The 67,685-nt window shown below is 44.1% G+C and overlaps 1 protein-coding gene and 1 non-coding gene across 11 annotated transcripts; both read right to left on the bottom strand.

Annotated features, from left to right (window-relative positions):
* Positions 1 to 24,751: 24,751 nt before the first annotated feature.
* Positions 24,752 to 67,465, bottom strand: CASP7 (caspase 7). Of its 10 annotated transcripts, XM_060404498.1 has the most exons (11): positions 66,693 to 66,782; positions 65,682 to 65,779; positions 65,039 to 65,079; positions 63,722 to 63,833; positions 59,479 to 59,588; positions 47,880 to 47,963; positions 33,559 to 33,695; positions 32,828 to 32,956; positions 29,864 to 30,039; positions 29,182 to 29,311; positions 24,752 to 26,568 (listed from the first exon to the last, which is right to left on the bottom strand). In XM_060404498.1, the coding sequence occupies exons 5-11, from the start codon at positions 59,586 to 59,588 to the stop codon at positions 26,345 to 26,347; spliced, it is 990 nt and encodes a 329-aa protein (XP_060260481.1). In that variant the 5' UTR covers positions 63,722 to 63,833; positions 65,039 to 65,079; positions 65,682 to 65,779; positions 66,693 to 66,782; the 3' UTR covers positions 24,752 to 26,344. The 10 variants fall into 10 exon arrangements, with proteins under 10 accessions (XP_060260481.1, XP_042094976.1, XP_060260480.1 ...); XM_042239042.1 differs by lacking the exons at positions 63,722 to 63,833; positions 65,039 to 65,079; XM_060404497.1 differs by lacking the exons at positions 65,039 to 65,079; positions 65,682 to 65,779.
* TRNAG-CCC (transfer RNA glycine (anticodon CCC)) lies at positions 29,760 to 29,832 on the bottom strand. The gene has a single exon. It is a non-coding gene; the product is annotated as a tRNA-Gly (tRNA).
* Positions 67,466 to 67,685: the final 220 nt, after the last annotated feature.

Below are 67,685 nucleotides of genomic sequence, written 5' to 3'. Positions count from 1 at the left end.
ATTTGTTACAAGGAGGACCCTTGGATCCATAGATGATAGAAGTCAGAAGCTTCTTAGTTTCACAAGAACATTTGGGTCCAGTTTCTAGGGGTTGGGGAATGTGTATAGGTGATAGAAGATTACCTTAAGGTTGTAGGCTGGGGAGAGCCAAAAAGACTACCTCTGGGGCCAATGGGAAGATGAGGAGAGCTGCTTCTGTTTCCTTCCGTTACTTTCCCTTGTTGCACTGAATCCTTATATGGTCCACTTGGTTGGCACTGGGGCAGTGGGATCAGAGTTGGTAGGGAAGGAGTGGCAGTGCATTTACACCAGTGAAGAGGGAAGGACAAGCAGAGTAGAAAGGAGACCCCCCCAAAGTGGGGACCCCATGCATAGCCAGTTTCTCAAAGCCCATGACGTGTATAGAATGTAGCACCCTAGGTGAGATCCCTCTGGTGGTCCTCTGCTGGCCTCCTTGCCCCTCTGGATTTCATCATCTGCCCAGTTTATTTGTACTTCAATTCTATTGCAATAGAAGTAACCATCTTTCATTTATGGACTTGGAGGAGAAAGAGCATGTTCCACATGAATTTTGTATGAACTGTGAATTTGAAGAATCAGGCAAAGCTCATAAAATCAGCAACTAGCATTCTTTCATCCTTCTGTCTTTTGTCTTGGGAGTTGTATAAACATTTAAAATGCATTCATCTCTTTCACTTCCTATTTAAGTTGAAGGCAGTTAATAGGAACGAATATTTTGTTTTGACATTTATTGGTACCAATTGTATAACAATAAAAGCTCATATGGGAGATGAGCAACATACAAAAGCAAGCAGTGTGTCCATCAGGGTCCCAGCAGGGAACAGGACACTCAAAGGATTTATGGGAGAGAGTTACCAAAGGGAGTATTTACAGAGGTGTAGCTGGCTTAAGGGCCTTCCCAGGTTGGCGCCAGTGGTGAAGAACCCACCTGCCAATCCAGGAGACGCGAGATGGAGGTTTGATCCCTGGGTCAGGAAGAGTCCCTGGAGGAGGGCATGGCAATTCACTCCAACATTCTTGCCTGGAGAATCCCATGGACAGAGGAGCCTGGTAGACTATAGTCCATGGGGTCAACAAAGAGTCAGACAGGACTGAAGTGGCTTAGCATGCATGCAGCTGGATTAAGAGAGCCCAAGAGCTGGTGAAGCACACAGGGTCTAGCAGTAACTTTTACCACCTCTAGCCCTGCTGGGATATGAGGAGGGAGCAGTGTTAGCAGATTTTCCTCCAGGCTGTAGCTACAGGAGAGACACCATGGTACAGGAGCAGCGGCTGTAGGACGGGGACGGAGCATAGCCACAGTCAAAACCAAGGTTCTGCATGCAGAGACCAGGGATGGATAGGGGTGGATGGAGAGAAGCTGGTGAAGGAGATCAAAAGGGAGCAGTCAGAGGACCAAATGAAAGGCCGGGAACGTGTGTTGTCTGGAAGTGGCAGTAAGTGTTTCTGGGGGGAGGAGGCATCAGCCACACCAACACCGCCAGGAGGAGGAGGAGGAGGATGAAGACTGAGAATTGACCGCCAGATTGGGCAACACGGAGGTCATCATGGCCTTGCCAAGAGCTATCCTGGGAGAGTGGTGTCGAGTGGAAAGTATGATGGCATCTTAGTTTTCGGTTGTGTTTTGTTTTTTTAATTCCTAATAGGAACCCATAGGCAACTGGTACTAATAAAGGCTGAAATAAAATATTCCTTCTTATTAACTGCCTTCAACTTCAATAGGAAGGGAAAGGGATAAAAGCATTTTAAATATTTATGCATCCTCCAGGACAAAAGACAGAAGAATGAAATGCCGTTCAATGCTGATTTTATGGGCTTCACCTGATTCCTCAAATTCACTATTCATACGAAATCCATGTGGAACATGCTGTTTCTTCTCCAGCTCCATAAATAAAAGATGGTTACCTCTATTACAATAGAAGATCCAGTGCAAATAAATTGGGCAGCTGTGACATCCAGAGTGGCAGGGAAGCCCCACTGCAGACCAATGGAGAAACCTAAGTGAAGTCGCTCAGTCGTGTCTCACTCTTTGCGACCTCATGGACTGTAGCCTATCAGGCTCCTCCATCCATGGGATTTTCCAGGCAAGAGTGCTGGAGTGGATTGCCATTTCCTTCTCCAAACTTAAGGCATCAGTAATTACACCCCATCCTATATATTTGGAGAAGAGCATGGCAACCCACTCCAGTATCCTTGCCTGGAGAATCCCATGGACAGAGGAGCCTGGTGGGCTACAGTACGTGGGGTCATGAAGAGTTGGACACAACTGAAGTGACTTAGCACACACACACTATGCATGTGACAGGCTTTGGGAAAGTGACTCCTGCAGGAGGTCCCCAGTTTGGGAGTCTCCTTTCTACTCTGCTTGTCCCTCCCTCTTCGCTATTGTGAGACAGGGAGAAAGGGTTCATTTGGTTGGGCCCAGAGCAGGGCTGAAAAGAACAGAATAGTGGAGAGGGGCCCTGGAGGGGCAAGTGAAGATGGGCCAGGAGGAGTCCAGTGAGGATTATGCAGAGTGATGGCTGCAGATCAAGAGTCATAGGAATTCACAGGAAGCAGCTGTTCCTCCAGAGAGGGAAGAAGAGGAAACCAAGGGAGGCTTCACGGAGGAGGTGATACTTCAGCTGGGTCTTAAAAGCTGCCCCCTCTCCCACTTCCCAGTGGTCTCTGGGACCCATGTGACTCTTGGATAATGGACTCACTGGGCTCCAGCATGGCCTCAGCTGCTGGTTCAGAGGCCGAGGGAATCTCAAGGCTTGTGAGTGGGATTCTGGGCCAAAGGCTCCTTCTCTTTCTCTGGGCAGCACAGTGTGTCGACAGGATAGCATTTTGCTTCCTCGAGGGGAAGCCAGCCTGATAATGCAGATGACGCAGGGAATGGTCAGAGCTGAAAGGTTCACAGAGATAGAGCCGCTGTCTTGATGGCTTGGTAAACTTTGGATTAAACTGTGTTTGAATTTCATCCTTCCTCTGGACTTTCCTGTTAGAAGAAACGGAAATTCCCTTGACTGTTGAAATCAGGTTGCATTAAATTGTTTGTTTTGTGCAAATGGAAGTAATTTTGATTGAGGGGTGTTATGATTTGAACGTGTGGAACTGCCCTAGGGATAGAGATAAGGAGAGAGTTTATAGGAGAAAAAGGATCAGAAAGGCAAGGTGAAAAAGAAGATGACTGAGCACAGCATAGTATTTTCTTTCTTTCTGTTTTTAAGTTAATATTTATTTTTTAAAACGATTTGATTTTTGGCTGCACTGAGTCCTCAATGAGGTGCTTGGGCTTCTCATCATGGTGGCTTCTCTTGTTGCAGAGCACAGGTTCTAGGTGTGTGGTCTCAGCAGCTTCGGCTTCTGGGTTTAGTTGCCTCGAGGCATATGAGATCTTCTCGGACCAGAGATCAAACCTGTGTCTCCAGCACTGGCGGGCAGCCTCCCAACCACTGGACCACCAGGAAAGTCCTAGCATAGTATTTTCAAGCATAGAGTCAGAGTTCCAGAGTTCCTGGAGTTCATTATTAACTCTCTGTACTCTTGGAGAAGTCACTTAGCTTTTCTATGCCTTAGTTTCCTTGTCTTTAAATGAGAATGATAATAGTACCAACTTGATAGAGTTGTTACAAGAATGAAATGAGCAGATGTTTATTTGCAAAGTGCCTGGCCCACAGTAAGCACTTTGTGTGTTTGTCAAATAAGTCAGGGGCATCGTGCATGGAATTTAACTTATAAATGAGTTTGCATAGGAGTCACACCTCTAATGGGAGGGGCTGGAAATAGCAATCACCTCAGATATGCAGATGACACCACACTTCTGACAGAAAGCAAAGAACTAAAGAGTCTCTTGATGACAGTGAAAGAAGAGAGTGAAAAAGTTGGCTTAAAACTCAACATTCAGAAAACTAAGATCATGGCATTTGGTCCCATCACTTCATGGCAAATAGATGGGGAAACAGTGGAAACAGTGACAGAGTTTATGTTTTGGGGCTCCAAAATCACTGCAGATGGTGACTGTAGCCATGAAATTAGGAGACACTTGCTCCTTGGAAGAAAAGCTATGACCAACCTAGAAAGCATATTAAAAAGCAGAGACATTAATTTGCTGACAAAGGTCCGTCTAGTCAAGGCTATGGTTTTTCCAGTAGTCATGTATGGATGTGAGAGTTGGACTATAAAGAAATCTGAGCACAGAAGAATTGATGCTTTTGAACTGTGGTGTTGGAGAAGACTCTTGAGAGTCCCTTGGACCGCAAGGAGATCCAACCAGTCCATCCTAAAGGTAATCAGTCCTGAATATTCATTGGAAGGATAGATGCTGAAGCTGAATCCTTTGGCCACCTGATGCAAAGAACTGACTCATTTGAAAACACCCTGATACTGGGAAAGATTGAAGGCAGGCAGAGAAGGGGATAACAGAGGATAAGATGGTTGGATGGCATCACTGACTCAATGGACATGAGTTTGAGTAAACTCCAGGAGCTGGTGATGGACAGGGAGGCCTGGTATGCTGCAGTCCATGTGGTTGCAAAGAGTTGGACATGCAAAGAGTTGGACACGACTGAACAACTGAACTGAGCTGAACTGAAGCCTCCTCTCTGGGTTTAAAGACTTTCCAAAGCACTTTACAGTGGCACTGGGGGTGTGATGTCATTCTTTCCATGTTTCACATCAGTAAATAGAGGCCATAGGAGGCTCAGTAATCATCTAAGAGTCATCTGGTAATAAACATCATGACAGAGTTGAAACCTGCCAGACCTAGAATCAGGATACCAAGTTTATGCTTCTGGTCTGCTTCAATTTACTGGAAGACCTTGGGTTTGTCCCCCTTTTCCCTCTGGAGGAGTGGGGTATGTACCAGTTAAGCTGATTCTTCAGTTTACCAATTACAAAACACTTATGCAGAGTCTCCTTCTGCTTACATAAAAATCTTGCGAGGGAAGCAGGGCAGGTATTATTCCCAAGAATGGAAGGCAGCTGATAAAAAATGTTTGATATCAGATAAGTTACACTGGTTCCAAATCGGGAAAGGAGTACGTCAAGGCTGAATATTGTCACCCCTCTTATTTAACTTATATGCAGAGTATACATCATGTGAAATGCTGGGCTGGATGAAGCACAAACTGGAATCAAGATTGCTGGGAGAAAGATCAATAACCTCAGATATGCAGATGACACCACCCTTATGGCAGAAAGTGAAGAACTTAAGAGCTTCTTGATGAAAGTGAAAGAGGAGAGTGAAAAGGAGCAGGTGAAAATCCAAGAGGGTGTGGTGTCTGGAGGTGGCAGTAAGTGTTTCTGGGGAGGCGGGGGTGGGCACCCAGGGCCAAGGAATATAAAGCCTCTAGAAGCTGGAAACAGCAATGGAATAGATTCCCCCTGAAACCTCCAGGTGGAACACAGCCCTGCTGATGCCTCAGTTTTATATTTCTGAATTTCATAACTCCAAGAGAATAAATTAGTATTGTTTTAAGCCATGACATTCACAGTAATTTGTTACAGCAGTAATTAGAAACTAATGCAGAGAGAATGGACACTGGATGGGTTAACCCCAGGGTCTAGCATGGAAGTTCAGTAGGTTGCTCAAATAACTTGTGCGAAACGGAAACCTTGATTTTCATTCTCCCCTCCTCCCACCTCCTCTTTCCAGACCCAGGAAACAGCACCATTTCATTTACCTGCTTAGCCTACAAACCTGAATCAACCCGGTTTCGTCTTTTTGCACATCCCTGCTCCAAACCCGCCAGCCAATCCTTCTGCCTCTGCCTTCAAGATAAAGCCCACGTCTGACATGACATCCCTGGCCATGCCAGTGTGCCATCATCTCTCACCTCGGCCGCTTCTGAAAACCTGGGCTCCCTGCTTCTACTCTTCAGTCTAATCTCTAGAGTATCTTTGACAATAAATAGTTCATCAGATCCCATCACTTCCCCGCTCAAATCCTTTGAACAGCTTCCCATTTGTTATATTAGAATGAAATCCATGTGCTCACCATGGTTGGGGGCCCTACACAGTCAGGCCCTGCCCATTTTTCACCCTTATTTCCCAGCATCCCGCTCTGCAGCACTGGCTTTCTTGTTTCTCAAACAGGCCCAGGTGGTAGCTGCCTCAGGGCCTTTGCACTTGCTGCTTGCTCTGCCTAAAAAAATTCCTTCTTTGCAAGTCCACAAGGCCTACCCCATCACTCTACTCGGATATAGGCCTGGGAGAGGTCTTTCCCAGTCATTCTACCTAAATTGACCTTCTTCTCACCTACCTCACCATTCCTGAGCTGCTTAAAAAAATTGGTTTTAATTTATTAATTTATCTTTGGCTGCACAGGCTCTTTGTTGCTGCCTGTGGGCTTTCTCTAGCTGTGGTGCACAGGCTTCTCATCGCAGCGGCTTCTCTTGTTGTGGAGCACAGGCTTTAGACTGCACAGGCTCAGTAGTTGTGGTGCCTGGGCTTAGTTGCCCCACAGCATGTGGAGCCTGCTCAGAGCAAGGATAGAACCCGCATCCCCTGTATTGGCAAGCCGATTCTTAACCACTGGACCAGCATGGAAGTCCCTCCTGAGCTCCTTATCCTGCTTAATTTCCTCATACTTTTCACTGCATGAAATCATATTAACCATCTGTCTTCTGCACTAAAATATAAATTCTATGAGGCCAAAGACTGCTTTGTTGACTGTTCTTTCCCCAATTTTAAGAACAGTGCTTAGCACAGATCAGTAAATATCAGTTGATTGAGAAAAAAAAACCAAAAAGTATACAAAAGGCTATTTCCTTTTTGGTATCTATCATGATTAGTCAAAGACAAGTGTCGGCTTCCTATGTAGCTGCAGTTTACCCAGAACACAAAGTCGTGCATTTTTACATATCCACCCACACCTTCCAGATCTCTATGCCTGAAAGAGAAATTGGTCTTTAGTTCCCACAAGTCCTAAGTTGGAAGAAAAATTGTGAACTAGCTGTGACTTCACTGAAAATACAAATCCTCCAACTGCCCTCTTCAGTCATAAATGGACCGTCTTGCCCTCTCAACTGAGGGACCGCTGTTCACATCAGCTATGTGGCTTTTAGGCACTGGTTGATTAATTACTGAAAATTCTTGCTTGGTATTCTTACCTAATCCCTGCTTCCGGCACACATCCAAATCTTCGGATTTTAAAATTAGCTATACGCATTTGCTCTTGGTACTTATATTATTTTTTAACAGTTTAGCAGATAGAATATATCCATCTTTACAGGTCCTTCCTGTCTTCTTTTTCGTTTTTTTTCCCTCCTCTCCTTCTTACACTCAGTCTCACTGAAGAGCGTAGTTATGCCTTAGAACCCTCTCTGGGCTCCGAAATTTCTAAACTGTCCAACTTCAACTGTCACCTCTTCCTAGGGTGTATTCTACCACTGGTTTAAGGTTTGGCTGCAAACTGGAATCAGTGTTTAACAGCACTGATTCCTGGTCCCACCCTCAGAGATCCTGTCTGAGCTGGTCTGGGATGCTGCCCAGGCTCTGGGACTGGAAAAGATCTCCAGGCGATTCTAGGGTGTAGCCACCACTGAGGACCATCACATCTAGTCCTTCTCATTAGAGTCTTTAGAACTCCCCCCCAACCCACCTGCTTCTACTTAAACTCCCTGGAATTTTCCATTTATCTCTTTAAATTCCCGAAGACCTGGCTTTTGCTTGATGACTCATGACAACACCCACCAAAGGAAATGTCTCCTTACTTGATTTTATAGTTCTTTGGAGCTTGCAAAACCCTGTCCACACATTTTTACTCTAACTCCTCCCAATATCCATGTGAGCTGGGTATTCAGGACCAAGAGGAGGTGATGGCAGCTATAACAAGGGTCTTCAGAGTTAGGGCTGGGGCAGCCAGACTGAGCAAAACATATAAACAAATACAATAAAAAAATAACCCCATAAAAACAGGATACCCAGTTAAACTGGAAGTCTAGATCAGCCACATATGATTTTTCAGGATAAGTTTATTTCATGGAATATTTGGGACATACTTACACACACACATACACACAAAAATTGTTCTATCTGAAATTCCAATGTAACTGACACCTTGTTTTCTCCTGGGCATCTCTACACTCAGTGCCCATTCCTCTTCTGAAGCTCAGGCTATTGGTTCCACCATTCTTTTGCCTTCCTATATTGTCCCAGGACCTTGACAGCCAGCTCCTGTCTTTGTCTACCTCTCCTCTGCATGGGTAGCCATAATTATCAGAAAGCCTCTTCTGTAGATTAGAGTCCACTTGCACTTCCGTTTCTCCCCATTCCTAATCTCCCTTCTGTGTCCTAAATTATTAACAAGGTCAGGTTGGGTTGTTTGCTTGTTTGTTTTATTTTTTTGGCCACACTGCACAGCATGTGGCATCTTAGTTCCTGCATTGCAAGCTCAGAGTCTTAACCGCCGGAATGCCAGGGAACTCCCACGGTTTAAAAACGTAGTTAAACATTCACTGAGTACTTTCTGTGTGTCAGGCATTGTGTTAAGGGCTTTATACTCATTATTCCATTTATTTCTCACAAGACTCTTCAAGGTAGATATCATTTCCTAGGAAATGCGTGTGCATGCATGCTAAGTCTCTTCAGTTGTGTCCAACTCTTTGAGATCCTATGGACTGTAGCCTGCCAGGCTCCTCTGTCCATGGGGTTCTCCAGGCAAGAATACTGGAGTGGGTTGCCATGCCCTTCTTCCACATAGCCTAGGTACCTACACATGGCTATTTCCATTTTAAGCTGGAGAAACTGGGGTTTAGAGAGCTTGAAAGATTCATCAAGGTTATGCAACTTGGAGGTGCAAAAGCTAGACTGGGAACAGGGCTCTTCCTCCAGAGTCTTTGTTCTCAACTAGCACACTAGGAAATGGAGAAGGTACAGAGAGCTTTGTGGCTTTGCTGTTCCAATTTTCCAGCTTGTTCAATTTAGCTTTCTGAAGCTCCTGGGATTTAGAACAACCACTGGATAAACCTCTTCCACACCACGTGGGTGGCCTAGGAGATGATAAGTGTTGACAATGTAGCAATCCATAAGATGCATACATATTTTTGGAAACTTTATTTTTAACTCTAGAAAAAAAATGTGTCACCCACAAGGCTCTTGAAGAAAGGCTTCAGCATCCATTGCCAGCAAAGTAAACAGTCAACTCGGGACTCCGCTCTTTAAACACATTTGCTGAGGCTAAGGGGCAAATAGTTTGTGCTGATTCTGGGTAACGGGCTGCAAATATACCGTGTCAGACAGACTTTTTTTTTCAAGTGTTCCATATCTTTTTTGGTATAAGCTGCCCCTATGCTGTAAATATTTGTGTAGTTAATGTATGCTGGCAAACATCTCAGGAGAAATGCAGGCTTCATAACACCAAGCGAAATCGTAATTAGCAACACAAAAGCAAAAGAATTTGTCTCTTTCATCTCAGTGCTTAAAAACTGTCAGCACTTATTACAGCTGGAAGCTTCAGAAAAGATAATTTGCAAAAGCTGATTTTTGTAAGTTTTTTAAGAGTTGGTCCTATACTCTGGTATAAAAAAACATTCACTTGAGAATTAATTTTTCCACTTCTTACTTAACATTAACCTGGTTAACATTAATTATGAAAGATGTGGGAGAGATAAGTTCCTTTTAAACTGTTAGTAATGTTGTTAAAGGGAGTATTTTTCACTGCGTACCTACGAGAAGTGAGAGGATAGGGAAAACACAAGAGGCCCATCTTACCTAGAAATGACTGCCTGAGTGATTTGAGAGGAAGAGGAAAGAGGTGCGCCTGCAGATACCAGCTGGAGAAGCCTGGGCATCTGGACCCACTCACTGCAAACTCCCTCACACTCCCCGGGCTTCCTCCAAAAGTTACCCTGGGCTTGAAGTTCCTGTTCAGCCTCAGGAAGTACCTGGTCAAGTATTCTCTAGTTCTGAGCACATTTGGTATTGGGATAGGATGGCTAGCAGGGTATTATGGACTGAATGTTTGTGCCCCTCCCCTAAATTCATATATTGAAATGTTAACCCCCTGAAATGTGATAATGTTAGGAAGGGGGGCTTTTTGTAAAAATTTATTCATTTTTTATTGAAGCATAATGGCTTTACAGAATGTTGTTTTCTGTTAAACCTCAACATGAATCAGCCATAGGTGTACATATATCCCCTCCCTTGTGAACCTCCCTCCCATCTCTCTTCCCCTCCCACCCCTCTAGGTTGATTCAGAGCCCCTGTTTGAGTTTCCTGAGACATACAGCAAATTCCTGCTGGCTATCTATTTTACATATGGTAATGTAAGTTTCCAGGTTCCTCTTTTCATACATCTCACCTTCTCCTCCCTTCTCCCTATGTCCATAAGTCTGTTCTCTATGTCTGTTTCTCCACTGCTGCCCTGTAAATAAATTCTTCAGTACCATTTTTCTAGATTCCATATATATGCGTTAGGATACGATATTTATCTTTCTCTTTCTGACTTACTTCACTCTGTATAATAGGTTCTAGGTTCATTCAGCTCATCAGAACTGACTCAAATGCATTCCTTTTTATGGCTGAGTAATATCCCACCGTGTATATGCACCACAACTTCTTTATCCGATCATCTGTCGATGGACATCTAGGGTGCTTCCATGTCCTAGTTATTGCAAATAGTGCTGCAGTGAACAATGGGATACATGTACCTTTTTCAATTTTGGTTTCCTCAGGGTATACGCCTAGGAGTGGGCTTGCTGAGTCAAATGGTGCTTTTATTCCTAGTTCTTAAAGGAATCTCCATACCGTCTTCCATAGTGGCTGTATCAATTTACATTCCCACCAACAGTGCAAAAGCATTCCCTTTTCTCCACACCCTCTCCAACATTTATTGTTTGTAGACTTCTCGATGATGGCCATTCTGACTGGTGTGAAGTGATATCTCATTGTACTTTTGATTTGCATTTCTCTCATAATGAGCAATGTTGAGCATCTTTTCATGTGTTTGTTAGCCATCTGTATGCCTTCTTTGGAGCAATGCCTGTTTAGGCCTTATTCCCACTTTTTGATTGGGTTGTTTGTTTTTCTGGTATTGAGTTATATAAGCTGCTTGTATATTTTGGAAATTAATCCTTTGTCAGCTGTTTCATTTGCTATTATTTTCTCCCATTCTGAGGGTTGCCTTTTCACCTGGCTTATAGTTTCCTGTGCTGTGCAAAATCTTTTAAGCTTAATCAGGTCCCACTTGCTTACTTTTGTTTTTATTTCCATTAGTCTAAGAGGTGGGTCATAGAGGATCTTGCTTTGATTTATGTCACTGAGTGCTCTGCCTATGTTTTCCTCTAAGAGTTTTATAGTTTCTGGTTTTACATTTAGGTCTTTAATCCATTTTTAATTTATCTCCACATTTAAGGTTAGGAGGGGTGGCTGTGAGGAGATACCCCTCGTCCAAGGTAAGAAGCAGCAGCTGCGCTTTCCTGGAGCAGCTGTGAAGAGATACCCCATGTCCAAGGTAAGAGAAACCCAAGTAAGATGGTAGGTGTTGCGAGAGGGCATCAGAGGGCAGACACACTGAAAACATAATCACAGAAAACTAGTCAATCTGATCACACGGACCACAGCCTTGTCTAACTCAATGAAACAAAGCCATGCCATGTGGGGCCAACCAAGATGGGTGGGTCATGGTGGAGAGGTATGACAGAATATGGTCCACTGGAGAAGGGAATGGCAAACCACTTCAGTATTCTTGCCTTGAGAACCCCATGAACAGTATAAAAAGGCAAAAATAGTAGGATACTGAAAGAGGAACTCCCCAGGTCAGTAGTTGCCCAATATGCTACTGAAGATCAGTAGAGAAATAACTCCAGAAAGAATGAAGAGATGGAACCAAAACAAGAACAGCTCCCAGTTGTGGATGTGACTGGTGATGGAAGCAAAGTCCGATGCTGTAAAGAGCAATATTGCATAGGAACCTGGAATGTTAGGTCCATGAATCAAGGCAAATTGGAAGTGGTCAAACAGGAGATGGCAAGAGTGAATGTCAACATTCTAGAAATCAGTGAACTAAAATGGACTGGAATGGGTGAATTTAACTCAGATTACCATTATATCTACTACTGTGAGCAAGAATCCCTTAGAAGAAATGGAGTAGCCATCATGGTCAACAAAAGAGTCTGAAAGCAGTACTTGGATGCAGTCTCAAAAATGACAGGATGATCTCTGTTTGTTTCCAAGACAAACCATTCAATATCACAGTAATCCAAGTCTATTCCCCAAGTAATGCTGAAGAAGCTGAAATTGAACGGTCCTATGAAGACCTACAAGACCTTTTAGAACTAACACCTAAAAAGATGTCCTTTTCATTATAGGGGACTGGAATGCAAAAGTAGGAAGTCAAGAAACACCTGGAGTAACAGGCAAATTTGGGCATGGAATACAGAATGAAGCAGGGCAAAGACTAATAGAGTTTTGCCAAGAGACTGCACTGGTCATAGCAAACACCCTCTTCCAACAATACAAGAGAAGACTACACATGGACATCACCAGATGGTCAACACTGAAATCATGTTGATTATATTCTTTGCAGACAAACATGGAGAAGCTTTATACAGACAACAAAAACAAGACCAGGAGCTGACTGTGGCTCAGATCACAAACTCCTTATTGCCAAATTCAGACTTAAATTGAAGAAAGTAGGGAAAACCACTATACCATTCAGGTATGACCTAAATCAAATCCCTTATGATTACACAGTGGAAGTGAGAAATAGATTTAAGGGCCTAGATCTGATAGATAGAGTGCCTGATGAACTATGGATGGAGGTTTGTGACATTGTACAGGAGACAGGGATCAGGACCATCCCCATGGAAAAGAAATGCAAAGAAGCAAAATGACTGTCTGGGGAGGCCTTACAAATAGCTGTGAAAAGAAGAGAAGCGAAAAAAAAAAAAAAAAAAAAGAAGAGAAGCGAAAAACAAAGGAGAAAAGGAAAGATATAAGCATCTAAATGCAGAGTTTCAAAGAATAGCAAGGAGAGATAAGAAAGCCTTCCTCAGTGATCAATGCAAAGAAATAGAGGAAAACAATAGAGTGGGAAAGACTAGAGATCTCTTCAAGAAATTAGAGATACCAAAGGAACATTTCATGCAAAGATGGGCTCGATAAAGGCCAGAAATTGTATGGACCTAACAGAAGCAGAAGATATTAAGAAGAGGTGGCAAGAATACATGGAAGAACTGTACAAAAAACATCTTCATGAACCAGATAATCATGATGGTGTGATCACTCACCTAGAGCCAGACATCCTGGAATGTGAAGTCAAGCGGGCCTTGGAAAGCATCACTACAAATAAAGCTAGTAGAGGTGATGGAATTCCAGTTCAGCTATTTCAAATCTGAAAGATGATGCTGTGAAATTGCTGCACTCAATATGCCAGCAAATTTGGAAAACTCAGCAGTGGCCACAGGAGTGGAAAAGGTCAGTTTTCATTCCAATCCCAAAGAAAGGCAATGCCAAAGAATGCTCAAACTACCACACAATTGCACTCATCTCATACACTAGTAAAGTAATGCTCAAAATTCTCCAAGTCAGGCTTCAGCAATACATGAACCGTGAACTTCCAGATGTTTGACCTGGTTTTAGAAAAGGCAGAGGAACCAGAGATCAAATTGCCAACATCCGCTGGATCATCAAAAAAGCAAGAGAGTTCCAGGAAAACCTCTATTTCTGCTTTATTGACTATGCCAAAGCCTTTGACTGTGTGGATCACAAGAAACTGTGGAAAATTCTGAAAGAGATGGGGATACAGACCACCTGACCTGCCTCTTGAGAAACGTATATGCAGGTCAGGATGCAACAGTTAGAACTGGACATGGAACAACAGACTCATTCCAAATAGGAAAAGGAGTGTGTCAAGGCTGTATATTGTCACCCTGCTTTTTTAACTTATATGCAGAGTACATCATGAGAAATGCTGGGCTGGAAGAAGCACAAGCTGGAACAAAGATTGCTGGGAGAAATATCAATAACCTCAGATATGCAGATGACACCACCCTTATAGCAGAAAGTGAAGAGGAATTAAAAAGCCTGTTGATGACAGTGAAAGAGGAGAGTGAAAAAGTTGGCTTAAAGCTCAACATTCAGAAAACGAAGATCATGGCATCCGGTCCCATTACTTCATCAGAAATAGATGGGGAAACAGTGGAAATAATGACAGAGTTTATTATTTTGGGCTCCAAAATCACGGCAGATGGTGATTGCAGCCATGAAATTAAAAGACGTTTACTCCTTGGAAGGAAAGTTATGACCAACCTAGACAGCATATTGAAAAGCCAGAGACATTACTTTGCCAACAAAGGTCCGTTTAGTCAAGGCTATGGTTTTTCCAGTGGTAATGTATAGATGTGAGAGTTGGACTGTGAAGAAGGCTGAGTGCCGAAGAACTGATGCTTTTGAATTGTGGTGTTGGAGAAGACTCTTCAGAGTCCCTTGGACTGCAAAGAGGTCCAACCAGTCCATCCTAAAGGAGATCAGTCCTGGGTGTTCATTGGTAGGACTGATGCCAGAGCTGAAACTCTAATACTTTGGCCACCTGATGCAAAGAGTTGACTCATTTGAAAAGACCCTGATGCTGGGTGGGATTAGGGGCAGGCAGAGAAGGGGATGACAGAGGTTGAGATGGCTGGATGGCCTCACCAACTCGATGGACACGAGTCTGAGTAAACTCTGGGAGTTGGTGATGGACAGGGAGGCCTGGTGTGCTGTGATTTATGGGGTCGCAAAGAGTAGGACGTGACTGAGCGACTGAACTGAACTGATGGTGTTAAAAAGTGTTCTAATTTCATTCTTTTACATGTAGCTGTCTAGTTTTCCCAGCACCATTTATTGAAGAGGCTGTCTTTGCTGCATTGTATATTCTTGCCTCCTTTGTAAAAAAAAAAGGTACCCATGGGTGCATGGGTTTATTTCTGGCTTTTATCTTGTTCCATTGGCCTATATTTCTGTTTTTGTGCCAGGACCATACTGTCTTGATGACTGTAGCTTTGTAGTATAATCTGAATTCAGGAAGGTTGATTACTCCAGCCCCATTCTTCTTTCTCAAGACTGCTTTGGCTATTTGGGGTCTTTTGTGTTTCCATATGAAGTGTGAAATTTTTTTTCTAGTTCTGTGAAAAATGCCATTGGTAATTTGATAGGGATTGCATTGAATCTGTAGATTCCATTTGGTAGTATAGTCATTTTCACAATATTGATTCTTCTTACCTAGGAACATGGAATATCTCTCCATCTGTTTATGTCTTCTTTGATTTCTTTCATTAGTGTCTGATAAATTTCTGTGTAGAGTTATCTCCTTAGGTAAGTTTATTCCTAAATATTTAATTGTTTTTGTTCCAATGGTGAATGGGATTGAGTCCTTAATTTCTCTTTCTAATTTTTCATTGTTAGTGTATAGAAATGCAAGTGATTTCTGTGTATTGATTTTGTATCCTGCAACTTTGCTAAATTCACTGACTGGCTCTAGTAATTTTCTGATACTATCTTTAGAGTTTTCTATGTAAAGTATTATGTCATCTGCAAACAGTGAGAGCTTTACTTCTTCTTTTCTGATCTAGATTCTTTTTATTTCTTTTTCTTCTCTGATTGCTGTAGCTAGGACTTCCAGAACTATGTTGAATAAATATGGCGAAAGTGGACACTCTGTTCTTGTTCCCGATCTTAGGGGGAGTGATTTCAGTTTTTCACCATCAAGAATAATGTTTGCTGTAGGCTTCTCATATATGGCCTTTACTATGTTGAGGTAGGTTCCTTCTGTGCCCATTTTTTGGGAAGAGTTTTAATCATAAATGGGTGCTGAATTTTGTCAAAGGCTTTTTCTGCATCTATTGAGATTATCATATGGTTTTTATCTTTCAATTTGTTAATATGATGTACCACATTGATTACTTTGTGTATATTGAAGAATTCTTGCATCCCTGGAATAAACCCAGCTTGATTATGGTGTATGAGCTTTTTGATGTGTTGCTGAATTCTGTTTGCTAAAATTTTGTTGAGAATTTTTGCATCTGTATTCATCAGTGATGTTGGCCTGTAGTTTTCTTTTTCTTTTTTTTTCTGTTGTCTTTCTCTGGTTTTGGTATCAGGGTGATGGCGACCTTGCAGAATGACTTTGGAAGTATTCCTTCTTCTGCAATTAAAAAAATTTCTTTTTGAAGGATAGGCATTAGCTCTTCTCTAAATGTTTGATAGAATTCTGCTATGAAGGCATCTGGTCCTGGGCTTTTGTTTTTTGGGAGATTTTTTGATCACAGCTTCAATTTCATTGCTTGTAATTGGGCTGTTCAAAATTTCTATTTCTTCCAGGTTCAGTCTTGGAAGATTGAACTTTTCTAGGAATCTGTCCATTTCTTCCAGGATATCCATTTTGTTTCCATATAGCTGTTCATAATAGTCTCTTATAATCCTTCATGGTCCACTAGAAAAGGGAACAGCAACCATTCAGTATTCTTGCCTTGAGAACCCCATGAACAGTATGAAAAGGCAAAACAATAGGACACTGAAAGAGGAACTCCTCAGGTCAGCAGTTGCCCAATATGCTACTGAAGATCAGTAGAGAAATAACTCCAGAAAGAATGAAGAGATGGAGCCAAAACAAGAACAGCACCCAGTTGTGGATGTGACTGGTGATGGAAGCAAAGCCCGATGCTGTAAAGAGCAATATTGCATAGGAACCTGGAATGTTAGGTCCATGAATCAAGGCAAACTGGAAGTGGTCAAACAGGAGATGGCAAGAGTGAACATCAACATTCTAGGAATCAGCGAACTAAAATGGACTGGAATGGGTGAATTTAACTTAGATGACCATTATATCTACTCCTGTGGGCAAGAATCCCTTAGAAGTATTGGAGTAGCCCTCATAGTCAACAAAAGAGTATAAAATGCAGTAGTTGGATACAATCTCAAAAACGGCAGAATGATCTCTGTTCATTTCCAAGGCAAATCATTCAATATCACAGTAATCCAAGTCTATGCCCCAACTAGTAATGCTGAAGACCTACAAGACCTTCTAGAATTAACAGCCAAAAAAGATGTCCTTTTCATTATAGGGGACTGGAATGCAAAAGTAGGAAGTCAAGAAATACCTGGAATAACAGGCAAATCTGGCCTTGGGATACAGAATGAAGCAGGGCAAAGGCTAATAGTTTTGCCAAGAGAATGCACTGGTCATAGCAAACACCTTCTTCCAACAACACAAGAGAAGACTCTACACATGGACATCACCAGATGGTCAGTACCAAAATCAGATTGATTATATTCTTTGCAGGTAAAGATAAGAGAAGCTCTATACACTCAGCAAAAACAAGACGAGGAACTGACTGTGACTCAGATCAGGAACTCCTTATTCAAATTCAGACTTAAATTTAAGAAAGTAGGGAATGCCATTAGACCATTCAGGTATGACCTAAATCAAATCCCTTATGATTATACAGTAGAAGTGACAAATAGAATCAAGGGATTAGATCTGATAGACAGAATGCCTGAAGAGTTATGGACAGAGGTTCATTACATTGTACAGGAGGCAGTGATCAAGACCACCTCCAAAAAAAGAAATGCAAGAAGGCAGAATGGTTGTATGAGGAGGCCTTAAAAATACCTATGAAAAGAAAAGAAGTGAAAGGCAAAGGAGAAAAGGAAAGATATACCCATTTGAATGCAGAGTTCCAAAGAAATAGCAAGGAGAGAAAATAAAGCCTTCCTCAGTGATTAATGCAGAGAAATAGAGGAAAACAATAGAATGGGAAAGACTAGAGATCTCTTGAAGAAAATTAGAGATACCAAGGGAACATTTCATGCAAAGATGAGCACAATAAAGGACAGACGTGGTGGGGACCTAACAGAAGCAGAAGATATTAAGAAGAGGAGGAAAGAATACACAGAAGAACTGTACAAAAAACATCTTCATGAACCAGATAACCACAATGGTGTGATCACTCACCTAGAACCAGACATCCTGGAATGTGAAGTCAAATGGGCCTTAGGAAGCATCACTACAAACAAAGCTAGTGGAGGTGATGGAATTCCAGCTGAGCTATTTCAAATCCTAAAACATGATGCTGTGAAATTGCTGCACTCAATATGCCAGCAAAGTTGGAAAACAGCAGTGACCACAGGACTGGAAAAGGTCAGTTTTCACTCCAATCCCAAACAAAGACAATGTCAAAGAATGTTCAAACTACCGCACAATTGCACTCATCTCACATGCTAGCAAAGTAATGCTTAAAATTCTCCAAGCCAGGCTTCAACAGTATGTGAACTGTGAACTTCCAGATATTCAAGCTATATTTAGAAAAAGCAGAGGAACCAGAGATCAAACTGCCAACATCCTCTGGATCATCGAAAAAGCGAAAGAGTTCCAGAAAAACATCTACTTCTGCTTTATTGACTACACTAAAGTCTTTGACTCTGTGCATCACAAGAAAGTATGGAAAATTCTTAAAGAGATGGGAATGCCAGATCACCTTACCTGCCTCCTGAGAAATCTGTATGCAGGTCAAGAAGCAACAATTAGAACTAGACATGGAACAACAGACTGGTTCCAAATTGGGAAAGGAGTATGTCAAGGCTGTATTTTGTCACCTTACTTATTTAACTTATATGCAGAGTACATCATGAGAAATGCCAGGCTGGATGAAGCACAAGCTGGAATCAAGATTGCTGGGAGAAATATCAATCATCTCAGGTATACAGATGACATCACTCTTATGGCAGAAAGTGAAGGAGAACTAAAGAGCCTCTCAATAAAAGTGAAAGAGGAGAGTGGAAAAGTTGTCTTAAAACTCAACATTCAGAAAAGTAAGATCATGGCATTTGGTCCCATCCCTTCATGGCAAATAGATGGGGAAACAGTGGAAATAGTGACAGACTTTATGTTTTGGGGCTCCAAAATCACTGCAGATAATGACTGCAGCCATGAAATTAAAAGATGCTTGCTCCTTGGAAGAAAAGTTATGACCAACCTAGACAGCATATTACAGGAGAAGGCAATGGCAACCCACTCCAGTACTCTTGCCTGGAAAATCCCATGGACGGAGGAGCTTGGTAGGCTGCAGTCCATGGGGTCGCTATGGGTCGGACATGGCTGAAGCGACTTAGCAGCAGCAGCAGTAGCAGTAGCAGACAGCATATTAAAAAGCAGAGCCATTACTTTGTGAACAAAGGTCCGTCTACTCAAAGCTATGGTTTTTCCAGTAGTCATGGATGGGTGTGAGAGCTGGACTATAAAGAAAGCTGAGAGCCGAAGAATTGATGCTTTTGAACTGTGATGTTGGAGAAGACTCTTGAAAGTCCCTTGAACAGCAAGGAGACCCAACCAGTCCATCTTAAAGGAGATCAGTCCTGAATATTCATTGGAAGGACTGATCCTAAAGCTGAAAATCCAATACTTTGGCCACCTGATGTGAAAAACTGACTCATTTGAAAAGACCTTGATGCTGGGAAAGATTGAAGGCAGGAGAGGAAGGGGACAACAAAGGATGTGACAGCTGGATGGCATCACTGACTCAATGAACATGAGTTTGAGTAAACTCTGGGAGTTGGTGATGGACAGGGAAGCCTGGTGTGCTGTAGTCCATGGGGTCGCAAAGAGTCAGACACGACTGAGCAACTGAACTGAACTGAAGTGAAAGTAAACATTTTCTACCTATTGACCTTCGTTTCCTGTGTCTGCTGCCTCCTCTCAGCCTTGTTGGGAGGCTAAAATGGAAGAGAGTTATATATATCCTCTGGGAACCCCTCTGAATTCCTAGGCAGAGGGATACCTCTTCACCTATACTCCAGAGTAATGAATGCACAGCTCAATTAATAAACAAAAATAAGTCACTATTTTACTGGAGTGATTTCTTTGCCTCCTCTGGGGTAAGTATCATTTCTTGGCCATCTTTTTAGCTGCACCCCTAATAAAACATCTGGGATTTAGCAGTGCTCTTTAAATGTTTGCTGCATAAATCAATGTTTGGTGTAATGCCTGTACTTGGGAGACCTCAGACAAACCTAGAGAGCACATTAAAAATCAGAGACATCACTTTGCCAACAACGGTTCATGAAACCAAAGCTATGGTTTTTCCAGTAGTCATGTATGGATATGAGAGTTGGACCATAAAGAAGGCTGAGCACCGAAGAATTGATGCTTTTGAACCGTGGTGCTGGGGAAGACTCTTGAGAGTTATCTTGGACAGCAAGGAGATCAAACCAGTCAATCCTAAAGGAAATCAACCCTGAATATTCATTGGAAATACTGATGCTGAAGCTGAAGCTCCAATACATTGGCCACCTGATACGAAGAGCAGACTCATTGGAAAAGACCCTGATGCTGGGAAAGATTGAGGGCAGGAGGAGAAGGGGATGACAGAGGATGAGATGGTTGGATGGTGTCACCAATTCAAAGGACATGAGTTTGAGCAGACTCTGGGAGATAGTGAAGCACAGGGAAGCCTGGAGTGCTGCAGTCCATGGGGTCACACAGAGAGTCAGACACGACTGAGTGACTGAGTGAGCTGCTGCACCAATATAAGTAAATCAAAATCTAAGCCTATAAGCATCTCAAGTTCAGGAAAGAGAAAGCTAAGGGCAACCAATCACAGCCAACCTGGGTTTAAGCTACAATCAATAATTTCCTTACTTTGCTTCCACTTTTTCCCTGTGAAAGATTTTCCCCAGCTCCCTTTAGGGAGCACTTCTCACCACTTCCCCTTTGGCTTAAATAAATTCCTAAAATTTTGGTTTGCCTCAGTTTATCTTTTAATGGGACTCAGAGCCAAGTTTCTTTCTTTATTTCAAAGATCCATTTATTATTTATTTAGTTATTTACCTACTTTGTGTGTGTGTGTGTGTGCTGTGGTGGGTCTTTGTTGCTGCACACAAGTTTTCTCTGGAATGCAACTCTAGCTGCGGGTGCATGGACTTCTCACTGTGGTGGCTTCTCTTGTTACAGAGCACGGACTCTAGGCATGTGGGTTTCAGTAGCTGGAGCATGTGGGCTTGGTAGCTGTGGCACATGCTCTGTGGCATGTGGGGTCCTCCTGGACCAGGGATGGATCTGGTGTCCCTTGCATTGCAAGGCAAATTCTCAACCACTGGACTATCAGGGAAGCATCCAGAGCCGTTTCTAAATATTAATGGTTATAGGCACCTCTGCTACTGCTGGCTCATAAGAAAGAATTTGATGTTGTGAGGACTGAGATATGCCTCAAACAACTGAAGCTGGAACTAACAACTTATTTTCATTTTTACTCTTTGGCTGTGCTGCACAGCTTGTGGGATCTCAGTTCCCCTACCAGGGACTGACCTTAAGGCCACAGCAGTGAAAGCATGGAGTTGCAAACCACTAAGCCAGCTGGCAATTCCCTGGAACTAGCAGTTTAGACCAAACCTATCAGACTGTTTCTACCTCCGTTTCTCCCAAATTCTTTCTGAACCTCATGCCATCTACCTGGATCTGGCCATCAAAGCTCAAGAAATGCCTGGCTTGTATTCCTGCTTTTATAAGCCAAGTGCCTTCCAAACATAAATCCTTTGACACAGTTTGGCTTTAAATGCTTAAAACAAACTTATTAGAAAATTGTAGTGTCATTAATATTTATATAAACCAAAGTTCACGCTAAAGTCAATTTATCATATCTGGCTTTTGGCTTTTCAGGTGTTGATCATGTGCTTTTAGACGGTTAGTCAAGCATGAACTTGCAAGCTAATGGTGTTTCCATATCCACACCAATACTGTGGTGCTGGCTGGGACCTTCCAAATGTGTGCTTGGTGTGTCTGTGCTAATGATTTATGAATCAGAATTATTTACCATCTGATCCAAAGCAAAGCACTGAAATCTATCAAGGGTGATCTATGGCCTGAGGGCACACTGGCAGGAAGAGGCAATTATTCTCTCAACTGGGAGGACAGGTGGGAAGAGAAAGGATCTGTGGTTTCAGTGCACAACAGCTTGTGCCTGTGACAAAACCATGCAAAGAATGGCTCCCTTAATCCCATTCAGTCTATGAGACATTTTAAAGCCTGCAATTCACATTCTCAAACACTTTGAGAACATGTAAACAATCTTATTGTATCATTCAGCAGAAGGCTCACTTAAAATGGAGATGGGCATAGAAAGTATACCATGGAGATTAACGGCATCGTATAATTTTACAAAAAGATTTTGCCGAAGATTAAGACATGCTTGAAACATGTCTTCTGTGAAAGCTCCAAAACATGTTATGCTCTTTCATGAATTCTTTTTAGGCATATGGTGCTAGAGAAGACTCTTGGGAGTCCCTTGGAAGGAGACCAAACCAGTCAATCCTAAAAGAAATCATCCCTGAGCCATGACATTAAAATACACTTGCTCCTTGGAAGGAAAGCTATGACAAACCTAGACAGCATATTAAAAAGTAAAGACATCACTTTCCTGACAAATGTCTGTATACTCAAAGCTATGTTTTTTCCAGCAGTCATGTATGGATGTTAAGAGCTGGACTATGAAGAAGGCAGAGCGCTGCAGAATTGATGCTTTCAAATTGTGGTGCTGGAGAAGACTCTTGAGAGTCCCTTGGATAGGAAGGAGATCAAATCAGTCAATGCTAAAGGGAATATGAAAGTGGAAGTGGCTCAGTCATGTCTGACTCTTTGTGACCCCATGGAGTTCTCCAGGCCAGAATACTGGAGAGAGCAGCCATTCCCTGAAATCAACCCTTAATGTTCACTGGAAAGACTGATGCTGAAGCTGAAGTTCCAATACTTTGGCCACCTGATGCAAAGAGCCAACTCGTTGGAAAATTCCCTGATGCTGCGAAAGACTGAAGGCAAAAGGAGAAGCAAGCAGCCGAGGATGAGGTGGTTATATAGCATCACCGACTCAATGGACATGAATATGAGCAAACTCTGGGAGACAGTGGAGGACAGAGTAGCCTGGTGTGCTGCAGTCCATGGGGTCACAAAGAGTTGGACACGACTTAGTGACCAAAAGACAGAAAAATATTATGAAACTCCAGCTTCAGTGCACAGGGGAAGGTGTAAACAAGTGGTCCTTGCCGTCAAAGCTGAGTTTCTCGAACTGTCACATCCATGCGGACCCCTGGGGCTCTGGTTAAAATGCAGGTTCTTGTTGAACATGTCTGGGGCAGGGCCTGGGATTCTGCATTTCTGACAAGCCCCCAGGGGATGTGGATGTTGTGGGGCACAGACATCGTATTTACAAGGCAAAAACATTTATAAGACAAAACAGTGTAAAAGAACGTTCTGACCTTGCACATTTTTGCAAAGAAATCTGAAGTTCTTTGCAGAACTCTGAAGGATAACTTTCCTTCAGAAATGCGTGCTACCTGGGGCTACTGTTCTTTGTGTCCATGCCTAAAGATACAGATGTATTGCTGCTGCTTTAAATTGGTGACCACAGCTTCTCACCTCTCCAGACATCTGATGGAAAAGAACCTGCCAGATGGAAAGCCAGAAAGAAGGGTGTGTTCCTAGGAAGTCAAGAGGCAATCCTTGGTGCCCAGAGTATCCAGACCAAAGATTTCGCGTGAGGCACTACAAGGCTGGACAAGAGAAAGGATTTGTCAGCCAGTGTCCATGTCCTTTCAGTGAACATTATCTTCTTTCTTGGTTTCCTTGAGGTCTTAAACCATGCTGAATACACTGCATCCTAGTAGAGAGACCTATTTTGGGCAATTTACAAATATAATCAGCTTATGATGGTTTATGGAAGTTTGCTCAGAGGAAAAAGCTCAGGGCAGAGCCTAAAGCTGGTACTTAAAATAGGCCAGTGGCATTTTGAGAAAAAGCAAATAGAAACCCAGACCTGAGCCCATGATGCCAAGGGAAGCATCTTCCTCATAGATGTCAGTGCGCTGCATGGTATTTTTACAAGGAGGAAGCTTGGACTCTAAGTAACAATAACCAGGAATGTGTATTTACCAGGATTGAGTTCTCCTTTAGAGTACTTTTTCATCAGAATTTCAGATTATAAAGAGATCAAAAAGTTTAAGAATGGAGATGGATATGAATACATAAACAACTTGGGATAGGATTTCTGATCTTGGTAAATGAGAGCATCTGCCCCATGATGTACTCCAAGACAAAGGCTATTTTCTAACAGTGATTTATATCTTGGGACTAAGGAGCATGAGGTAATATTCATAATTTATAAACTTAATACCTATGACTGCTCAGAGAACTAAAAAAAAATTAATGCTGACATTAATGCTGATCACGTCTGCCTATTTAATGAATATTACAACGCAAATAACTAGAGTGCTATGATTTTTACTTCAAATTACAATGCACTTGGGCATATTCTAAGATAGGGAACTTTAATAGGATGGCCTATTTCCCAAAGAACAGGCAGTGAATTCTGAGAACAGTGGGGTAGATGGTTGTTGATTTTCTTGATTCATGATCACCACTTATGTTTTGAACATTTGGTATATTTTAGATGGCAGGAAACCAGGGACAGGTCTAAGAAACTGGCCTTAAGTTAGTTCTTTCATTGAAAGAAGATACTTTTACACGATCTGATTTTGTTGCCAGATTAATAAATGCCAGTCCATCACACATAGCTTTACAGGTTCATTAGCCATTTATGCGAAAATTTTCAGCTTCCTAAGAGATTATTTACTTGTTGTTTTATTAGCGTCCTAGCTTCAAAAGAAATCATGAATTACATTTTGTGTTGAGGTCAAGTCATAGGGTCAGTTCTTATCCTGTTTTCTCATTTTCCAACTGCCATTAAAAAAAAAAAAAAACTTCAAAAGGAAAGCAAAAAGATTAGGAATTAAACAATCACATTTTAATCAATAAATATAAACACCTGTTAACAAGTTACTAGGCAAAATAAAACAGTAATTTATCAAGAATTCAAAAGAGAATACCACCTTGAAAAACATTTTCACCATAAACTTTTCTCCATTTAGAGAATTAGAGGTAACAAAAATTTATTCAGAATAAGGCTTGGGATAACCTAAAAAGTTCCAGGTAGATTATTAAGCTAAAACAGATGATTTTGCACATAGCAGGTAATACACAGATTGTCTGACAACTCAATGAATAAATGACTGAATGGATGAATCGCTGAACACAGGGAAAAGAATTCCTTCTGTTCACATTGTGAGCCAGGCCTGTAACCATTTCTCGTTCCTTCTCTGCCTCACTATGCCTGGCTAGGCTCTGTATTGCAGGAAATCACACTCCCAAGGACCGTTGCCAGATGGTTTTCAGGTAGAGCTGGAAGGGTAAGGTGTTGAAGGAAGACTACAGGGCAGGAGGAGAGGTGGAAAAAATCAGGAATTTTTCCAGGTCTGACTCATCTGGTGTTGCTTCATCTGGGGCAGTGGCTTTGTCCCTGCCATTGCTTCATTTCCTACAACTCCCGGGTGGTCCAGCTCCCCCCAGGCAGCCCCACCATGGTTCCAGCTCCTGTGCAGGATCCCAGTTTCTGGACTTGAGGAACCACACCTCCTCATAACCCTATGTGACAACGCACGTGCACGTTAAGTCACCTCTGTCGTGTCCGACTCTGTGATGCTATGGACTGTAGTCCACCAGGCTCCTCTGTCCATGGGATTCTCCAGGCGAGAATACTGGAGTGGGTTGCCATGCCCTCCTCTAGGGGAATCTTCTTGACCCAGGGATTGAACCCGAGTCTCTTACCTCTCCTGCATTGGCAGGCGGGTTCTTCATCACTAGCGCCACCCGGGTTACAGCTTCCTTTCATTTATCTTATCTTTCATCATCTACGTATGTCAATTTCCTCCATTAAATTCCCTCTACTGAAATACCTAGAGTGGTTTCCGTTTTCTTGACTGGATCCTGACTGCTACATATTAGAATCATTATATTTTTTCCCCCTCTCTTAACATATCTGGGAATTTTTGCACAAGAATCTTCCCTAAGTCAATGAAAAATTCACTCAAACCGCATTCAATATTCCACTTTCTGCAATACAGGAGAATGAATATCCCTTTGGCTGTTTTTTGTCAAGGACTCTCTTTGCCAGGTACAAATATGACTCTGACAGTCTACCAAAGTCACCACCAGTCATGGTGGACACAGTCAAAAGTCATCTGCAGAGGTCATTTTTGTTGTATGTACTAAGTGCAACAACAAGGAGAAAGACAAACAAAATGAATCTTAAGAGAAAAAGTCATCAAATGGATAACAATGTAAAAAAAAGTCTCTGAAAAGTCAGAGACCATAAGACAGCACCAGAGAGTTTCTTTCCCGTTGAATCAATAATTTTCCTGAAATTAAAATCTTTTAGAATTTCTGGATCTTTTAAGAGCATTACGAAAAAGATTTCTGATTCATCAACAAATGATCCGTAGCTTCTCAGCTGGAATGCACCCCTGGAATGAATTATCTTCAGAAGTAGAGTTCCTTGGTGAGCATGGAGACCACACATGGAATCTGCTTCTTCTCGTGGAAGCGTGGGTCATCAGACTGGGATTCAAAGTGCCTGGCCACCCTGTCATTCACCCGGGTGAGGATCTGCAAGATCTCCAGGCTCTTCCCATGCTCATTCAGGATGGAGCAGAGGGCCTGCACAAACCAGGAGCCACTCCCTGGGTTCCTCCATGAATAATAGCCTTCAATGGGAGAAGAGAAAGGAGATGAAGTCAGCTGACCTGGCTGCTGCTTTGCTCACTACCCAGCAGGAGCTGTCTGTGACTGGGGCCTTCACATGCGCTCTTCTGAGATGACAGCAGTCCCCACTTCCCCATACTGGATATGTGTCCTCCAAACTCTGTACTACAGGGAATCATTCTAAAACACAAATCTCATGTTGTCCCCGAGAAATGGAATATTTCCTGCTCAGTAAACGAGGATGTCACAGTCATCAGTGACTGCAGCTCTCCAATGTGAGCTGGTGAGCACAAAGGGCACTCAGGAAGGAGAAGAATACCTGTGAGCTAGCAGCCATCAGACTGCGGCCACTCCCGATGGTGAGCCCCAAGGGAGCTCGGGTTGTGAAAAACACAGGATACTGGCCCCAGTAGTTGATGCATATGAAAGCAGTGATTTCAGGCAGTTCAGACTTTTGCATCTTCCCATACATAGAGAGGCATTACATTAATTTGGGTTATCTGGTTTTCTTTCATTAACAATAGCCTTTTGATGTTCAAACTACCCACCCTTTCGTTGCAAAACTTCTATATAACCTGGCTCCTTCCCTTGTCTCCTTGGAGTTCTCCCAAGATTACTTGAGATGCTATCTCCCAGGCTTAAGTCCTAAAAATTTCCATGTAATAAAACATAACTCTCAAGTTTTAGGTTGTGAATATTTTTTAAGTTGACATCCCTCTCTCACCTAAAATGGTTCCTTCTATATGAGGGTGAAATTTAGGCTGCTTAGCACATCCCACAGGGCCCACCACAACTGGGTCCCCATTTCCCTGTCTAGGTTTGAACCTTGTTCATGCCCAGTCCTGCAGTCCATGGGGTCGTGAACAGTTGGACACAACTTGGCTAATGAACAACAACATGCCCAGTCATACCCTGGGCTACGGCCTCTCCCCTCCCTGGGCCACGTCAGTGAAGAGGCAGTGGTCTACAAGCTAGGGTAGCAGCTCTCTTCAGAAGCTACAATGCCTGGCACCTTGATCTCAACCTCCAGAACTGTGAAAAATGAACTTCTGCTCCCTAGCCTGTGGACTTACGTTAGAGCTGCCTGTAAAGACTAACACACCCTGTGGTCCAGCTCTTGAGTTTTACCAATGCACTGAGCCACCTGCCCCTGGCACTCTGTCTGATAAGCCATTTCAACCTTCCTCCTGTTATTTGATTTTTAAAGACTTGGTTATAGAAGTTCTTTCTTTGAAGCCTCTCTCTCCCTAGAACTCACCCTTAGAGTTCACCCTTTTTCCTTCAGTTCTGCCAGACCTGGCTTAGGGCCCCTCCAACTCGACTGACAGGTTGGATTACATAACTATAAGCTCCTATGACTCTGCCTTCCTCTCAAAGGCAGGAACCAAATTTCTTTTTTACAGGATTCTTAAAACTGGGAAGTTTTCATTCTCACAAAATCCCATCTGTACATCTTGCCAGAGCTGGTTTTCCAAACACAACAGCCAACTTACTGTAACCAATACTTCTATACCAAGCACTTGACAACCTACTATCATAGCTGGGAGAAGTCAGTGATGGTTTTTACCCCAAACAATGGAGTTCACTGAACTTGCTCAGGCAAACCCAAACAAGAGGGAAGCTTGCTTGCTGCTGGCATTTCTGGTGCTTGTTTACAGGCTTGTTTAAAGGAGTCCTGGTCTGAGCTATATAACTCTATTATGTATGAAAATCTCTGTATGACCTTGGGCAGGTCACTTAAACTTACTCAAGCTCAATTTTTTTTTCTATCTGTAAAATTAGGACAGAAGTAACAACTTTCCTAACTACTACACAATTATTTCAGGGTAGAAGACACGAAAAACACTCAGTAAATAGGTACCATAGACATGCTTGTTCTTATAATTATCAATAATAATCATAATCATAATCATAAATGAGAGAATTCAGCTTTCTTTTGGAGAGAAAAGTGACTATATCGCCATGGTAAGCAGAACAGTGGCCCTCAGAAATGCTCACGCCATAAAGCAGGGGTCCTCAGGCTCTAATGCCTGATGACCTGAGGTGGAGCTGATGTAAGAATAATAGAAATTAAGTGCACAATACATGTAATGCACTTGAGTCATCTGGAAACCACCCACCCCCACCCTGGTCCATGGAAAACCTATTTTCCATGAATCATGTCCCTGGTGCCAAAAGGGTGGGAACTGCTGCCCTAGAGCACTTCACAGATGGGGCTGAGGTCAAGGAAACAAGATGGAGAAATTATCCTGGGATTATCCAGACAGGACTAATCTAACCACAGGAGCCCTTACAAGAGGGTCAGAAAGAACAACGTAAGGATGGAAGGAGGGTCAGGTACGAGGCTGCCAGCTTTGAAGCTGGAGGAAGGGGGCCACAGGCCAAGTAATGCAGGCAGTTCTAAACTGCTGAAAGTAAGGCTGTGGATTTGCGCCCCCTACAGTCTCTAGAAGGAACTGCTGTCCATTCTGGAATTCTGACCTGCGGGACTGTGTGTGTTCAGCCACCATGTTTGCCGCAATTTATCACTGCAGCAATAGGAAACTAACACAGCTCCAAGTCTCCATTTCGAAGGTGGGATGCACAGTGTGGTTAGCAGCCAAGGGACTTGATACCTGGAACTGTGGAATAGGCAAAGAGAAAGTCGGCTTCAACAGGGATCTTATATCGGGGATTAGCATCAGTGTCATTGATAGGTCCTGAGTCAGCCTGGATCCCGTCATCGAGCTCTGTCCCCCGGCAAGCCTAAAATCAACACAGAGATGGCTGCATGAAGCTGAGAATAGGAACACGTGTGTTACTCACAGCTGTATTCCACTGCAGTCCCAGAACTGTGCTTGGCATGTACCAACAACACAACGATGTCCAAGATAATCTGAAGATGTGTTGAATTAGCAAGCAGAGCAAATAAAAAGACTATACTGTCTTAAACTCAGATAATTTGTGATCCAATGCAAATACAGATGCCAAGCATTAGAGGTAGAAAAATACAACCTAAATTTGCATACCCCAATGGAAACAGCATGTAGATTTGTAAAAAATGATACAAGCCAAGTCACTCTGTAATCTTTTTTCATTTCTATTGACTTCGTTTTTTAAAATTATTTTCATACTTAGAGAAAATTAATTTATTTGTCTGTGCTGGGTCTTAGTTGCAGCTTAGTTGCACTTAGTTATAACATGTGGGATCCAGTTCCCTGACCAGGGATTGAACCTGGGCCCCTGGCATTGGGAGTGCAGAGTCTTAGCCACTGGACTACCAGGGAAGTCTCTCTATAGACTCTGAAAAGGGATTACCTGAATGAAGAAGAGTTTGGGCTTCTCTAACAGGGTTTTGCATCGATCCCCCCTAAAATGGGCTGTCAAGTCCTTTATTGCTGTCTTGCCATCTGTTCCATAAATTAAATTTTCTTCTCCATGGCTTAATAAGATGCAGGCGAAGCAGGCTGAATTTCTGTGGTCTTCTTCAGAAGCTGCAAGCCATCGAAACATTGAAAAGTTAAAATATGATTCCTGAGTGTGGGACCTCAGAGGTACTATTCCCTTTCAGTCTGGCAGCTGCCACTGACGAAGAGGGACAGGCAGAGGGTGGAGGAGCTCCCCTGTATGACACTGAGGAGAGGTTAGAGGGAGAATTCTAGAATTCCCACTGAGTCTGAAACCAGAACGCGGCTGCCTCACATGGAAGAGAATCCCACAGGCAAGCGGGCTTCAGGCAGCTCCTGGGACAGCATATTGGGCTGCTAAAGGCCGGGGCCTTGGTTAGGTCTGTGACACTGGGCAAGCTGCTTAACCATTTTGTGTCTTGGTCTTCTTGTCTGTAAAATGGAGCTACCCATTAAATGGGTTGATATTTGCAAAGCAGACCACATGAGTATCAAGCAAGTATTTGTTAAAGAAAATAAAACACGCTAAGTGAAACAAGACACTGACTAAAGCAAAGATGCTCTATGATTTCACATATATGAGCTTCCTAGGGTAATCAGGTTCACCAAGGCAGAAAGCAGGATGGTGGTTACCAGGGGTTGAGGGGATGGGAAATGGGGCCTTAGGGTTTAATGGGGACGGAGTTTCAGTTGTGCAAGATGAAAAGAGTTCCTCTGGAGGTGGGTGGTGGTGGTTGCCAAACAAGGTGAATATATTACTTTTACTGAAAAGAAAAGAAAGAAAGAAAGTGTTAGTTGCTCAGCCGTGTCCCGCTCTTTGAGATCCCATGAACTGTAGCCCACCAGGTTCCTCCGTCCACGGGATTCTTCAGGCAAGAATACTGAGGTGGGTTGCCATGCCCGCCTCCAGGGGATCTTCCCGACCAGGATCAAAAGTGGATCTCTTGCCTCTCTCCTGCATTGGCAGGCGGGTTCTTTACCACTAGCGCCACCTGGGAAGCCCCAGTAAGTTGGCTTAGCTTGATCTCATCTAAGATTCCACGGTTCTAACTAACTAGCTACCTAGAACTATGTACTATAACCTTTCTTCTTCTCTTCTCTTCATCAGTGATGAGAGAAGAGTAAGATTTAAAATTTCTTAATTCCCTGGCAGTCAGGTGGTTAGGACTCCATGCTCCCACTGCTGAGGGCCTGGATTTGATTCCTGGTTGGGGAGCTAAAATTCCACAAGCTGTGATGTGGCCAAAAAAATAATAGTAGTAAAAGAATTTCCTGAACACCTACTACAGCAGTGATCTAGGTACTTTGCCCGAGTTACCTTACTTAATTGCTACAAGAGCCCCTTGAAGTAGGCCTCATTTATTTTTATTTCACTGATAAAAAATGGCATCTCAGAGACGTCCTAGAACTTTGCCCTGTCAAGAAAAATCACCACGTTGCTATTTTGATAGGACGATAAATGAGAATTCTATGATCCTGACATGACCTGGGCTTAGGTGGTATAATCTGATTTTTAAAAAATATTTATTTTTATTTACTTATTTGGCTGTGTGGAATCCTAGTAGCAGCATGTGGAGCTTCAATCTTCCTTGTGGAATGTGGGAACTTTTTAGTTGTGGCATAAGAAGTCTTAGTTGTGGCATGTGGGAAATAATTCCCTGACCAGGGATCAAACTTGGGCCCCCTGCATTGGGAACATGCAGTCTTAGCCACCTGACCTCCAGGGAATTCCCAGTATAACTCACTTTTCATAAGAATAGAAACTACCATTGGGACAAGTCCTTACATCTGTATAGGGCATTACCCTTCTCAAATCATGCTCACAAGCTTTCCCTCAGCTAATGCTAATTGCAACCCCAAGAAGCAGGACTTGCTGTAGGATCATGATCCACATTTCAGGAAAGCAAAAAACCAGGAGGGCACAGACACCCTGCCTTGCTCACCCTTGGACTGCTCAAACTTGGACTAGACCCCAAACGTGTACTCGTGATTTCCGATCTGCTCTACCATGTGACCTACTATGGTACAGAAGGTTGGCTCTTAAGATCCTTGTTTGAAGAAGTAAGGAAAAGATGCCCGGTTTTTAAAAATGTAAGAGACGGGTACTTAAGAGAGAGTGTTATAAGGTGGGGGGAGGGATCTTTTTCTTGTTTAGCTGCACATCTAAGAAAAGCAGCCGTGGTTGAAACTGTCTACCCTCTGCCCATGGGTCACTGTCTAACAGGTTGGGAGGGTGTTACTTTCAATTATTTGCCCTAAATGTGAGAATACCATAGGCAGCTTCCACTAGATGGGTGTGGGGTAATAGAAAACGTAATTGTTCTGGAACTAGTTAATGCTTCGGTTTTGGTTCTGCTCCTCCTAACTGCCTTCAGTATGACCCTTATTCTCTCTAAAGCTCTGTCCCTACATTTATGAAATGGGCGTGATGATGTTGTTGGCCAGCACGGCAGGGGTTCCATTAAAGATCTAAAGAAACAAATCTGTGAACATGTTGTGTAAGAAGTAAGGTAGTTCTGAAGTGTATGGGGATGATTATTCTCTATCTGCCACCAGTGAAAATTTATACTTAAACTCTGTTCTGGACAGAAAGGTAAGATTTGCTACTTTATTAGCCTTTTGAAATTGAGACTGTTCTGTAGCTACAGAACCTATTGCTGTGAGGCAAGCTGCTTTCCTCCTTTGAGGGGGAAATCTAAGTTTACCAAGAGAGACAGGTGTCGTGGAGACAGGTATGCAGTCACCTGGAGGAAGGAAAGGCCTCCCATGCTGAGATCCCTCCCCCCGTCATGTGAAGGCAGCTTCTCAGACCAGGTGGGGCCCGGCTCCACTAGGGCGCAGGAAGATGACTGAAGGAGGAGGGGCAGGAGTGTACCTTTTTTCAGCAGATCTTGCATCTTGGCACAAGAGCAGTCGTTATAGACAGCCACATCGAAACCCAGGCTCCGGAAGCACTTGAAAAGAGCCTCTGCGTCTTTGTCTGTGCCATTGCGGACACCCATTCCTGTGGGAATTGAGCGCCGAGTTCACCGATGGGCGCCACATGCACAGAAGGGGAAGCCCCCCACCCCGCCACCGAAAGGTAAGCCCCTTCACGTGGCTTGTGCCCATGCTCAGTCATGTCTGACTCTTGCTGCTACCCCATGGACTGCAGCTCACCAGGCTCCTCTGTGCATGGGGACTCTCCAGGCAAGAATACTGGGGTGGATTGCCATTTCCTCCTCCAGGGGATCTTCCCCACCCAGGGATCAAACCTGCATCTCCTGTGGCTCCTGCACTGGCAGGCAGATTCTTTATCACTAGCACCACCTGGCAAGCCCCATCACCTGGCTTGGCCAAAGCCAAACAGCCCGTCCCCACCTTCATCCTCTGAGTCCTTTGGTCCAAGTCCCACATCTGCTAATCCACATGATGGGAATCTCAAACTGAAAGTTCCCAGTTTCCCCTCATCCCTCTCTCCTGGACATGTGACACCACCTGCAGAGGGGCTGTCTACCATAGCAGATAGACACAGCGGTCTTCTGATGAATGTCTGATACCAGTCTGAACGAAGCTGAAGGAACTGGAAGGGAACAGAAGAGCTGAGCCCATGCCCCCAGCACCCACCTGTTCTTCTGTCGAAGTTCTTGTTGTTTATGATGATGCATTTGCCCACCTTCTCAAAATTCATGTTATACTGATACGTAGGCACTCGGTCCCGGGGGATGTTGACTGATTTCCCTGAGTCATTTTTCTTCTTCTTACTGGGGAAATATAAAGCCAGTCAGGGGCTGTCGAAGATGTCAAGACAGTAATGACCTCTTGATTTTACTACTAGCATAAAAGGGATGCCTAAGAAAGCTGCAATGTCTGTTGGAAAAAAAAAAGACCTGGGGTGGACAGATTGTTCTGTTTAACTGTCATATTTAAAATGAGTAGGATCTCCTGCTTAATTTCATTAGATGCTACAGAAATGCCAACTGCAATCATAATGCAATACCAGTACGCTCCTTACAAGTGTTCCAGGGTGTTGGTGACTATACGTTAGAGTACTACAGGGCGTTCAGCACCTGGAGTTACTATTCGTTGCTGGGGGAGCCCACTTTGTACATCCCTCTGTGGAAACTGGCAGAATCTACTAAAACTGAACTTAAACATATCCTTTGAGAGACCCGTTCCCCTCCTGGGTATCCAGCCCAAAGGAGAGCAGATGGTTACCTAAGGACAGAGCCACGCACGTACACAGTGTTACTATTTAGTAACAGCCCCAAACAGGGAGTAATCCAAATGTCCATTTACAGTGGAATGGATTAACTGTGGAATATTCATATAGTGCAACACTACAGACATGGAGATGTGGGTTCAGACCACTGCAATCAAGCAAATATTACAATAAAGTGAGTCAGATGATTTTTTTTTTTTGGTTTCCCAGTGTATATAAAAGTTATGTTTACACTATACTGTAGTCTACTGTGTGCAACAGCATTATTTCTTAAAAAAAAAAAAAAAGTAGGTGTACCTTTATTAAAAAGTACTTTAGTGCTGACTTCCCTGGTGGTCTAATGGCTAAGACTCTCCCAAATGCTGGGGGCCTGGGTGTGATCCCTGGTCAGGGAAGTAGATGCCACATGCCACAACAGAAGATTCTGCACGCCACAGTGAAGACTAAAGATCCCACACACTGCAACTAACGTTTGGCACCGCCAAATAAATCAATACATAATTTAAAAATGGCTAAAAAATTCTAACCATCATCTGACAACATAGGGTTTGTCACTAGCCTTCAATTTGTAAAAAGAAAAAATACATGATCTGTGATGTGATGAATAGAGTGCATTAAAAGACATGCCTACAATAACGAGATGAATAAACTATGACAACACAGAGCCATGTGGATGCATCTCGAACAGATAATACTGAGTGAAAGAACCTAGACACAAAAGGGTACATAAGTGTGTGCACTTCTCGATATGGATGTTATCATTCAATTAACATTTCCATTAAAGGGGGGAAAAGGAATAGTAACTTAAAATGGAAAGTAGGCCCCTTCCAATCTCCAGACACTGACCATCCAGTTTTCTAAGAGTCAGCCACAAAGGCACTGAAGCTGGAACCTGGGACATTGTTGAGAGAGTAGAGGAAAAAAACATCAGATTGAGTGGGAAGCTGCCTTGCTAGTCACCCACCTGAATGTAAATTCCATGAGAGAAAATATATATTTCATCATATATATATACATACACACATATTTATCATATATATATATATATATTCTGAAAATAAAATCTCTTCTAAAAAATTGCAGAATCCCCAATACCTAGAACAATGCCTGGCTTGTAAGTTGCTCAATAAATATTTTGCTGTAAGCTACAGATCAATATCCTTCATGAATATAGATGGAAAAATCCTTGATGAAATCTTAGAAGCCAATTCTGCAATCTATAAATAAGATTATACACCATGACCAAGTATGATTGATCCCATGAACACAAGGTCAATTTAACATCCAAAAATCAATGTATATAATCCATCATATTAACAGAATAAAGGACAAAACCTATGTGATAAACTCAGCTGGTGCAAAAAAGCATTTGACAAAACCCAATACCCTGCTGAGTTAAATTCACTCACTCCAGTCCATTTTAGTTCGCTGATTCTTAAAATGTCAGTGTTCACTCTTGCCATCTCCTGTTTGACCACTTCCAATTGACCTTGATTCGTATCCTGAACATTCTAGGTTCCTATGCAATATTGCTCTTTACAGCATCGGACATTCTAGGTTCCTATGCAATATTGCTCTTTACTTCCTTCACCAGTCACATCCACAACTGGGTGTTGTTTTCGCTTTGGCTCTGTCTCTTCATTCTGGAGTTATTTCTCCACTGATCTCAAGTAGCATATCGGGCACCTGCCATCCTGGGGAGTTCATCTTTCAGTGTCTTATCTTTTTGCCTTTTCATACTGTTCATGGGGTTCTCAAGGCAAGAATACTGAAGTGGTTTGCCATTCCCTTCTCCAGTGGCCCATGTTTTGTCAGAACTCTCCACCATGACCTGTCTATCTTGGGTGGCCCTACATGGCATGGCTCATAGTTTCATTGAGTTAGACAAGGCTGTGGTCCATGTGATCAGTTTGATTAGTTTTCTGTGATTGTGGTTTTCATTCTGTCTGTCCTCTGATGGAGAAGGATAAGAGGCTTATGGAAGCTTCCTAATGGGAGAGACTGACTGAGGGGGAAACTGGGTCTTATTCTGATGGGCAGGGCCATGCTCAATAAATCTTTAATCCAATTTTCTGTTGACGGGTGGGGCTGTGTTCCCTCCCCATTGTTTGACCTGAGGCCAAACTATGATGGAGGTAAGAATCCCTTAGAAGAAATGGAGTAGCTCTATAATCAACAAAAGAATACAAAATGCAGTCCTTGGATGCAATCTCAAAAATGACAGAATGATCTCTGTTCCTTTCTAAGGCAAACCATTCAATATCATGCCTATGCCCCAACCAGTAATGCTGAAGAGGCTGAAGTTAAACGGTTCTATGAAGACCTACAAGAACTTCTAGGGCTAACACCCAAAGAAGATGTCCTTTTCATTATAGGGGACTGGAATGCAAAAGTAGGAAGTCAAGAAACATCTGGACTAACAGGCAAATTTGGCCTTGGAGTACAAAATGAAGCAGGGCAAAAGCTAACAGAGTTTTGCCAAGAGAACACACTGGTCATAGCAGACACCCTCTTCCAACAACACAAGAGAAGAGTCTACACATGGACATCACCAGAGGGTCAATAAAGAAATCAGATTGATTATATTCTTTGCAGCCAAAGATGGAGAAGCTCTATATAGTCAGCAAAAACAAGACTGGGAGCTGACTATGGCTCAGATCATGAACTCCTTATTGCCAAATTCAGACTTAAATTGAAGAAAGTAGGGAAAACCACTAGCCCATTCAGGCACGATCTAAATCAAATCCTTTATGATTATACAGTGGAAGTGAGAAATAGATTCAGGGGATTAGATCTGATAGAGTGCCAGAAGAACTATGGATGGAAGTTTGTGACACTGTACAGGAGGCAGTGATCAAGACCATCCCCAAGAAACAGAAATGCAAAAAGGCAAAATGGTTGTCTGAGGAGGCCTTACAAATAGCTGAGAAAAGAAGAGAAGTGAAAGGCAAAGGAGAAAAGGAAAGATATACCCATTTGAATGCAGAATTCCAAAGAAGAGCAAGAGATAAGAAAGCCTTCCTCAGTGATCAATGCAAAGAAATAGAGGAAAACAATAGAATGGGAAAGACTAGAGGTCTCTTCAAGAAAATTAGAGATACTAAGGGAACATTTCATGCAAAGATGGGCTCGATAAAGGACAGAAATGGTATGGACCTAACAGAAGCAGAAGACATTAAGGTGAGGTGGCAAGAATACACAGAAGAACTGTACAAAAAACATCTTCATGAACCAGATAATCATGATGGTGTGATCACTCACCTAGAGCCAGACATCCTGGAATGAGAAGTCAAGTGGGCCTTAGGAAACATCACTACGAACAAAGCTGGAGGTGATGGAATTCCAGCTGAGCTATTTCAAATCCTAAAACATGATGCTGTGAAATTCCTGCACTCAATATGCCAGAAAATTTGGAAAACTCAGCAGTGACCACAGGACTGGAAAAGGTCAGTTTTCATTCCAATCCCAAAGAAAGGTAATGCCAAAGAAAGCTCAAACTACTGCACAATTGCACTCATCTCACACGCTAGCAAAGTAATGTTCAAAATTCTCCAAGCCAGGGTTCAACAGTATGTGAACTGTGAACTTCCAGATGTTCAAGCTGGATTTAGAAAAGGCAGAGGAACCAGAGATCAAATTGCCAACATCCTCTGGATCATCGAAAAAGTGAAAGAGTTACAGAAAAACATCTACTTCTGCTTTATTGATTGCACTCAAGTCTTTGACTCTGGATCACAACAAACTGGAAAACTCTTAAAGAGATGGGAATACCAGACCACCCTACCTGCCTCCTAAGAAATCTCTATGCAGGTCAAGAAACAACAGTTAGAACTGGACATGGAACAACAGACTGGTTCCAAATTAGGAAAGGAATACATCAAGGCTGTATGTTGTCACCCAGCTTATTTAACTTATATGCAGAGTATATCATGAGAAATGCCAGGCTGGATGAAGCACAAGCTGGAATCCAGACTGCCAGGAGAAATATCAATAACCTCAGATACGCAGATGACACCACCCTTATGGCAGAAAACAAAGAACTAAAGAGCCTCTCAATGAAAGTGAAAGAGGAGAGTGGAAAAGTTGGCTTAAAACTCAACTTCAGAAAACTAAGATCATGGCATCTGGTCCCATCACTTCATGGCAAATAGATGCAGAAACAATGGAAACAGTGACAGACTTCCAATCAGTTAATCCGAAAGGAAATCAGTCCTGAATGTTCCTTGGAAGGACTGATACTGAAGCTGAAACTCCAATACTTTGGCCACCTGATGCGAAGAACTGACTCACTGGAAAAGACCCTGATGCTGGAAAAATTGAAGTCGGGAGGAGAAGGGGATGACAGAGGATGAGATGGTTGGATGGCATCACCGACTCAATGGATATGAGTTTGAGCACACTCCGGGAGACAGTGATGGATAGGGAAGCCTGGCTTGATGCAGTCCATGGGGTCTCAAAGAGTTGGACATGACTGAGTGACTGAACTAAACCGAAAACCTTGCTATGAGAAAAATGATAATTAGACTAGGATTACAATGGAACTAACTCAGCCTGCAAAGGGCATCTATGAAAAACCCACTGCTAATATCATATTTGATGAAATAAACTTTATATTTTTAGGCAGGGCAAGAAAAAATTAAACATAAACTCTCTGTGTTTGTTTGGGCTTCCCCTCCCTCCCTAATGTACAGTAAGCCTCTGCATTATACATTAACCAGGGCTCTTCTAGGATGCGGAGAAGGCAATGGCACCCTACTCCAGTACTCTTGCTTGGAAAATCCCATGGACAAAGGAGCCTGGTAAGCTGCAGTCCATGGGGTCACTAAGAGTCGGACACAACTAAGCGACTTCACTTTGACTTTTCACTTTCATGCATTGGAGAAGGAAATGGCAACCCACTCCAGTATTCTTGCCTGGAGCATCCCAGGGACAGGGGAGCCTGGTGGGCTGCCATCTATGGGGTCGTACAGAATCGAACATGACTGAAGTGACTTAGCAGCAGCAGCAGCAGCAGCAGCTTCTAGGATGGGGCTGCCTGCTCAGCTGCAGAGATCAATACTTCTTTTTTCTTCTGATGCTAGCAATGTATATAACATTCTTTCCTGATTCTGCAAGGGGTCATAGTGACTTGCTGCTGGCTTTGTATGTGCTTACCTGGACTATGTGTCTTTGGTGAACTTCATGTGAAATACCAGCATGTCATTTTTTTAAAAAAATTAAGTTATTTATTTGGCTACTTTGGGTCTTAGTTGTGGCATGTGGAATCTTTGTTGAGGCATGCAGGCTCAGTAGTTGTAGGGTAAGGGTTTAGGTGCTCCATGGCATATGGGACTTTAGTTTCTCGACTAGGGATTGAACTCGTGTCCTCTGAATTGCAAGGTGAATTCTTCATCACTGGACCACCAAAATCCCCAGTATGCAATTTCGATGTATGATCCTATGTCTCAAAAATGTATATAATTTTGCCTTTGACTTCTAACAGGTAGAGCAGTTCTCAGAGCTTTCTGTGAATCTGCTTCCCGGAGTACAATTCTCAAGTTTCAAAATTCCTGTTTTTTTCTGACTTGATAGTTAACTAAAAGGCTGAATGCTTCCCACTCAGGAAAAAGTCAAATATATCCACTCCTGCCACTTCTATTAAATACTGCAAGAAAGGTTTTAGTTGAGATAATCAGGATTTTAAAAGTGTCATATGAATGAATGAATGAATCAGGTTTTGTTTGCTCCTTTGGCAGACACGGAAACTGAGGTCCACAGAGAGGCAGGGAGTTGTTCAAAGTCACCCAGCTAGATATCAGCAGAGTGGGACCATCCCAGGTCTTCTTCATGTCAGAGTTCCAGAGCCCTATGCCCTTGAGTATTTGTTAGAGTGATGTGTCCAACACCCTCCCAAAACTTTGTTCAAAAGTTGGAAGAAGGAGCTTCTTTGGTGGTTAAGTGGTTAAGACTTTAATGCAGGGGATGAGGTTTCGATTCCTGGTCAGAGACCTAAGCTCCCACATGCCTTGCAGCCAAAACCCCAAACATAAAACAGAAGCAATGCTGTGGCAAATTCAATAAAGACTTTAAAAATGGTTCATATTAAAACAAAATTTTTTTTTTAAAGTTGGGATAAGTAAAGTGAAAGCTGAGTTTGTTCCCTGGTCCAAGGGTCCTTTACTCTGAATCTTCACTCAATGTTACTTGAGTTTATCAGAATCTGAAAGGAGGTGGCCTTTCCCCTCCTACTTTGGCCCACATCACAGATGAGTTGTGTAAGTTCAACATTCAGATTCCTTATCGCTGTTTTCAGCTTCAACGTGACTTTATCTTCTGCTTTTATAAGGTCAAATTTCTTCTGTCGTATCATTTTATTTCTAAAAGAGAAATGTCCTCAGTCTGGTGTCCTACCTTCTAAAGACTCCCCCTCTCCTTTGTTTCCTCTGTTTACAGGGGTGATGCCAATTTTCCTTCTTCCTACTTCCCCCAGGGTTCCCTGGTGGCTCAGTGGTAAAGAATCTGTCTTCAATGCAGGAGACATGACTTCAATACCTGGGTCGGGAAGATTCCCTGAAGAAAGAAATGGCAACCCACTCCAGTATTCTTGCCTGGAGAATCCCATGAACAGAGGAGCCTGGTGGGCTGCAGTCCACAGGGTCGCAAAGAGTCGGGCACGACTGAGCGACTAAACGATTTCCCCCGGAGAGGCAGTACAAAAGAGCCCTGGACTTGGGGTCAGACAGAGGTCTGCATTATCCCGTGTGCCCTGGGTCGGTGAGTCTCTGCTTTCACAGAGCATCAGCTTCCTCTCTTGAATTCCCTGGGGCCTCTGTGACTGTCACAAAACAGTGGGGAGTTTCGGTGACAGCAGGTCTTCCCGTGGCGTCTTCTCCCACTCTAAAGCCTCCATAAAAGCTCAGAGATGAGTGTCAGCAAAAGTGTTTCTGTACTGGTCAAGGACACCCCATTTGGGGAGGAGCAGGACTGGTTTCCTTATTGCCACAGTGTCAATGACCTCCATGGATGGTGTTCTCTGTGCAAGTTAAAATATCTACACCATATTTCACACATTTACAGAATCTCTGGTCTTCAACTGACACCTCTGAGATAGAAGGATGGGGTATAATCACACCCATTTTACATGTAATAATAATAATTAGCATCTGTCAGTATTTCTCATGGGCTGCTATCTTGATAAAATTCTCGAATCTGCCTTTGCTCACTGACTCCTGACAGGTCTTTAGCTAACTTATGGCCACAGTCCATGGGTTTGCAAAAGAGCTGGACACAACCTAGCAGCTAAACAACAAAGACCCTAACAAGAGAAGCATTAAGTCTCACAGGCTGGAGGTCAAGTTTAAGCCCTTTAAGAGATAAAATTTTACTTTTGTTTTCTAAAATATAGATTATTTTCAAGCAATCTGTACAATGATATCCAAATAATAAACAACCTGTGATATCTTTAGGCTGCCATTAACCCAACCTCAGGGGTGATAAGTAAAACTACACCAGCAAGTATCTTTTATAAGAAAAACAGGCTCTGGGGATTCCCTGGCCATCCAGTCGTTAGGACTCTGTGCGATCCATGCTGAGGGCGAGGGGTTTGATCCCTGGTCAGAGAACTGAGATCTTGTAAGCCACAGCACAGCCAAAGAGAAAAAAAACAAAACAAAACAAAACAAAACAAAGAAAAACAGGCTCAGCTATAAGTTACGTAAAGAAAAGGACTCAGTTTCTCTCAGAACAGAATTTGGAAAATAAACTGCTTTAAAAATAGGAACACAAAAGTATGCATGTAAAGATACACACTTCAAAGAAAATACTTCCCATGGTTCTAAAAAGTACCTTAAAAATGAATATGAAATATGATTCTCATCCCGATTAAATCTCTTATGGGAGGTAAGGACAACTTCCCTTTCTTACTCTTTCCCCAAAAAGAAGGCTGAGTGCCAAAGAATTGCTGCTTTCCAATTGTGGTGCCAGAGAAGACTCTTGGACTTGGAGAGTCCCTTGGACAGCAAGGAGATCAAACCAGTCAATCCTAAAGGAAATAACCCTGAATACTCATTGGAAGGACCGATGCTGAGGCTGAAGCTCCAATAATCTGGCCACCTGATGCAAACAGCTGACTCACTGGAAAAGACCCTGGTGCTGGGAAAGACTGAAGACAAAAGGAGAAGAGGGCAGCAGAGGATGAAATGATTGGATAGCATCACTGATTCAATGGACATGAACTTGGGCAAACTCCAGGAGACAGTGAGAGACAGGGAGTGCTGCAGTCCATGGGGTCACAAAGAGTCAGACACGACTTAGCTACTGAACAAGAACAACAACATTCTTCCCCTAAACTGAAATCTCATTTTTAAAATGAACTTCAGATCTGCTTCCTCCTTCTGGATTTGAGTCAGTCCGTATTCATTTTTCCTCCTAACCGAAATAGGTTAAAAAACCTATTTTGAAACCCAGGTCTTTCTCTACCAAAGATGTGCATCAAACAGTGATTATCAACTCAATCCCATCGAGTTCATCTTGCCAAGAGGCACCAGGGAAGTCCCGCTAAGAGGCACAGGCTTTGAGAAAACTCCACCTGTAGCTTAAGTCTGGGAAAGCAAACCCTGATGATTAGACTATGTAACAAAAGACAAGTAAGAGGAAGAAACAATCATTGAGAAATCACCAGGGGAAAAAAGCCAGGGAGAAACCAATTGGACCGGACTTTCCTGGTGGTCCAGTGGTTAAGACTCCGCCTGCCAATGCAAAGGACACCGGGTCAATCCCTCCTCGGGAAAGATTTCACATGCCTCCTCGGAGAAACTAAGCCCGTGCACCATGACTGCTGAGCCTACACACCTGTGCTCTGCTGCAAGAGAAGCCGTGCAACGAGAAGCCCTTGCCCTACAACTAGAGAGAAGCCCTCACTCGACTCAATCAGAGAAAGTCTTCATATAGCAATGATGACCCAGCCCAGCCGAAAGCAACAAAAAGCAAAACCCAAAAAAATAAAACACAAAACCCAAGTGGACTAGACTGTTGCCTGTGGATATATTCTGCAAGAAAGAGTCCAAGAGGCTAGAGTCTACCACCTACTAGTTGTGAAGCTTCAGGCTCCCTCTTCCTGGGGATTATCTACCTCCCTTCCACCCCATTGTCCTTCTTGTGCCATCTCTCCCACTCTGCCAGTTACTGCTGCCAGGCTGCAGCAGTGACATGAATTGAGCACAGTCTCACACGTAGGAAGGGGACTGATTCCTGAGAGGGGCTTATGTTAGGAAGCCCCAGCCGCTGATTCCGCAGGACACGGGACAATCATTGTGCTTAAGTCTTTCTTTTGTGTCTGACATTGTTTGGAAATACTTTTGGACAAGTTCTCCTCCATTTTTTTTCCCCTCCACTGTTCCCATTTCCAATTTTGAAACTTAATAATAGCAAGTCTCCTTGAAAAGACCTGGCTGGCAGACCTAAGTTTATTCAATTAGCCACTCCCTCTTATAATAACCAGCAGGGCAAGTATCAAGATCCAGTTCGGTCTCTACTTCCTGGATGGACTCTAAAAGAGAGGGTCTTGAATCCAAATCAAACAGTATTGTTAAAAAAGAATGGGGAGGCTCTCTCTGTCTTGCTGTGGCATGATTTCCAATAAGTAGCATTAAGTGAAGAGCAAAACAAACCAGTAGAACAGTGAGAACACTGTGCTACCTGTCAGGAAAAACTAGTATTTCGCTTGGATTTGCATAAAGAGACTCCTGCAGGATGATACAAAGGATAAATACACAGATTTTGGGACTGGACGTTGGAAACCCTGCACCAGCACATTGCTGAACGATCGTGGGCAAGTTACTTAACCTAACCTCTCTGTGCTTCAGTTTCCTCATTTGTCAAAACAACAATAACAGCCTCTGTCCCAAAGCTAGTAAACAAGTTAATAGCCACAAAGCACTTAGAACTGTGTTTGGCATGTATGGCACCCCACTCCAGTACTCTTGCCTGGAAAATCCCATGGACGGAGGAGCCTGGTAGGCTGTAGTCTATGGGGTTGCTGAGAGTCAGACACGACTGAGCGACTTCACTTTCACTTTCATGCATTGGAGAAGGAAATGGCAACCCACTCCAGTGTTCTTGCCTGGAGAATCCCAGGGACGGGGGAGCCTGGTGGGCTGCCAGCTATGGGGTCGCACAGAGTCGGACACGACTGAAGCAACTTAGCAGCAGCAGCAAGCTGTAAATAAATGTCATTATTATTACTCATGTTATTTACCACGTGCATGCCTGTCAAGTCTCTTTAGTCATATCCGACTCTTTTCGACCCTATGGACCATAGCCTGCCAGGCTCCTCTGTCCATGGGATTCTCCAAGCAGAAGTCGGAGTCGGTTGCCACGCCCTCCTCCAGGGGATCTTCCCGATCCAGGGATCCAAACTGAGTCTTACCTGTCAGTCTCCTGCAATGCCAGGTGGGCTCTTTACCACTAGTGCCACCTGGGAAGTCCATGTTATGTATTAAGTAGCATCAGAAGTGATTACCTGTGTTCTAGGGGCCAAGGGTAGGATAGTAGGAAGGAGGAAGAATTTTGACTGTATACCTCTTTTTGTATCTATGAATAAGTTACCTATTCAAAGATTTTTAAAAGTTATTATTTATTAGTTAAAAACACTTGCTGCAAATGAATTTCAAGATCGGGTCTGCTTTGAACATCACTTTTTTGAAATTTTTGGATTCATACTTTTTTTGTGCAATTGTTGAGAGATGTCCCTGAATACCCCATTTTTCTGTTTTCTACTGCAATTTCACCTCTTTCCCTAACTTTTTAAACTTCTTCCTATGTGTCAATAGTAACAACTATAATCAATACAGTTCTACTGTTCTATTAAGTACCGCTTTTTGAACACTTGCTGCCTTACATATTATATCTCATGTAATCTTTATAATAACTCTATGAGGCATTAACCCCATAACTCATAGAACAGATTGCATTAACTTGTCCAAGATCACAAAGCTAGACAGTGGCAGTGCCCATGTTTATTCTGTGGTCTAACACCTTATTCCAGGGTTTCTCTGTTAAAACAGATTCCCAGGCTTCGCCCTAGATCCAGGCTCTGATTCCCAGGCCTGCGTGTTTTCTTGGAGACACTCACACCCGCTGAAGCCTGAGGGCCTCAGCACTAGTCTGGGCCCTTTTGACCTTGACCTTTCACTCCTGTCTCTGCTCTTGCTTTAAGCCTCTTGGTTACTTCCAGAGGCAGTGGAAGCAGAGGTCCCAGTCCTGGGGGGTAGACCAGTGCCTCTCCCTCCTAAACAAGGTAGGAAGCACCAGCTCGTCCACCCTATCAAATGCCACTCTTCACAGGGCTGCAGCCTTTGGGCCCCTTAGCTCTGGGCCAGAAGGTCACAGGAGATATGCCTCGGGGAGCACAGCCTTGTGGAAGGCACCCTGGGTCAGCAGCATGGCTATATTTGGGGTCACGTGTGGGATTTATGGCTCTTCATGAAATCTGCAAGGTGACAGCTGAGCTGAACATTAAACCGAAATTAACAGCAACAACTGAGACGCTTCCAGGAAACACCTCTGTGCCATCAAGGTCATCCTGATGTGCCCGTGTCTGCACAACGTTTGAGTGAGTCTCCAGCACTGCCTTGGTGGCCCCATAACTCATATCAGCACAGTGTGGGGAGGGCAGCTCTGCCATCCCAGCGTTAGCAGCTCATAAAGTTACCGTCTGGAGATCAATGGCCAGACCCAAGCAGATTGTTAGATAAACAACTGCTGTGGGACAGAATCATAAGACCCTCAAAAGCTCCAAAGAGATGGTACTAATCCATCAGCCAAGTGCACAGAGATGAAGGTGGTCTGGTCCACACCTCAGCAGGTTCTCAAAAGGTGGGGGGCCGGGGAGGGAACGAACAGGGTGATAAGAAGCTTTCAAGTATCCAGATTAAAAACTTCTTCAGCTGACTATCCTCCCCTGAAGATAAGATTTTCTAAAAGTGGCTGTTCTTGTCCTCTCAGGTTTATTTAGCTTTTCTGCAGGAGATGCTACCACATGTGAAAACGGCTATCACACAGTCCCCAAGAGGTGGACAATCACACTTTGTTCCAGTCCGGATCACTGGAAACCAGCCCTTCTCAATCTGACAAATGGCATAAATGGTGGAGGAACCACTTGAGATATCCCCCAAGTCACCAGGAACAAGGATCATTGATATATTTTTTTAAATTGATTTTTGGAACTATAGTTGATTTACAACGTTGTGCAGCAAAGTGATCCAGATACACATATCTGAATATCTATATTCTCTTTTTCATATGTTCTTCCATTACGGAAGAATACAGTCCCCTGTGCTCTACAGTAGGGCCTTGTTGTTCCATTAATATTTTTTAATAGTGTTTAATGCTTTAATGAAGTCTGTGAATAATCATTACCCACATTTGTTCTACAGAGTACAAATGAGAGGTATGGAAGGATCTAACAAAAAAAGACCAGCCAGGGTACTTTTAAAGCCAGATACTAGGCCTTCCCCTTCTACCCTCCCCAGGCCCCATTCTGTCCCCTCCCTTTGCTGATTTTGTGCTGATAGACTTAGTCTCTAACTTGACCTTTCTACATTCTGAACACACTGGCCAAGATTACTGCGCTGAGGAGAAACACCGGATTCTGGTTTTGAACCCTGCAGTTAAGTGCAAGGCTCTGATAAACCATTGAATTAAAAGTTCCAAAATCCTCTTAAAAGCTCATGTGTTACACAATTGGCTGCAGATTTAAAAAAAAAAAAAAAATCTGACCACAAAATCACCATGCTTAATTTGGGCCAGACAAGCAAGATCACAAGAGCCAAGAAGGCCTCGGAGAAGGACTGACTTAGGAAGTGTGTTCAAGTGCGCACTCAGATACAATGAGCAGCCAATTTACAGAAGCAGGCTGGCTGACTATGGTGCTTCCTCACCATCCTTCCTGCTGCCTGCTGTGGTGGTTCCTCGCTCATATGGGGAAGGACCACTGTCTTCAACTCCCAGATGCGTTCCAGTAAGCTCAAATCTCTGCTAGGAACACAGCTAATGCCAGCATTGATTATCAGGAAGGAACTAGATAATTCTAACCTCTTAGATTGAGAGCCATTTTTCAGAACCTCAAATTTCACAGTACACAGCCAACTCAGTCATTTCAGCAACATCAAGAGGCAAAGAATTACAACCAAGCTCCGATGGTTATTTATACAAAAAGACTTCCTTGAAGAATCCACAGTCACTCGTACCAGAAAACATTATAGGATGAAAATACTGTGCCTACTTTACAAAGAAGTAACAAACCTCAGAAGGCGCACAATAAATTTTTACAATACACTCGGCACAAGTATTATTTTCCCCATCACCGGAGTGAATAAATACAGGTTTTATCTTCTCACAGATCCCCTAGGCTGCTCAAAATGTGAATTATACCTTTCTATATTTGGAAGGGAATATAGAAGCACCCAAACCCGCTCCTATTTATTTTCTAAAGTGTCTCCATGAATAGGATTCCCAGTAGCTCTGTTTGCAGACATTCATCAGCACCAAAGTAAACACATCACCAGGCACACAATTCCCTAGGGCTGCTTCAATCGGAACCAGAGCTCTGGTTTTCATAGCTGCTTTGTCTAAATATTTTTGCGATGATTCATTCATGCTTCAAGATTTAAGGAGAGGGCATCCCCAGGTTGGGACACACCAAGGCACAGAATAAGACCGACAGGAAGGAAAAGAGTGAAGGTGGTACCTCATGTCTCCATCCGAAAGCACCCCCCTCTGCATCAGAACTACGCTTCGTCCTGCGATGACCGGCAGCGAGTTTCCTTCTTCCCTGAAATAATAAAAACTCAACATGCTCGGAGCTCAGCAGGGGCAGGAGACTGGCACAGTCCGCCCGGCCCTGAAGGCCTGTGACTGAATCAGCAGTGAACTGCACGCTGGACTTTTCCATAGGACCATTCACACTGGGGCTGGGAACATCACACTGGCCTCCCCCTTCTCTGCTGACCGGCAAAAATGCCCAGGCTCCACGTGGCTGCCTCCTCCCCATTCCCGGACGGCTCCCTAGAGAAAAAGTGACTTTCTAGGAACTTGGGGTCCCAAGGGAAAACCCACACACTTCCACGAACATGCAGCCAGTAGCACCATCTTTAAGAGTGAAAAACTAGAAACAATGAGGCGATGGCTGAGCAAGGGACAGAGGACAGGGAGAATAAAATACTACACAGCTATTTAAAGTGATGAGCACGCAGATGCAGGCAACCCACCGAAGTGCCAAATGCACAGAAAGGTGGCAAAACAGCACACATAGGAACTGCGAAAAGATGCAAAATTTTATGTAAGTGAATGAAAGTAGGAAGTGAATGTGTGTTCAATCAGAGTTCAAATTCATTAAGGTTACTTTTTTTCCTTATCAAGATACTCAAGATAGTACTATATGTAATAAAACAAAAGACCACAAGCACCTTAATTTTCAAATAAGGCATGTAATCATTTTTCAAGGGTCCTGAAAAGAGCAAATGGTTCAGGAAATGACTACACTTTTCCCATTTCACTCCTCCAAATGCAATGAGGAAGAGGCGAACACATAAAACCCCACATTATTAAGCAAACAGCTCAGCAGTGCTGTTCTCAATTTCCTGGTTCAAGGTCACAGTCAGTGAAAGGTGTGAAGCTGATGAAGTCGAGTTACAACATCTGCTCTCCTGGGCAAACCTCCTAATCACTTGCCATCCTCAGGTTTGTGAAGGAGAGGAAACTGGCTCCATTCCTTCTCTGAAACTACGTTTGCAAAAATACACTTACATTGGGAAACAAAGTCAGTTTAAAGTCAGGCTAAGGAGAAGAATTATCAGCCTTCATATTCCCAACTTCCTCCTTTAAAAAAGAATAGAGACTTTTGGCAATAAAAACTGATAAATGACTTAAAAAAAAATCATTCAGGGGAAATAAAGGACTGAATTCTCTTTAAATAGCCTAGAACAAAGTGGGAGACATAATGGTATCTGTATTGTGGCTGCAGGCTCCAGAACTGAGAACAGCTCAGACTCTTCATTTTGATTCTCTTACAAGCACTTCATCTACCTTTTTCCACTTTCAGCTGCGGAGTTTACAGAGTCATCTTAAACCAGCTGTAGGCCAGGTAGAAAGCCCTAAGCACCAGTGAGCTGGGGTTTGATCATGCAAGGCCATAATGCACATTTCTTACTGTGACTACAAGTTCCTTTGAGAAACAATGGGTCTTATTCTCATAGCACTTTTCTATTACTGGACTTCTGTGCTAACGGTGTTTGAAAAGTTCTATTACTATTTACCTGCCTTTCTCACTTTTTTTTAAACCTCTTATTTTGCATTGGGGTATACCCAATGAACAACGCTGTTCAGGTGAACAGCGAAGGGGCTTGGCCATACATATACATGTATCCATTCTCTCCCAAACTCCTTCCTCACTCTTTCTGTTAACTTTATAGCTTTGTTATTTCTCTTCTAGAAGAGCAATCATCTATACATGTAGAAGTTATGGCTTCAAAGTTTTAGAGTGCCTGATCATGTTTCAGAGGTGTGGCTCGCTGCTCCTGAAATGGTCACATGGCCCCCTTTATCAGAAAGCCCATCGCTAGCCCTGTTGAAATGCTGTCTGTATACCATCCCTCAGCTGAAGTGAAGCAGAAAGGGAGCAGTTTCAATGAAGAATTAAATTTGCTGACCCACTTGGGTGGAAGAAAAAAAACCGCCCCGCTGGTGGATTAATATGGTTGAATAGCTCGATGCCACTGCACTTGTGGATGGCACTTGATGGAATGACCCCAAGTTAGACCTGGGTCTTGGTCTTGCTGGGTGACTGTGAACAGAGGACTTTACCTCTCTGGTCTTCACTTTCTTTGATCATTACAGAAGGGGAACTGGATAAATTACCTTTCAAGGAGTTCTCTGCTTTGAAATTACGGTTCTAAGATTTCTCCCTCATCAGGTCCTTTAATTCTCACAAACAACCCAGTGGATGGTATTGATATTTCTACCACACAGATGAGGAAACTGAGGCTCAAGAAAGCCAAAACATTTGCTCTAGTCGCTCAACTAGAGTGGGACCCAAGCGCTAGGATCTCAACCTGAGTTGTCCAACTCTACACCAGCACAGCTGTCATTTTAAGCAATATCATCACTGCTTCAACTACATCATTAAACCATGATTACTCTTTATATAAAATATTGGGAGACAGGCCTCCAGTATTCCAGGGTCTGAATTTGAAGGCTACCTTTACTGAAAACGTAAACTGCCTGGGTATATTTTAAAGTTCCTTTTCTCTTAGGGCGCTTGGACCTGGTCTCTTTCAATCAACAAGCATGACTGAATGACTTTTGCTTAATTAGGGACACAGTCTCTGGAATGAGTTAATGTCTGCTTTGTCCCTTCTTTTCTCCAATCCGCCCATCCCCCCTCCAAACCAGGCAGGCCACCTGGATCTTTCTTATAACCACACAAATAACACTTTTTTAAAACAAAATAGGGACCTGTTTACATATAACACTTACTGGTGGAGCAACGCAAGCTGCAGCCCAGGAGAAAGAAGGATTACAACCAAGTGCTATTTATGAAACATACTCCAGGAAGGACAAAAGTTGGACCACAGAGATGACACAGAGGGAAAAGCCCATGGGATCTGAGCCAGAGCCTCAAAAGTAGGGAGTTTATCAAGCTTCAGAAACAAACCTTTTCTCCTGCCCTCCTCACTCAGGAACTGGAAGGATAAACACACCCCTTGGCAGGGACACCCCTGGCTCCACCAAGGCCCCGGGGAAATTTGAGAGCCTGTGCAATCTGTTTTCTGCGTTTTTTATTTCCTTTAATAGTGACCTTGAGCAGAGCTCAGAAAGGAGTCTCTGATTTCTCAGCTGCAGTGTTGCTGGGAGGGGGTATCTTCCAGGCTACTGGGCAGGGCTTGGTTTTGTATCTGCCTTGGCTTCCCGTGGTGCCACTGGGACAAAAAGCACCCTGTTCAAGGGCCTCCACTGAGACCTGTGCTGTGTGGCCTGGCCTGATCATCACTCCCCTGTGGCTTTGTGCCCCACCCCCCACTCCCTGCCAGGCAGGCTCTTCCAGTCCCCTGATAACCCACTGTCTATTCTCTGACAAGTCCCTTCTCCTGCAGCTTGCCTCCATCCTTCCTTTCCCAGCCTCATGCAGCTCCCAATACTCTATAATTCTGTGAACAGCTATTCCCGCTTACTAGCTATTTCAGCTGTGCCTAGATTTGAACTTGAGTTTATATCCAGAGTAGGGACCACATCGTTAACACAGATGGCAGGTAACCTGGGCTAGGATCTAGGGTTACTGTTAATATCAAGAGAGATCCTCCTTCCAGTGCTCAGATGACATGAAGTCTTGTTCAAAAATGATGGCTCATAATGAACATAGATGGTACACACACAGTTGTCCCTTCATATCTGAGGGCGATTGGTTCTGGAACCCCTGAGGATACCAAAATCCTTGGATGCTCAAGTACGGTGTTTAAAATGGGGTAGTATTTGCATATCGGAGAAGGCAATGGCAACCCACTACAGTACTCTTGCCTGGAAAATCCCATGGACAGAGGAGCCTGGTGGGCTGCAGTCTATGGGGTCGTGAAGAGTTGGACACAACTGAGCGACTTCACTTTCACTTTTCCCTTTCATGCCTTGGAGAAGGAAATGGCAACCCACTCCAGTGTTCTTGCCTGGAGAATCCCAGGGACAGGGGAGCCTGGTGGGCTGCCGTCTATGGGGTCGCACAGAGTCGGACACAACTGAAGCGACTTAGCAGCAGCAGTATTTGCATATAGGGCTTCCCAGGTGGCAACAGTGGTAAAGAACCTGCCTGCCAAAGCAAGAGACCTAAGAGATGGAGATTCAGTCCCTGGTTGGGAAGATCCCCTGGGGAAAGGAATGGCAACCCACTCCAGTATTCTTGCCTCGAGACTCCTACGGACGGAGGAACCTGATGGGCTACAGTCCAGGAGGTCGCAAAGAGTCCAACATGACTGGAGCAGCTTAGCACTGTGTGCATATAATATAGGCGTATCCTCCCTTATACTTTAAATTATCCCTAGATTACTTATATAATACCTGCTGCTGTTGCTGCTGCTGCTAAGTCGCTTCAGTCGTGTCCGACTCTGTGTGACCCTACAGACAGCAGCCCATCAGGCTCCCCCCATCCCTGGGATTCTCCAGGCAAGAACACTGGAGTGGGTTGCCATTTCCTTCTCCAATGCATGAAAGTGAAGTCGCTCAGTCGTGTCCGACTCTTAGCGACCCCATGGACTGCAGCCTACCAGGCTCCTCCGTCCATGGGATTTTCCAGGCAAGAGTACTGGAGTGGGGTGCCATTGCTAAAACAATATAAATGCTGTGTAAATAGTTGCTGGCACTTTACAAATCCATTCTGCTTTTTGAAACTTTCTGGAACTGTCTTCCAATATTTTCAGTCCACAGTTGGTTAGATTCACAGGTACAGAACAGAGGGCACACAGCACTTACTTCTTCTAACACATTTAAAACAATTTTTTATGGAACTTTTTCTATTTAAAAAATTTCTTGGAATATAGTTACTAAGTCCAAGCATTTTACTAATTTAAATTTTACATTCTAAATATTTTCACTTTGAGGTTCTCTGTCTTTTCCAAGTATACTTCAGTAATCAGATAAGTAAAAGACATTTTAACAAAGTTTTGTGTTTTAAGAAATATGAATTAAGGAACAGTCTGGTTTACTCTGGAGAAAGAAATGGCAACCTGGTAGGAGGACCCTGGTAGGCTATAGTCCATGGGGCTGCGAAGAATCGGATACGACTGAGCGACTTCATTTACTCAGGGCCCAATAAAATGGGCTTCCCCGATGGTTCAAGAGGCCTGGGTTCGATCCCTGGGTAGGAAAGATTCCCCTGGAGGAGGAAATGGCAACCCACTCCAGTGCTCTTGCCTGGAAAATCCCATGGACAGAGGAGCCTGGCAGGCTATAGTCCATGGGGTTGCAAAGAATCAGACATGACTGAGCATGAACGCAATGAAATGGAAATAAAACGATGCTGTCGTGCCATCTAGTGGCAGTGAGACAAAAAAACCAAGACAAGTCTAAGGGCCTGGGACCACCTAGGTCACTGCGTCCATCCCATCCAGACTTTTGCGGGGGAAAGAGAGGTCTTTTTGTTTCCCAGAGTCCTTGGGGTTTCCAGTGGAGGGTGAGGGTCCTCAATTAGAGACAGATGGGGTGCTACTGCCCCCTCCACTGCCTTCAGTTCGGTTCAGTTGCTCAGTTGTGTCCGACTCTTTGTGACTCCATGGACTGCAGAACGCCAGTCTTCCCTGTCCATCACCAACTCCCAGAGCTTGCTCAAACTCATGTCCATCGAGTCCACTGCCTTACCTTCCTGCAATTCTGACACCTAGAGAAGGGAGCTGGGGATGGGCCAGGAGGGAAGGTGCCTGCCTTCAGCTGCAGGGAGCACCCAGAGCAGCAGCAACACTCCCACACCGCAGGCTGCACCCACCCCTCTGGCATGAGGGATGCAAAGTTCCCCGCACCCTGCAGAGGGAACCACGGAGGGGCTGCCACACACCTGCCAGACTTTCAGGAAACAACCAGCATCCAGGGCTGTGTTCAGGTCACCCCAGCTACAGAATTACAACCCCAGGCAGAATCCGTAAAGCACAGATGGTAAGTGTGGGTGTCCATAGGTCAGGTGTGATAAGGGACACTCCCCTTTGCTTTAGATTATCCTGTCTTAATCACACTTGGAGTTCCACCCCATCATATACGAGGTCTCTGACACCATCCAAGTTTCTCACAAGGTTTTGGTCAGCAAAGCCACAGGCAGCAGGCACGGTCAGGGAAGCACTGAAAGGCAGCAAGTGCTGCTGCAGTGCTATCACTGTGACATTGGAGACAGAAAGGGCTTTACCCCCTTGCCGAGCTAGAGGGCTCAGTGGGCACGAGCCGCCTTCAACGCTCCCTGGGATCCAGGTGTCACTGTCCCCTTGTCAACCTCTTCTCTGGCTTTTCCTTCCATTCAGTCAAAGTTTGACAACTTCTACCTCTCAGAAGCTCTGGAGGACCCTGTCCCGCTCCATCTACACCATCCACTCTGCCTGGGGAACTCCTAACCTGCTTCCTCTCCCCACAAACCCCTCTTCAGAGCATCCCTCTCCGTGCTGCAGCTTGGGTGATCTTGTGGGTTTCTGTAGGTATCATCGATCAAGTCACTCTACGGCTTAAACCCTTTAGTGACCTCCCCATCCTTAGAACCAATTCGAGATCCTTTCTGTGACCTGTAGACAACTCCTTCTAAATTCCGGCTTGGCCAATCTCCACCCCCCCCATCTCTGCTCTGCCCACTCCTGACACCATCACACTTCAGTTACTGGTTTCATGTGTGGTTTCCCTACCAGAGTGTGAGCATCTGAGGCAAAGACCACACTGATCATGTTGGTCTGCTTGCCGGATGCAAACCCAGGGCCAGACACAGGACCTGGCACATAAAGGTGGCAACTTAGAGTGGTGGTTGAGAGCTCGGTTTGAGAGGCAAGTGAGTAGAGGTTCAAATCCTGGCTCTGCCACTAGTCAACTATGGGACTTGCTGCAAGGGACTTAACGTTCTCTCAGTCATTCCATAAATATTTACTGAATGGGACTTCCCGGTGGCTCAGTGGATAAGAATCTGTCTGCCAATGCAGGGGACACTGGTTCGATCCCTGGTCCAGGATGATTCCACACATGGTGGAGTAACAGAGCTCATGTGCCACAGCTACTGAAGCCCACGTGTGCAGAGTCTGTGCTCCACAACAGGAGAAGCCGCTGCAAGGAGAAACCCACACACTGCAACCAGAACTACCTCCCAATGGAAACCCAGCACAGCCAAACATAAGTAATAAGTTTTTAAAAAATGAATGAACAAGTGAAATAATCAATTAGTGACCAAAATGGTATCTCAAGTGGCTAATTTTAAAGATACTCTACTAGATGAAAGAAATGTCTATCCTATTAAAGTTAAATAACAAGAAAAAATCAAACCAAAAAAGGGAGGAAAAATCTAAAATTTAAGGGGTTGTCACACATTTTACTTGAATTTTAACTGTCTCTTTGGTAGGTGGCTGGTGTATTATCTAACATATGGGTACAGGTCAGATCTGAGTGAAGGCAGCGAAAATAAGCAACTAATATTTCACAACCCGGATGAAGACAACATTAAATTGACATTTAATGTAGCTTGAATACTGTTTAGTAAGTCAATAATTATGGATGCAATTCATACAACTAAAATAAGCAGTTCAGAAGATGGAATTTAATTTAAATATTTTGCAAGGGTACTTACTGTTTATTTTGATAATATGAAGGCTGATGTTAATATCAGCCACACTATAAAAAAGGTAAGATCCCCTGGAGTAAGGGAATGGCTACCCACTCCAGTATTCTTGCCTGGAGAACTCCATGGATAGAGGAGTCTGGTGGGCTACAGTCCATGGGGTTGCAAAAAGTCTGACCACGACTGAGAAATTAATACATAAAAAAGGTATAGTAGACTAGAATATAGGTTATATCCAGGCTTATTTACCTTTCCAAAGAATTTAGGGGGGTAAAAAATCCCTGCATCAAAGACCACACCTATTTTGGGCAAGATGATGGGTCTTCTAGGCAGTGGTCTCCAACCAGAGTACTCGAAGACTTTCTGAGGGATGCAGACAAGACATTTTTAAGTGAATGAATTGCCAGGTCCTCAGTTTCCATTTGTATTTTTCCTAAAACTGGTCTGCTTGAGTATGATACCACCTCCCCTTTACGAACTCCCATCTCGCCAACAGAAGAAAAGGGTGGACTTCTCACCGACCCTGAATGTTGGATGACATAGAGACTGCCACACACATGATCTAACAAAGGGCCAAACATCAGTGTCCCTGTGTCTCCCTGGCTCGCATTGAGGTGTGCTGAAGTAGGAGGCAGGGGCTCATTATTAACACTTATACAAGAGTCTGATCAGGGTGAAGGATGGCATTAGAAACAGGGCTGTTTGGGGCCACAGTGGACTGTTTAGATCCAATTATATATCAAAAAATATTTTAAAATGCACATGATAAGATGAAATGAGAGTGGGTGACTCTCATTTAAGGATTTTAACACCCTGATTATTCCCAAAGACTCTCTCATTTCTGAGCAAAGTAAACGCTTAATCACAAATAAGTGAATAAATAAAGCCCAGCACTGGGCTTTGTGCCCTTTCCTTTCTTCCTAATTTCCACTTGGTTTCGGGTGACTGTTGAAGAACAGTGTCAACAACTCAGGTGGAGAATAGAGAAGGAGAGTAGCTCACGAGCAGAAAGGACCAGTTTTCAAAAATCAATAAATAGCATCCAGTGTAAAAGCATCTCACCAAAATGATACTAACAAATATTTATTAATGCGATTTTAATTATCTTATATGTATTGGAGCATTTTGCGGTAAACAAGTTGCCTTTAAGTAAAAAAGAAACAGGTTGAATTAATAGTTATTTGAGGAGTTTTGATCAAGTCTTTTTGGTGTACTTCCCAGAAACTGAAAAAAATTAAAGGTCTCAAGGGTTGAATAACAATTTATTTTGTAAGTCAGATACTTTCCAATTCCTTATTTTCAATACAACTGAAGAAAGAGCTAATTGAGCTGTCATTTTTGGCACAGAACTCAGAAGGAACTGAAAGAATTAAGTGACATTATAACAAAACTGCTGCCATCCCAAGTACTTATTCACAGTTTCTCAGCACGTCTATCTCTAAAAATGAAAAGCAGGAGAAAATGATGATACTAAACTCTTTCTTATTCTAGCAAAAGGTACTATTTGCCCATTTCATCACAAACTAGCTTTTTAAATGCTCTCCCCTCCCATATTTGATTATTATTTCTATGAAAAATTATTTAACAGCACTAACAATTTATCCATGGGAAATAGATGGAGAAACAGTGGAAATAGTGTCAAGGTTTATTTTTTTGGGCTCCAAAATCACTGCAGATGGTGACTGCAGCCATGAAATTAAAAGACGCTTACTCCTTGGAAGAAAAGTTATGAGCAACCTAGATAGCATATTCAGAAGCAGAGACATTACTTTGCCGACTAAGGTCTGTCTAGTCAAGGCTATGGTTTTTCCAGTGGTCATGTATGGATGTCAGAGTTGGACTGTGAAGAAGGCTGAGCGCCAAAGAATTGATGCTTTTGAACTGTAGTGCTGCAGAAGACTCTTGAGAGTCCCTTGGACTGCAAGGAGATCCAACCAGTCCATTCTGAAGGAGATCAACCCTGGGATTTCTTTGGAAGGAGTGATGCTAAAGCTGAAACTCCAGTACTTTGGCCACCTCATGCGAAGAGTTGACTCATTGGAAAAGACTCTGACGCTGGGAGGGATTGGGGGCAGGAGGAGAAGGGGATGACTGAGGATGAGATGGCTGGATGGTATCACTGACTCGATGGAGGCGAGTCTGAGTGAACTCCCGGGAGTTGGTGATGGACAGGGAGGCCTGGTGTGCTGCAATTCATGGGGTCGCAAAGAGTCGGACATGACTGAGCGACCGAACTGAACTGAACAATTTATCAGCATTTATTTGTTCTGATCAACTGTCAATAAAAACCAAGAACTTAGTTCAGGAGAAATTTCTTTTAATACTCATAAAACCTGGAAAAATGTCTTCAAACTTATGTATATGTACATATGCATACATATACATGTTAAAGAAATGTATGATGAGGTGATCAATAGAAGACTTTCAAGCAACTAAATCTATTACATCAGAATAAAATACTGTGGAAATAAAGGGTTCGAGGGAAAAAAAAGAAACAACATAAAAATTCCAGATGTTACAGGACAGCTTGTTCACGAACCTTTCTAATGGGTTAAATTACTAAAGAATTAGACTCCATACAGTTAAAGGGATGATTTTGAAATGTTAGTCTTAACAACACCCTTTTCATTTTCATAATTTCTGGGAAGTATAACAAAAGGCTTTACTAAGACTTATGAAATGACTATTACAGGATTCCAGTTTCTCTTTTACTTAGAGGCAATCTACTTAACCTGAATACTCAAGGGAGATGGGAAAACAGAAATACTATTACGTCCTTTGCAACTATTTTGACAAGAAATTTATGTCACCTTAAAGTGTATGAGGAGATGTGTGTCTTAGTTTTACATTATTTGGGGGGTATGTGAGCAGAAACATTTGAAGGCCACTGCACTGGAGAATGGTTTAGCCTTGACCACCTGACCTCATGACTTTGAAAAGTTTTCAGCAATTGGAGCTGTATTTTCTGGTTATCTCATGGGATATCTTTGGCCCTAAATGGCAACCAGTGCCAATGGAATGCAGATCTAGGATGCTGAGGTCTTCCCACTTTTCTGAGCCTTGTCTGGGATGATGTGACCCAAGGTTCTCTGTGGGATGTTGCAGGGAGCTAGCATGCCCCTTGTCACCAGCAATTCCCTTCCTGAGCCCTGCTAGGGAGCATTCCCTAACCTCAGACTTTATCCCTCTCTCTGTCTCTCCAACGTGGGGCTTGGGGTTTAGGAGCTAGCAAGAAGGCTGATGCTTCTGACCACAGACTATCCCTGCCTCTTGCCAGGGAGCTCCACTCACTGCCCCTCCATGACCAACATTAAGGAGGGGAGGTAAGGGGCTCCTCCACTTCCCTGCAGCCCTACTTTTAAGTAGAAAGCACAGCAGAGGTGTTAAGTGAGCAGTGCTGGTACTGCTTCGATTCTAATCTCAGCTCTATCATTTATTCACTGCCATCACAATGGAAGGCTACTAAATCTCATAATGCCTCAGTTTACCTACCTGTTAAGTGATGGTAACAATAGAACCATCTCCTGGGGTTGTGAGGATTACATGCAATACTGAGCTGGCATACAAAGGCTTAATAAAGGAAGCTATTATTATTAAATGTAAAGCTCAGGATTTAAGAAGTGAAAAAAGGAAAAGGAAATGGTAGGAATCAGTAGGGTGCTACCGTAAAATCTCCTATCCCATGGTCCCCAGTTCGGCCTTTCAGCCAAGCCTGGTCTCAACTGGCAGCAGTAATAGTCCATGTTTTTTCCCAAAGGAGGCTGGCTGCAATTTACCTCTGATGGGGAGCTTGGCTCCCCCACACCTGGGCTTACCCTGGACACAGGGGAGTGCACAGGGGGACCCCAGTGTTGTCATACACAGCAGCAGGATTCTGCACAAATCTCCCATGCACAGTACAGACTTCCTCCCCTGAGGGCCCCCTTCTGCATGGATGAGTGGAGATGACAGAGGCGTGACAGGCTGAAGTGACCCAGGGTTCCTCTTTAACTCAGTGAGAAAGGAAACTTACCTCAAGATCGATGCGACAAAAGAGGACCGGTCTGGCTTTGCATCAACTGTATCATCATTTGTGGGATCCTCAGCCCCCTGCTCCACAATATGCCCTTGATCGTCTGCCATCTGGAAGGAAAAAAAACAACCAGATAATTGGTACCCAGTGGCATCACTGGCCTCATGATGTTTTAAATAACACTCATTCAGTGACAGTTTTTATTTAAGCCTAGAGATGATCAGTATTGCCTGTCTGGGCTCCAGGGCTGCCGTACCAATAATTCATTCAAATGCTCGAGTGCCAGCTCTACTTCAGGCTTCCCTGCAGAGTCTGGACACACAGCTGCAAAGAAAGCAAAGTCCTTGTCCCTCTGGGAGCTTCTAATCCAGCATTCATGATTTTGTTAAATGTTCACTGTGTAGGAGAAACTGTGGAAAGTCCATCAAGGTCTGTAAAAACAAGGAACTCCCCCAGAATTCCCAACAGGTTATAAGATGTTCATCCTTTGCCTGGCATCCCTCAAGCCCAGTTCAAAAAACAGGGACTTCCCTGGTGGCTCCTTGGTTAAGAATCCGCCTGCCAATGCAGGGGACACCAGTTTGATCCCCAGTCCGGGAAGATACAACATGCTGCAGAGCAGCTAAGCCTGTGCACCACAACTATTGAGCCTGTGCTCTAGAGCCTGGGAGCCACAACTACAGAGCCTAGGTGCCGAAAAAACATTAGCTCACATGCCCTCGAGCCTGAGCTCGGCAACAAAAGAAGCCACCGTAAACAGAAGCCTGCTGCCGCAGCTAGAGAAAACCTGTGCGCAGCAATGAAGACCCAGTACAGCCAAAAAATAAATAAATAAAACAGCAGCAACCTGGAGTATGAAGCTCTCTGTTTCAGATGATTTTACATAGTTCTACCAAACAAATTTTCATCAACTTACTTTTCTGCTCGAGAATCTTCACAAGATCCCTACAATCGAAAAGTTCAAATCTTAAGCTGAACTCCTTGGCTCCTCAAGATCTAGTACTGGTTTCCTCATCGCTCAGTCACGTCCTGTAGCCCACCAGACTCCTCTGTCCGTGGAATTTTCCAGGCAAGAATACTGGAGTGGCTTGCCATTTCCTTCTCCAGGGGATCTTCCTGACCCAGGGATCAAACCCGAGCCTCTTGTGTCTCCTGTACCGGCAGGCAGACTCTACTGAACCACCTGGGAAGCTCATCTATTACTAGCGTAGATGACAAAGTGTGGTCTACCATCTGTTTTTTTCGTTTGGGGATATTCTAAGTTTTATTTGTCCTTCCTTTTTCTAATTTTGTAAGGTTGAAGCTCAAGTTACTGATTTGTGACCTTTACTTCTTTCCCGCATACAGGTGTTCAGTGCTAAAAATCTCACTCTACGTACTCACCACCTGTTTTTGTAAGTAAAGTTTTATTGGAACACAGTCACACCCATTCATTTCCATATTGTCGGTGGCTACTTTCCCACCACAACCACAGCTGAATGATTGTGACAGACATCATGGGGCCTGAAGTGCCTAAAATATTCACCACCTGGCCCTTTAAAAAAAGGGTCACTCACCCCGATCTAGGATAATTACTAGCCAATAGGATCCCCTGGGACTTCCTAGGTGGCTCAAGAGGTAAATAATCCACGTGCCAAAGCAGGAGACAAGGGGCTTGATCCCTGGGTTGGGAAGATTCCCTGGAGGAGGAAATGGAAACCCACTCCAGTATCCTTGCCTGGGAAATCCCAGGGACAGAGGAGCCTGGCGAGCTACAGTCCATGGACTGGCATAGAGTCAGACACAACCAAGCGGCTAAACAATAGAATCTCCTACTCACCTACTACTTCCCTTACTTTAGGAAGCAAAATTAACGATAATAAAAATAAAAACTCACATTTATTATTTGCCGAGCTAATTGCTTGTTAAGTATTATTTAATACTCTCCCAAATGATGTTGGGATCTCCCAGGTGATACCAGTGGTAAAGAACCTGCCTACCAGTGCAGGAGACATAAGAGATGGGGGTTGGATCCCTGGGTTGAGAAGATTCCCTGGAGAAGGGCATGGCAACCCACCCCAGTATTCCTGCCTGGAAAATCCCATGGACAGAGGAGCCTGGTGGGGCTACAGTCTATAGGGTCATGAAGTGTCAGATACGACTGAAGCAACTTAGCACACGTGCATACAAATACTATTTGATCAGCTCTAGGATCATTGCCTTTGATATATGAGGAACACGAGGTTAGAAAAAGTAACTGGCCCCAGGCTAAGCAACTAGTAAACCAAACTCAGAACTGAAGCCAGCAACAACACTCAGAGCCCAGCCCTCACCAACATACCAATCAGCCTCCCAGGCTCTGAGCATCCCTGGGCCCACCATGCTCCATCAGGGCTTATGGTTGTTTCAGTCTGGAAGTCATCACCCAAACCTTTGCTGGACAAGCCATCTTTGGCCAGATGGCTAGTTCCCCATCTTCAGAATTCGGTTCAATGGTACCTCTGCTGGGAGGTCCTCCCTGATTACACCTACCTCCCCAGCTCCTTCCCTTCCCCCAGTCGCTTTACAGTCCTTGTATTTGTCTTGATTATCAGCACTCTACTTATTGCCTGACATTGTCAAACATGACAAGGTAAGTTCACCATGACAGAGGTACTGGCACTCATAAAGTTTGTGCTAAACAAATATTAATTGAATGGGAAGCTGGAAGAAACAAACACCCCAAGGAAGAGAATTAGCTAAAAGTGACACAGCTGGTCAGAAGCAGAGCCTGTACTAGAGTTCTTCCTTCTAAACCAAGTCCTGGGTCCTTTCCTGTAAAGGGCATGGCCTTCTGTAACAAAGCGAAACCTCCCCAGACTCTGATCCAGCGATCGTGGGGTCACAGGTGGCAGCTGCAGGTCTGTACTCCTATCAGTCTCACCCCCAGAAGTTTTCACCCAGTTGGAAAATAAGAAGGCATCTATCTGACTGTGCCCCAGAGCACAAGCAATGACTTTTGGAGGGGGCTGAAGGAATCTACATGTGGGGAGGCGTCCAAGATGGCAAAGCGCTGACTCTGTAGCCCTGAGTAGTATTATCCTGTCACCTTGCAGCTTATTTAGGGGTCAGCTGGGCAGTGAGAAGTGACAGGGAGAGTGAGTTTCGTGACCAGATCCCTACAAAGACAGTGAGAAGTCTGATGGCCATCTTGTTCCTCAACACATAATGAACACCCCACCATAGATACCAAACTGTTTCCGATTAGGAGGTAGTTAAGATTTTTCAGATTAGGACCCAAACCATTTCTCAAAAACAGAGATAACCCATATCCAGAGGAAATTAATGTTAAGTATAGACATGTCAGAGAAGGCAATGGCACCCCACTCCAGTACTCTTGCCTGAAAAATCCCATGGACGGAGGAGCCTGGTGGGCTGCAGTCCATGGGGTCACTAAGAGTCGGGCACGACTGAGTGACTTCACTTTCGCTTTTCACTTTCATGCACTGGAGAAGGAAATGGCAACCCACTCCAGTATTCTTGCCTGGAGAATCCCACGGATGGGGGAACCTGGTGGGCTGCCGTCTATGCGGTCGCACAGAGTCGGACACAACTGAAGTGAGTTAGCAGCAGCAGCAGCAGCATAGACATGTAGAAAACACTCAATCATTTTTATTTCATCTCCTTCACATAGACTTAGTTACTTGTGGATCATTATTAGTAAAGCAAGGAGATATTTTCAAAATTAACAAGTTAGTGTCATACAAAATCCACCAGAAAAAGACAGATACCTTTGACATGTGGTGTTGAAGCCTTAAGTCTTTTGTCCTAGAGATTGTCAAACAGAGTGAAGTAAGTCAGAAAGAATTGTATATTAATACTAAGGCTAATCTTAAAGAATGAACCTAGGATGTATGATGATAAAACAATGCGACCATTATATAGACCATTATATCTATGTATCAATATATAGATACAAGTTCCTGGAAGTTCAATGCACCAGGTGCGTTCTAGGAGTCCGGGAGACACCTGACCTGGCCCTGCCTTGCTGAGAGACAGGCATTGACACATAGCATGAACGTTGACAACCATGATCAGGGCCACCTGTGGTCAGAGCAAGGACCTGACCAAGCCCCAAAGGAATTAGGGAGGGTTCTCTTGACCTGGTATTTCCGGTGGTTCAGACGCTGAAGAGTCAGCCTGCAGTGCAGGAGACCCAGGTTCATTCCCTGAGTAGGGAAGATCCCCTGGAGAAGGAAATGGCAACCCACTGCAGTATGCTCGCCTGAAGAATCCCATGGACAGAAGAGCCTGGCAGACTATAGTCCTTGGGGTTGCAAAGAGCTGGACATGACTGAGCGAATAACACTTTCACACTTTCACTTTTGACCTGAGGTCTGAAAAGTGGAAGCAGAGAGGGTGGAAGTGAGGGAGGCATCGAAATGCATACCCATCAAGCACCCAACACGCTCCATCGACAGAGGGGAGCAACATAAACCCCTCATCCCTCCCTGACACTTGAAAGGGGCTTTAGACTTAAGTGACAGGCTGATTTCCACAGCTCAGAGGTAGGAAGATCTCCAGAGTTTTCTTTGCAAACACTAAGCCAGGAGGGTCTTCTGTTTGAAACCTATAGCATTTTTCTGGGCTGAGGCCGAACACTGTCTAGGGGGCCACTGAGAGACCCTTCTAACAACATTTAGAACGTGTCTAAAACGAGGCAGTGTGCTGGAGCTTCATTCTTGTATCTGTAAGGCTAAACATTCAGTGACTGTCTTATTCCTCTGAGGCTGGCCTTAATTTCTGGTTGAAGTAAAGTTCACCCAGAATGAGAGTGGTGACCGAGTGGGGTGCCTGCTCTTGGTCCCATCATTTCAGTTAAGCCAAGGCTTGGTGTTGACCTTTTATTTATGCTTCTCTTTGAAGCCCAAGATAATCCAGGCCTATCTCAGTTGGCTATGACTGGAGAGAGCATGTCTGGAGTCATTTTCTTGTATTCATTCCTGCTGTAAGGCTAAGGCTGCAAAGACCAGTCAGTCATTTGGGGGAATATATAGCTTATTCAATTGTCAAACATATCTATCTTCTTTTTAATAAATTAATATTTAATATACATACAGCATTAGCAATGCCAGGCACTCAGTTATTATTATTATTACTATTATCCACTAGGACTCTTATTTGTCGTTTGAGAAGTTATCTTAATCATCATGTTTTTTCTGTCTCAGTCATAGAAAAGTGCCAGGTATACAACAGGCACTCAATAAATATTTCTTCATTAACGTCACAACTGAAATGTACTTAAACATTTTAAATCCTTCAGGGCCCTGACTAAATTGTTGACATGGGACAGACAACAGAATCAAAGGGACTCAGGAAGGTGGCTGAGAGCCTAGTCACGGTGAACTGCAAGCCAGGTGTGTAAATCAGCACCTCCACCTATATTAGCCATGGGACCTTGAACAAAGTTCTGAAGGAGGGCATGACAACCCACTCCAGTATTCTTGCCTAGAGAATCCCACAGAAAAGCCTGGCGGTCTACGCTCCATAGGACTGCAAAGAGTCAGACACGACTGAAGCCACTTAGCACAGATGCACGCACTTGAACAAAGTACTCAATGTCTCCAAGCCTCAGTTCCTCATCTGTAAAATGGGAAAACAGTGATGCCTAAGTCACACATGGCTATGAGGATGAATGGAACAATGCATGTAAGATGCTAAATGTTCTAATTTCACGGTGTCTAAATGTTCGATAAATACTCCCTATTATCACCACTGTCTGGAGAACTCAAGACTAAGACAACACTCTCCTGTCAACTCTCACTGGTATTTAAAAAGAATAGAAACATGTATATGCATGGCTGAGTCTGTTTACTGCTCACCTGAAACTGTCACAACATTGTTAATTGGCTATACCCCAATACAAAATGTTTTCGTGTTAAAAAATTTTTTTTTTAATTAAAAAAGAAAGAATGCTACAAAGCATGAAAAAAAAATCACATTGATATTTCAAATAGCTTTTGTGAAGACTGAAAAAAAGTTACCCTAGTGATTATTTCTACACACGTTTAAGTGACTCATACATATGTGGTAAGAAATCATTTCCCAGCTATTATCTTAATTTTATTGCCGCTGTTTCCCCTGAAAAGTGACATAATACAACTTGTGCCTCACCCTAGCCCCAGTGAAGACAATTTTTCTAAAAGGCTCAAAGAGAAGGCACTCAGAGTGCCTCCACCGCTCACCTCCAGCACCTGTGCAGGGGAGAGGGGAGTGGTTTCTGCTGGGCCCTGAAGTACTCAACTGTCCCCTGATGCTCACAGCACTGCCAGGAAGCTGGAGCCTATTACAGAAGAAACTTTGGTTTTTTCAGAGAGGTTAAAAAAACCTGCCCAAAGCCACACAGCTAACAGGAAGCAGAAGTGGACTATGAAACCAGGCTGTGGCTGGCGACCTGGATGGCCATCAGGCTATAAGACCCTGAAGGAATAAAATGGCCTGTAAGTAAACAAAGGTTAGGGCCACGTCCTTGGCCAGCCCAGGAGTTCAAGGGAAAAGACCCGGGGATTACTCAAAATTACTCACAAATAATTTTACTGCCCCATAAAAGGCAAACTTGCATACAAGGGTGAAAGGTTGCAGACGGAGAGTCCTGCCTTTCTCCACTTCCTCAAGGAATCAAGAGCTCCGCAGGATGACAGCGGCTTAAGTTTACCTGTAGTGTGCTAAGCCCAGACAGAGGCACTGCTGTGCACTGCAATCACCTCATTCACCCTCCCGGCCCACCACCATATCCGTTTCACAGACAGGCACAGAAAGGGTCAAGGCCCCACAGCGGACAGGCCGGCCGCTGGGACTGGAACCCTGGGCTGTCAGACACGGGACCCTGCGTTAGCCAGACGAGAGAACAAACCCCTCCCGCCCTCCCAGGTACCCCCCTTCTCCCCTTCCAGATACCCCTCTCCCGCCCTCCCAGGTCCATCCCTCTTTCTTTTCCGAATCCCGAATAGCACCGAGGGTCCCGAGCCCGGGGACTAGAAGGGAAGGGAGGACAAACTGAGCGAAGTAGGTAATACTGGGGGTGGGGAGAGCCTTCTTTCCCAAGTTTTACTGCTTTGCCTGAAGGGACCCGGCCCCCGACGAACGCTCTCGGAACAACCCCGAGAGGGCAGCCGGGCGGGAAGGGAGCAAAGCGGGAGAAGGAAGGGCGGCGGCCCACGAGAGAGACTCCAGAAGGAGACGGGGACCGAGGTTACCGTTCCCACGGCGACCGGACGGCCGGAGATGGCGTACGTCTCTGTCACTCCGCCGCGAGGGTCTGCGGCCGCTTGAACGAAATCGAAACTAAAAGCGACAGCGCAACCGGGGGAGGAGTCGCCCGGGGCTGGACCCGGACCAGGCGGGGCTGCGGGCGCCGCCTCCGACTCCGGACTCCGCGGTCCATACCGTCGGCCGCGCGCAGGAGCCCGCGCCTCCGCGCGCCCTATCGGGGAGAGCGCACCTACCCGCGCCGGCCGAGCGTCGCGCGCGCCGTCCCCGGAGGGCGCCCGGGGCAAAGCTGGCGAGCGTGCTGGGCAAAGTTTGCAGAGCTCTAAAGGGGTCCCGCCGCCGCGCGCGCCGTTCCCCCGAGAAATATTTGCAGAATCGATCGCGCTCCCAGTGACCCGAAGAGCGCGCACCGCAAAGCCGCCGCACGCAGTGTCCCCAGCCGCGCTGAACTGAGAGCGCGCCCGGCCGATTTCCCGGGCGCCGGATCATGGGGCGCTCGTCAGAGTCCGCGCTCCTGCCCTTTCGCTGCTGCCCTCGGTCTACAGCTCGACTTCGGCCTCCGCATCAGCCCCGGGACCCAGTTCCCAAAGCCCGAAGGCTGCTGCCCAGCCAGATCCTGACCCCACTGTGTGCGGGTCGGTCCCTTGGGGGACTGGGTGCCCGCATCTGCGCGAGTTTACCAAGGGCAGGCGGTGGGAGCCACCGTGGTCTCCAGCTCCCAAAACTTGGTTACACTCCGCGGCGCGCCTTTCTGCAGAGCGCGTTCCCACAGCCCAACACCTCCTGCTGGCCTGGCTGTAGCTCCAGAATCATTCCTGGGCTGTCTACTGAGCGCCACCACGTGTCAGCCACTGGGTGCGTGCGTGCCTGCTGAGTCGCTCAGTTGTGTCCTTTGCCACCGCATGAACTAACCCGCCGGGCTCCTGTGTCTATGGTATTCTGCAGGCAAAGATCCCGGTTCGGGTTCCCATTTCGTCCTC

This window comes from Ovis aries, chromosome 22 (genome assembly GCF_016772045.2).
Source record: "Ovis aries strain OAR_USU_Benz2616 breed Rambouillet chromosome 22, ARS-UI_Ramb_v3.0, whole genome shotgun sequence".
Lineage (NCBI taxonomy): Eukaryota > Metazoa > Chordata > Mammalia > Artiodactyla > Bovidae > Ovis > Ovis aries.
Note: the sequence above shows the minus strand (reverse complement) of the source record. Positions and strands in the feature narration are given on the sequence as shown.

What these genes read in the sequence shown, in the direction of transcription:
- CASP7 (XM_012102956.4), bottom strand. Translation starts at nt 59,588, where the DNA reads ATGGCAGACGATCAAGGGCATATTGTGGAGCAGGGGGCTGAGGATCCC. An exon ending in TTTGTCGCATCGATCTTGAG is followed by an intron (nt 47,964 to 59,478) that starts GTAAGTTTCCTT and finishes TTATTATTTCAG; the next exon opens with GGAAGAAGGAAACTCGCTGC. An exon ending in TGCCTATTCCACAGTTCCAG is followed by an intron (nt 26,569 to 29,181) that starts GTATCAAGTCCC and finishes CTCCCATTGAAG; the next exon opens with GCTATTATTCATGGAGGAAC.